Source organism: Mirounga angustirostris, unplaced genomic scaffold, assembly GCF_029215605.1.
Source record: "Mirounga angustirostris isolate CCGP_5_RB_7025 unplaced genomic scaffold, mMirAng1.0.hap1 SCAF_5, whole genome shotgun sequence".
Taxonomy (NCBI): Eukaryota; Metazoa; Chordata; class Mammalia; order Carnivora; family Phocidae; genus Mirounga; species Mirounga angustirostris.
The window spans coordinates 109,256,518-109,328,606 of NW_026991713.1; the positions used below are offsets into that span (position 1 = coordinate 109,256,518).

Consider the following 72,089-nt stretch of genomic DNA (forward strand, 5'->3'; position numbering starts at 1 on the left):
GGCCAGGAGTTCGCTGTCTGGTCCAAGAGTATGAGTTGGCAGAGAATATAGGCTAGGATGAGAAAGAGGGTAGGAATGTCAGCTGTGCTGAGAGTTGAACTCTCCTAGAAATGATATTTTGAAGTGAGGGGAGTACTGAGGGTGTGTTTGAGGAAGGAGAGGGAAGAGATCAGAGAAGGAGAAGCATGCCTAAGGCAGAAGCAAAAAGTAGAAGGCAATTCCACCCACTTCTCAGCTCTGACCTAACTCTGTTAACATATTTTGGTTTGGCAAACTGTCCTGGGCCTACAAAAGACAAATGAAGGGAACCAATGGGGAACCAGCCATCTTCCTGTCATAAATGCTGTTGTAAGGTTGTTGTCTAGCTATAGTTCTAAGACCTTCCTCTCCTCACCCTCCCTTCATCACCTGTTTTCCTCCTCATCATCAGTCCAATCCCTTTGGGTTATAAGTAATAGAAACCCAGTGCAAAGTAGCTTAAGCAAAAGGGAATTTATCAATGCATAAGACTTAAAAGTTCAGGGTTTGAATGACTTCAAACAGCTGCATATAGATGCTCCACTGTTGCCTCTTTTTTTTTTTTTTCTGTTGTCTTCATTCTCCCTCACATCTGTCCAGGGTGCAGGGAAGATTGTCCCAGCAGTGCTAGACTTTCATGATTTTCATAGCTCAATCTCAGAAGCCATTAGTCTCTTTCCCAGTATTCCTACAGAGGACCCTCATTGATTGGTCTGGGTTGTGTGCCCGCCTGACTGACCACTGCATAAGAATTATATGGGCCACACAAGGTGCAATACTCAAAAGAAAATGTTTATGGACAGATTTTAAATGTAACCCATGTCCATTATATCTTCCTAGGAAAATGTCACAACTGTAACACGGCCCCAAGCCAATGTTCCCAATGCAGTAAGAACTAATCTACTAAATACAGTGAAAATGCAAAGTTTGTAATTACGGATAAGGACTAGATCTAAGTTTGGAGATCTTCAACCTAGGAGGAAAGTCTCATGGAGAGAATTACAGGTTTGGCCTGTTGTTACCCTCTAATATTTCCTGTTCTTTTTAGCCATTTACTTCTATGGGTAAGCATAATGGTGGCAGGTTGACTTGAGAAGAATTTCTGGTCTCAGAGTCTCCCGACCTAAAATCAATCGCTTTCCCTCTCCCTCCTTCCATCCCTCTCTCTGCACCTCCTCCACCCCATCACCAATGTGACTGGATTTCCCTTGACCTACTTTATGTAGGACTTGCTCAGAATCCTGAAATGGGACATTCAACAGAAATCTTGGGACTGAAATCTTTGTGTTCAAAGGGGGGTTGGGGATGCTTCCTTATACTGACGTGTGGTCATATAATTGTGCCAATAATGAAAACTCTAGATGTAGCTACTTTCATTAACTTCCATTTCACAAAGGTAACAAGTGTTCTGTTGTGAGTGCCTGGGAAGATGTCTCTTGCCAAATCTGGAGAAGAATATATGAAGGGAAGAGTTCTTCTGGGTAAACCTTCTTGGTACCAGGTATCAGAAGCTTTTGTAGAGCTCAACAGCATACTGCAAAGTTTAATTATATACTCATATATTTTAGGCTCTCTAAGTTTATTTGATAAAGGTTCAACCCATTATATTAACATAATGACTGTGCTTTTCTTGTGGAAAACTTGGAAACAGACTAATAAAATATCTCCCCTGCTATGAAAACTAGATGGCTTTAGTTTGAGAGAATTGAATGTGGTTCATCACAGTCTCACACTGACAATTTCTACACTATTTTGGACAGCATTCTCAGAGCAGTTAACATTTACTTTGATGGCAAAGCTGTGGAAAGAAAGGTTTTGATTGAGTGGTTATGAACCAAAAACCAGGTAAGAAGCTTGACTTTTAGGCATAATTTCTACCCTGTTAATCCTCCTATAGCTCTTTAGGAAATGAGATAGAGAATAATCCATTCTTAGTGGGCTGAAGAGGCGCAAAATCTGAAAAGTTAGCACGTATATTGGAAGTTAAATTTCCATTTCATACAATTAGAAAATAGAACAGACTATTACAAAAACAACTATGGACGTTAGGAAAAGGAATATTTCTTAAAGAACATGCACCTGTAAATCAGAGAAGATGTTATCCTAACATTATTTGAAGTTTCAACAACTCAACATTGGTACAATTAGTGATGGCAGTCCCTCCGGTCCAGTGTTCTCTCACACAGGTGTTCTGCACACCACGTTAGTAGTCACTCTCAGGGTCATGACTTCCATCTTGCTATCATCCATCACCTCACCTCCAGAGGCAGAAATGACAGCACTTCACCTTCTGACCACAGCCTTCCATTATTCCAGATCACGTGGTCATCACTTTCCACTACTCTGAACCTCACTGGCACAGAGAGGTTCCTCACGCTCTGCTCCTCCCAGTACCCTGGGCCTCTACTCTTACCATTCCCAGCTTAGATTTCTCTTTCCTCAATGGCCAGTCTCCCCACTTGTATTTCAAATTCCATCTTCCCGTTTTTTCTCCAGTTCTTTACAGTATTAATAACCCCTTCTCTGTCTTGTAACTTCATTCTACTTCTCACTGAATCCTCCTGTTAGCTTTTAAATATATTAAGGACTCTCCCATTAAAATAACTAGAGTTGGTTCTCACACACTGCTCCAGCTACCCTTCTGTATCTCTCTCCTCCACCCTCAGAGTCCTTCAGAGAAGATTTGGAGTCACAGCATCCATTTCCTCATCTCCCACTTACTGCCCAGTCCATTCCTATGTAGCCTCTGGCTTGAAAGAGGTATTCTCAACACCTTTCACTGAAGTCACCAGTTTTGAGATTCCACTTATAAGTGAGATCATGCAGTATTTGTTTTTCTCTGTCTGGCTATTTCACTTAGCACAGTGCCCTCAAGGACCATCCATGTCATGGCAACGGGAAAGATTTCATTCCTTTTTACAGCTGAATAACTTCTCACATTCTATATATATAGTGGATATCTATATCTATATATCACATCTTCTTTATCTATTCATCCATTAATGAACACTTAGGTTGTATCCATATCTCAGCTATTATAAATAATCCTTCAATGAACATGGGGATGCATCTATCTTTTCAAGTTACTGTTTTTGTTTTCTTTGGATAAATACCCAGAAGTGGAATTGATGGATCATATGGTTCTATTTTTAATTTTTTGAGGAACCTGTATACTGTTTTCCACAGTGGCTGAACCCATGTACATTCCCACCAACAGTGTACAAGGGTTCCCTTTTCTCCATATCCTCACCAACACTTGTTATCTCTTGTCTTCTTTTTAATAGCGGTTCTAACAGATGTGAGGTGATATCTCAGTGGCTTTGATTTGCATTTCCTTGATGATGAGTGATGTTGAACATCTTTTCAAGTAGCTGTTGGCCATCTGTATGTCTTCTTTGGAAAAATGTCCATTCAGAGCCTCTACTCATTTTAAAATCAGACTGTGTTTTGTTTTGTTTTGCTATTGAGTTGTATGAGACCTTCATGTATTTTGGATATCCCCTCCACCCCCAGTCCTATTTCCCTGTTCCCTTTTCATTGACTGGTACCACCATTCATTTGGACATGCTAGTTTATCTCTCATCCTATCTGCCACTGAATTCTGAAATTTTTACCTCTGGAACATCTTTTGAATTCTTCTATCAGTTTCCACCATAGTCTAAACACCATTTTTTATGTGGTATATTGCATTATTAGCCTTAAAAGTGACCTTCTTGTATGCAATCTGACCTTCACCCTGGCAGAATATGAATCTGATGATACCACCCCTTGGGCAAGATACTTCAGAAATTCCCCTTGACATTTAGGATGAAGACTCCATTTCTAAACATAAGTCACCTGTGCCTGTATGATCTGGCCCCTCCCTTAAACTCTGGCTTTCTCCTGCACCACCTCCCTCACTCATCTATGCTCCAACCTCTCTGGCCATGCTCTCTCTTGCCACAGAACATTCTCACATGAGGCTCCTTCTATCTGGATTACTCTTTTACTCCTCCACTACTTACCAAGTTGGCTCCTATCTTCCCACAATATAAGCTCACTTTACCTCCTCGAGTCTGCCTTTGTGGACCCCCCTTGCATCTATTTCTTGGCACTCATCACTGATAATTTTACATTTGCTTCTATTATTATTGTTAGCCAATAATGCCTGTCTTCCCTACTGGACTCAAGCTCCACAAGGTCATGGATTATGTCTGTTTTTGCCAATCATTATTACCATATAGTCCCAGGCAAGAGAATGTAATAGGAGCTCAATAAATATTTGTTAGATGAAAGATTGCTTATATTGCTTTACAACATAGTTTTCTATCTAAAAAAAGCAGTGTGTGATTACTGGTAGGTTTGCGCCATCTTGAGAGTTGTCTTGAAGTGGCCAGCAGAAACTTTGATGGCATACACAAAAGGGAGCGTACATAGCAGGCCACTGTGTGTGTTCTTTCAGAGTAGGTTGTGGATATAATCGCCCAATTTCTCAGAAGAAATAAATTGTGGCTCCCACCTTATTTCCTTGCTAGCCACATAAAAAGCAGACTAAATGGAATAAATTAATTTAGCACCATTTCAAGTGAAGTTTCACACTATTCTGGGATGGGATAGCATTATAGGATAGTCAAGATGATCTAAGATTGGCTGTGGACAATTGCAGTTGGTGTTCTTCCCTACACATTGGGAAACATGTCGAAGTTTCAAGAAGTGTTACCAGAAAAAAAAATCTTGTTTGCCTACCTAAAAGCTGTTCCTACCTTTTTTCCTGATGTAGAGCCTTTATTGCATTCCAGTGTGTAGCCCCAACTCATGTGACTGGAGAAAGATACACTATCCAGGCCCCAGCAATAAATTCTAATTGATCTAAGCCAGTCATTGTGATCCAGTATCCTTGTCAGTTATTGGATCTGATGTGGGCATGCCACTGCATTTCTGCCCAGTGAGATGTGAGAAGCCTTCCGGTTCTTGGAGAAAAGGCTCTTCTCTTATTATCAGAGGCACACGGATGAACAGTCGCTCTCCTTCTGCTCAATGCTGTTATGTCTGAATGGGGTCCTGAGAAGGCTGCAGCCAGCTTGTGACAATGGGAACTAGTCTGCAGATGAGAGACACACTGAGCATGGAATAGAAGAAAGATAGAAAGCTCTGGGCCACAGGCTAGTTCTCCTCACTGATATGGCTGGGTAGGCATGCACAATTTGCTGGACACACACACACACACACACGCATGTTTGTACATGTACAACAAAGAATTTGGCAAAACATCATGTGCTTCAGTTTCCTTCTGCTGTTGCATGCATATACGTATAGATTATCTCCACCATGGGACAGAATCTTGTAGTGCTGTGTTTCAGGAATGAAACTGAAAATTAACCACTTTCATCAATTTCATTACAGGTTAAAGAAAAATTGTGGTATGGCAAACACTGAAAAATTTCCCAGCCTGTCATGGTTTCTTCCACTTTTAAGAGCTTGGAGATTACACTGGCCCCACTTGGATAACCCAGGATACTCTCCCTGTCTTAAGGTCAGCTGATTAGCAATCTTAATTCCATCTGCAACCTTAACTCTCTTTCTGTACGCAACAAAGCATAGTCACGAGTTCTGGGGATTAGGACGCAGATTTATTTGGGTGTCACTCACATCCTCGCCATCTTAGTATTTCTTCCATTTTAAGTTCATTCAAAAATTTATCCATATGGTAAACATTTGAGCACTTACTATGGAAATGGAAATGAGATGTGGTCCCTGCATTTAAGGAGGTGATAATTTAGTAATGTCTTTCTCATAAAATGTTTTAATTTGTAGCATTCGATTTAATGATAAGGGAGATATTGTTCTAAATAGTCTAGATATCCTGTTCCAGATACTCTAGATGTATGTGTATATGTGTGTTTTTCATTTTCTAGCTGAGTAACAAGAAGTTTACTGAGGTAAAGCTACTCTTACCCAGGAGTGCAGCTGGGAAGACACGGAGACAGTGTGTGAATGGTGATTTTCTTGCTTGTCCAATGGTTTTTCCTCTGTATCAGTGAATGCTTTATGTATGAAGAATTCTGGTCTCATTTTTGTTTTACGATAACTTCCAGACCTGTAAAGCAAAAAAGGAATGTGGCTTTCCCTGTTTTCACAGAATTTCAGCTGAGAACAGTGGGTGATAGAATCCTCATTGCATCCATAAAGTTCAGGGACGGTAATTTCCAACAGTCTAAAAAGAATAAAGATTTCTTGACGTTTTCTTTGACATACATCAGGAATACATACGTATGTAAGTGCATGTGAGCCTGTGAATGGCTTTTCCTCTCTCCTCCTGGTGGAGAGACTCTTGCATGACTCCTGCCTTAAGAATTCTGAAGGCAGGAGTTTGGCAGGAGTTAATCCATCAGCGCCGCAAGGAGGAAGGGCAGCAGAAAAACACGCCGTTTGGGAAGTAAGGGTATGTGATTTCATGGATTTGAGGATATTGCACAGACAAATGAGCTGTGCTTGAGTGAACAGACGGGTCCCTCTCTGGAGGGCAGGGGACCTCAGCGGGAGTTTATGTGGCGTGAACCACAAAGGGGATTTTAAAAGAAGTCAGCTGCAAGAGTATCTGCATTGGGGAATGCAAAAACTCCACCAAGGAGACCCAAGAGAAAACCTGCCTTAACAGAGTGAACAACAGCTATTTTAGAGGAATGACAGTTACGGGAATCGCACCCCTTCTCGGAACCAGCAGCAGGATGGGAGGAGAGGAGGAAGGCAAGAACAGACACAACCCTCTCCCCCTTTCCCCTCGCTGATTTCAGTGCTGGGCGTATTCCTTTGTCCTCACGAACAACTTTGTGCTGAATGGTTCTCTAAAGGACAACTTTTAATTTTAAATGCAGTGTTTCTCAAACTTGGGTTTCTAAGCTTCTGGGAGTTTCTAAGTCTAAAGGCTCAAACTGTATCTTGGGAGGTCAGACTCCTGCTTTATTCATTTTTTCACAATATTACCTTCAGTATAATAATTTGCATTTAAAAAGCTATAACAGTTGACATTGAAAAACCCACAAGATGTCACATTTATAGCTTAAAATAAATAACCCTGACTTGAGGAGACTCTTACCTGTCAAATGTCACATGCACAGGCAGGAGTATGTCAAGATTTGTGTCTCATAATTGGGACTAAACATAGGATGAAACTTTGCTTTGGGTTTTGCCATTTTGTCCTGGGGATTTGTTGCACCAGTCCAAAGTGGAGTTGGTCTCTTGATTTTTAGGAAATGAAACAGGGTCACTGTGGCAGTAGATAAGACAATTTCTTGTCTTAGTGATGGGCGCTGTCTCTGTATACAGTGGCTTTGGTCTGGGTAGGTCCATGGCTGGAGATGGCCAGGGGAGGAGGTGACTGAAAGGGAGGAAGGCCCTTGTGATTCTCCTTAAGTAGGATGACTACCTCTGCTCTTTTCAAAAGGCACAGGCAGGGTTATCATCTCTGCATTTCTGAATGGGTACATGGAAATCTAGGTACCTTCAAACTTTATTTGTAAGTACACCCAACTGCTTCCCAGCACAGCTGACCCAGGATAAATGTGGTAAAATAATAGACAGCACAACATACCCTAAGTTGATCTTGGATCTTCATATATGCACCCTTTGGTGCTGCCAACCATCGGTGATTTGAAGATTCTTCCTTCGGTCAGAGGAGGATGCCTTAGCCAAATTGAGGCAAGTAGCCATTGTTGATTAGAAACTTTCAAAATCACCTATTCCTTCTAACCAGTGGCAATGGGGACTGAGTGAAGAAAACACAGGCTGTGATAAGTAAAGCTTTACCCTAGAAAAATAGTCTGCTGAAAAGTTTTTGGTCTCAAAACGCTAATACACGAGTCAATCACTGGGAGCAGAATTCATATGAAGAAAATAACGAAGCTTTTTCTCAGGGAATGAGCAAAGTATTTCTCCACATTCCTGAAGTCACCTGAAACTGTAATGCATTCCACCACATTTCAGCAAGATAGTAAGAAAGTGCTGTGGGGACAGTGGCTTGTCTTGTATGCATTTGTCTGTGTGAGGATGAAATAAGCCACCAGTGGTGTGGAAAATCTGTAACTAGTGTTGAAAAGGGTATTGAGGGGCGCGTGGGTGGCTCAGTCGTTAAGCGTCTGCTCAGGTCATGATCCCAGCATCCTGGGATCGAGCCCCGCATCAGGCTCCCTGCTCGGTGGGAAGTCTGCTTCCCCCTCTCCCACTCCCCCTGCTTGTGTTCCCTCACTCACTGTATCTCTCTCTCAAATAAATAAAGAAAATCTTAAAAAAAGAAAAAAAGAAAAGGGTATTGAAATTATAGATTATATTTATTCATTCCTTATGGCAAAGGAATTGTGCAACACACTAGCTTTTATTCATTTTATTACTAACAAATTGTTGGCAAAGGCCTCGATAATGTATTTCCTTTTAAACACCAGAGAAAGTGTTGAAATAAAAGTAAGCTATTGTTTATTTTTAAAGTTACCAAATTTCTGTTCCAGAAATATTATGACCTTCACTGTTAAATGGTGAACTATATTTCTTGGTCAGCAATCTGAAAAATTCATAAAACCCTGTCCCCTCTTTGACTCTTGAACCTAGCAGCGGTAGCCTGCTCCCAGAATTTCCATTAGAGCTGATGGAAGACACAGGTGCGCTCTTAGAGCAACAATATCTGGTGGCCTGTTATTTGAATAACATTATAAAAGACTGCTTTAGAGATAGAACCAGTATGGGTAGGAGACAAAAACTGGAAAAAAAAGTCTGTGTTTCTTTATGTGGGTGTATATTTATGTGATATCATTGGTTGCCTAGTTCAGAGAATATCTCTTGAGAAAATAATTGTGGGGAAAATAACTCAGCAGAAAGAGAAAAATGGAAAAATGGAAAGTAAAACCTTAAAGGATTAATATATTTGGGAATCTAGTTTGCAATCTTGTGCACGCATGTGTGTGTGTGTGTGTGTGAGAGAGAGAGAGGTAGAGAGAGGGGGGAGAGGGAGGGTGGGAGAGGGAGAGAGAAAAAGGGAGCGATGGAGAGAAAGGGAGAGAGAGAGACAGGGAGGGAGAGAAAGAGAAGGAGAGAGAGAGAGGAGAGGAAAGAGAGAGAGGGAGAGAGAAAGAAAGTAAGAGGGATTACTGACTGCTACCTCTATTGGTAACATCTATTCAAAAACTATGCATACCTACTAAGGTTGTTTTAGGCTCGGCCATCTCTATGCCAAATATCTGTTTCTTCAATAAATGACTTTTAAAAAACCTCAATAGCTCTATCATGGCTTGCAATTGATTCTTGGCTCAAGATTATTTGGCTTTAGGTTTTTATTGATGAGTTGTGTGTTTTTCCTATTAATATTTTTTTTTTTATGATTTCCATAGCAGTTTAACACCTGGAATATAGTTTCTATTTTGGAGGAAGAAAACTTATTTATTTCATTTTATTAATTTTTTTCAAGGTCTTTTAACATCATGACCTAGATGATTGTCCTCATCATGCTGTTGATGATAGTTATTATTTGAATGAATTAACTGTCATATGGGCTTAGTCAACCTGAAACTTTAAGTGTGTGAGTTTTATTTTGTTGGACCAACATTATAACAGAGGATGAAAAAAAAATGTACCATTCTGAATCCCTTAAGGCAGGTTCTGGACATCTGACATGCCTGTACAAAACATAGTCACTTATTTTGTCTGAAAGCACACGCCAATGCTTTTTGCTATATTTCTCTGTTGCTAGATACTGGATTTCATATATCCCTAAAGTCAATCTACCTCCACGTACTTTGTAGTGTCTGATAGGCTGATTCTCCACAAATGTTTAGGGCACAGATATCACACTGGACTTGAGAAAAATGCCCCTTTGGTTGGATTTTGTTGTGTCACACTATGGAATTCCTTTTTCTCTTCTACTTTCCAAAAGGTAGTACTCCAAGTAATTCCTGCATTTATAAGAGTATCCTTCAACATGCCAATGTGATGAAGATCTGGAGGGCTTGGCATTTCCAGTGAGTGAAGACTTTTGTTATGGCAAAATAATGAGGTATGGGCTTTTTATTATGAAGTCTCCCTGGAGTGTCAGTGCTTTTTTTGTTGTTTTTTTAGTTTTTCTACTTACTAAAAAGTAAGTGAACCCTTAAATCTAATACATTCTGTTAAAATAAGGTACATACTTTATAATTCAAAATCAATTTCCTTGTTGATACCCAGAAAGTTGATGCCGATCCCAAGCCATTTTAGAAAAGAGAAGAAAACAATAATCATGATTGATAATATGTAGGAGTACTGCATTTCCTTTACCTAAATTTACATTCCAGGTTAATGTATGTTAATATACTTATAAGAATAAGCTTTCATTTCCCCCCCCAGTTTGCTCATAAACCGCTGTGGCAATTTCCTGCCCTGCCACCAACACACGTGGACACACACAGACACTAACTTGTGTATGTATGTACACACATATTCCTATTTAGTGATGAGGTCTCACGTTATCTTGCTGGACTTCATGGTAATTGCAATCCAGATGCTCAAAAAAATATTTGTGAAATGAATGAACGGATTGCAGGCTTTTAACACTAGAAAGGGGACTTATTATTACTGTTGTCAAAAAGAAAGAAGTGTTAACGACTGCTTCTCATTTACCCTCCCTCTTTTAGTCGGATATTCATTCTCTGAGTCTGTTCTTCTTATCAGGACTGAAATGCCTAACAAGCAATGTGGTCGTAATGGCTCTTCCTGGATTCGGATTCCATTTGCAATCCCTGCCCTGCCTCTCGAAGAAAATCTGGGCCGAAGGACTCTGTCTCAGGGCATTGTCCATGCAGAGTAAAGATGAGGTCCGTAATACTTCCACTGTGAGTCAGGTCAGATGCCCTCTGAGAAAACCTTGAACTTTAGAATTCTTAAAGCCTTTCTCTTTTTGGAGAAAAGAATATAGTCTTTTCAATTATCTATGCAAAAAGAGAAGATGAATGCTGATATTCTCTATTAACGTTAGAAAAATAAACAGTAAGATCATTTTAAATCTACAATTGCCAGTAATATCAGCTCTCCTCTGCACAGCATCAGATAATAAGTATTCTATTATGTATTATGTACAAAGTATGTGTGCTTATGCACATATATACATACATATATGTGTGTATATATGTATACATATATACATATGTATATATATATATATATATTAAAACAATAACAGACATCAGTTGTGGACTGAGTATCAAATCAAAGTGATAATTTTAAATGCTTGTATGTTCTTCATTATAAGTATAGCTGTGTTATAATTTGATTATCTTTTTTTTAAAGTTACTCTCAGCTGATACTTTTAAAAAAAAAATGTTTATTTTTAAGTAACCTCCACACTCAGCATGTGGCTTGAACTCACAACCCTGAGATCAAGAGTCACATGCTCTACCGACTGAGCCAGCCAGGCGCCCCTCCAGTTTGATACTTATATGGCCAACAAATTCTTTAACTTTAGACAGTATGACTATATACTTTGACAAATATTAACTGACAAAGTTTTACTTAAATCACCTCAAGGATCTTTCTCCATAAAGAAAAGGAAAAAAGTTGGGGGGAGGGGTGGGAATAGAGGGTGAGAGTCATCTTATCTTGCAGATTTGCAGCATAAAAGGATATTATTTATAGTGGTGATGTATTCTTTGGAATTAAGGCAAAAGTGTTATATGGAAGAATTTTTCTGAACTTTCTGGGCAATTGGCATAGTATATGTATTAGTCTCTTTTGTAATTTCCTTGAAAACCTATTTACTCCGTTAAAGCAAAGTCTTTTTGTTGTTATTTTAGAAAGTTTAAGAGACAATCAAGGGAATTGTAAGATTTTTCGCATTATATGGCTATTACGTTATTGAGAGAGAAAAGGGATTTTCCAGATATATTGAAGTCCCATATAATTAATTTACTTCAAAGCTTACTTCAAGGAGATGAACTAGATTGAACCCAAACTGTAAACTTAGATAGCAAAATGAATGACATAAATAGGAAAAAAGATAGGGCACTTGTTTCCAACTCCGATGAGATAATTGAAAGACTGTCCTCTTATTGGAAATAACAAGACAAAATGTGTTGAGCAACTGTCTTTAGAAACCGGGCAATAAACAGTGGAGGACTATGATCCCTGGAAAAAAGGAAACAAATGAGGTGAACCATAGAACCCAGTCCTCTGACCTCCTTAGAGACATTTTCCAGACTGCAGTCCAGGAAGGAGAATCTAAGCAAAGCATAGCATTTTCTCTAAGTCGAGGAGACCAAGCAGAGTTTAGGGGGGATGAGGTGCCTGAAATATGTGAGGCTGAGTGCCAGGGAAGAGAGACCTCTAGTGATAAAGTGCCTCAGAAATGTGCATGGGGTCCCTTGCAGTTTGTCCTCAAATCCCCAGTCACAGATGTGGACGATGAACTTCTTTGAAGTCAGGCAAAGCCTGGCCAGAGTCTGTCCCTAAATACTTAACCACGCATGCATGGATAAAACTCCACGAGCTGAGGCAAAACATAATTAGAGAAATAGATGCTAAAAAGTTGCCCAAGCTCATCCAGAGCGGGGGGACGGTTAAATTTTGAACAGCGAGAAGGCAGAGTCTGCACTGGGGCTTTCAGGAGAAACTCCAGAGAGTTTTGCCTCATACTATGGCACAACTAGCCCTGGGACTAAAGTCTACTCTAGACTTGCTCTAACAAGGCTTAAAAATAAGTCTTGAAAGGATCAACCGATATATAAACAACTTCCTGTCAGATCAAAGTCCAATAGTATTTAAAGGAAGCAAAGAGGGGCACCTGGGTGGCTCAGTTGTTAAGCGTCTGCCTTCGGCTCAGGTCATGATCCCAGGGTCCTGGGATCAAGCCCCGCATCGGGCTCCCTGCTCAGCTGGGAGCCTGCTTCTCCCTCTCCCACTCCCCCTGCTTGTGTTCCCTCTCTTGCTGTGTCTCTCTCTGTCAACTAAATAAATAAAATCTTTAAAAAATAAAATAAAATAAAGGAAGCAATTTAGTACTCAACATATATACTCTACAAGGTCCAACATCAAATACAAAATTACTAGGCATGCAAAGAAGGAAAATATGACCCATAACTCTGGCAGAAATCAACAGTGGTAAATAGTAGCTTGACTCAATGATGGCTCTCAATTATCATCACCTCTTGATAGTCATATCCTTTAGTCTCCTTGCACATTGAGTTAGAATGAGTTGGTATGACCAACAGAGTGCATTAGCAGTGTCCCTGTGTGACATTCTAGGTTAGGACAAAAGGACAATTGGATCCCTTGTTCTGGGAGAAGCCAGCAGCTACATCATGAGCAACCCTGTAATGAGGCCCAGATGGAGAGGAACTGAGACCTTCACAAAATAGGCAACCCAACTTGCCATGCCCATGAGTTAGCCACCTTGAAAATGAATCTTCTTCCTGCTCCAGTCAAGCCTTCAGATATATGCATCCCCAACTGATGTCTGACTAAATCTCATGAGAACTGCAAAATAGTGCATCCAATCAAAGCCATTCCCCATTTCCTTAACCACAGAAAATATGAAAGACAATAAATGTGATTATTGTTTTATGCCACTGAGTTTTGGGATAATTTGTTAGGGAACAATAAAGAATTAATATAGACATTGGTACTGCTACTATAACAAAACCCCCGAAATGTAGGAGTGACTGAGCAAGTAGGGAAAAGCTAGAACATCTTAAGGAGACTTTTAGTGAAAGGCAAAAGGCCTTGAAGTTACTATTAACGACATTGTGGCCCTTGAGGAGGCTGCCACGGAGGCGGTAAATGAGAAGAATATGATTGGAGACTGGGAAAAAGAGAATCCCTGCTATATGGTGGCAAAAAGTTGAGAGGCACTGTCAATACGCACAATACTGTGGTATCGTGGGAACTAGAAAAGGCACTGAATCAGCTGGATGATTAAACTAAGAATCTTTTCGGGCAGGAGGTTGCAGGTGCAGTCTGACTTCCTTTTGCAGTTTTTTGCACAACGTAAAGGAGAGAGAGAGAGAGAAGTTAGAGAAAAAGTTGTTAAACACAAGCAACTGCTAGGTTTGAAAGCAAACAATGCTAGAATTAAGAAATGGTTCTAGAAAAGATCAAATCCAAAGAACTATTAGGAAAGCATGGTCTAAAGATGAAACCAGACATGGAGGGGAGTGACGGCATCAAGATGGCAACACAGTGGTTCCCAACCGCTGTCCTCCTCACAAGAACAACCAGCAACTTTCCATAAGCAAGACACCATTTGAAAATCCCAGAACATGTGGGTAGGGCTGAAGGCACCCCCCCCAACACAGAGACTAAAAATGGATTGCATTAGAAGGCTGAGGAGCCCTTATACTCTGATTGCATCACCCCTCCCCCAGGCCAGCACAGCGAGGCACTGAGAGGCACCCCTTCCTTTCCCTCCCCCGGCCTGTGGTTTCTCCAGTGGGGAAAAAAAGAGCCCAAGATGAACATCTAGTTATCCCAGCATTGTGGGATGCTTCCTGGAAGGCCCACTTGGGTCTTGCCTCACAAGGCTCGTAGGGGAAATCTGTGAGGCTTGAACCCTGGGGATCAGATTGAGATGGAGGAGTTGGGGTAGGGTTTACAGCAACTAGTGCTCAGATCTTGGCCAACAGCATTCTTCCTTGCAGGAGCAACCAAGTAGATACTGTAGCCAGTGGCTCTGCCCATCTGCAGAGCTGAGTTGCTGACCCTGTCTGGCCAGGGAGCAGCTCAGGTTGATTATGTCCCCAGTAAATGAGCCATACACACCTTGGAGCCCATTCAATCCTTCAGCCTTGGCAGGGAAGCGAGCTCAAAGCCCCGCCTAATGCTGAATATAGCCTTCTGTCCTGCCAGAACAGGAAGCCTAACCAGAGTACCTGGGACGATGCATAGACAATCCTACAGACCCATATATAGTAGTAGCTGCACAGAGAGCCCAGCCAGTGGCTCTGTCGATCTCCAAAGCTAGCCAGTGGCTGGTCGGGTCAGGGAACTTGGTGGCAAGTTCTGCCTGATTCATGTACCCATCCGGCCAGTCATACCAGCCTTGGAGCCTGTTCTGTGACCACACCCAGGCAGGGAAGCAAATTCAAAGCCTGTGTACTGCAGAATATTGCCCACAGTCCCACCTAACCAGGAAGCCAAATCAGAGAACCGGAGAAGCTGTGGAGCCCATCCTACATGCTCTAACCCAGGAGCCAACTTAGCAAGTTGGAGATGAGAACGATATGTGATTGGAGAGGGCTAGAAATGTTTTAAATGTTTTATCCCACTAATTTTACAACACAAGTTTTTTTCATTCTTCCTGCTCCTCCCCTTCCTTTTTGTTTTTTTAAGAGATGTAGTTTGTCCATTATTCCAGAATAATGGGATTACGAGGTAATTTATTAGGGTTACTCACTGACTTCAAGTCCCTTTACCTACTGGGGTCATCTTTCTCCTCTTTAAATCTATGCCCAGGTCCAAGAGCCCCAAGCAACAGGGCTGACTCCCTGCTTGGCTTGCCTTCAGCCTGTGCTCCGACACCCAGAACACTTCTAGAAACCCTCCCGATGTTGGTCTCCACTTAGTTTAGGACCCCTGATCTGATGTCCAGAATGCTTGTGACCTAGGTCCGGATGTTTGGTTTGGTTCCGGCCCCTGCCCCCACACTACCCTTTCTTCTAGAGCTGCTCCGACCCTTCCCTTGAGGATCTCTGCCGTTCTGACCCCAGGGCTGACTGATGACTGCTGACAACCCCTCTCAGGTTGACAATCAGTCCTGGCCCCGCCCCCGACTCCCCTTCAGGCTCCAGTATGGCTTCCAGTTCCAGCCTTGCTCTCGGTTCCGGGCTCCGTCCTGGGTAGTGATCGGACTCCGCTCAGGAGCAACCTTACAGGGACTGAGGCTCATTTCCGGGAAGGTAAGGATGTTCTCAAACCTGACGGTAGATGAGACCGCAGCTACTGGGCGGAGCGCCCATCTCCACCCCACCCGACGGTTTCCTGGAGAAATTGTAAGGGAGTCAGTCGGTTTGAGCTCCGGCTGCTCGGGCCTGGAGCCTGGAGGCTTCCTTCGGTGGGGAGCAAGCGGCTTGAGCGAAATTTGTGGTGTGCCTGTCCTCTCAGGAGTTCAGTTAATACAAGAAACACTTCTTAAAGGTGCATAAAATGCTTACATGTTCTACAGGACTCACAGTTTATTGGGGGAATTAGGCTTGTTCACAGACACAAACACACAAATGAATTCTAACTGGCAGTTTTTACCTTTCAGGGGATCATCCAGAAGCATAGTTCTTAGGTAAGGCTTTTGTGAATCTGGTACACCTAATTTAGTTATTTTTATTCCCTAATTACAAAAGTAATTGGTGCATACATTTATTCTCCTTGTAAAAAGTTAGAATTACATAAACTGAAAAGTGGATGTTCATCCTGACAAACCCTTTTCTATGCATTTACACATTTCAAAATACATGCAGGTATATGTTTTTCTTAAATGTTATATACTATTTGTGTATGCAAATTACATTTTTCATCTAATACATCCAAGGATCTTAACATGTCCGTGCATATGGATATCTTATTCTTTTGAACTGCTCTATGATTTTCCAGTGTATGAGTGAAAGACTCATATGGGTATGACTTATATGGGTATAATAAATTAGTTATAACCCTATTGATAGGTCTGTGGGTTGTTTAGTCTTTTCTGTTATAAACAATACTAAGTGAATGAATGTCTTTTATTCAGAGCACAAGATCTGTATCTGTGAGATAACTTTTTAGAAGTAGATTTACTGGGCCAAAGGATATCCCCTTTTAAATTTCTAGAGCTATTGGTAAATTAATATTCTTAGAAGTTTATTAATTTACACCCTCAAAAGCAGTGTATGAGGTTTTGTTTTGCCATAGCCTATCCCAGAATGTCAATAAATCATTTGATTTGGGCCACTGGTATCTTATTTTGGTTTTATTTTTAAATTATTGCTTAGAATCATCATATTTCCTCTTTGGGTAAACTCTCATCTTATGTGTTTTCCTGGTTTACCTTTTGGACTGTTGGTATTTTCTACTTGATTTATGAGAACCATTCGTATATTCAAGAAATGATCACTTTTACCTGTGTTTTGAGTCATGAGTTCTTCCCTCCACCCACCCACCCCTGCCACCTTTGCTGGTTACCATGGCGCATATTTGTAGGTGAATTAACTAACGCTTTGCTTTTATGAGTTCTAGATTTTGTGTCATAATAGACAGACTTTTCCCTTTCCGTGATTATAATGATATACTTCATAAAAATATTTAAATAACCAGCTGGAATTTATTTTAGTGTAGTGTAAGAGGTTAAGAACCAATGACATTCAATCAGAGAAAGACATGTATCATATGACCTCACTGATACGAGGAATTCTTAATCTCAGGAAACAAACTGAGGATTGCTGGAGTGGTGGGGGTAGGAGGGATAGGGCAGCTAGGTGATAGACATTGGGGAGGGTATGTGCTATGGTGAGTGCTGTGAAATGTGCAAGACTGTTGAATCACAGATCTGTACCTCTGAAACAAATAATACATTATATGTTAAAAAAAAAAAAAAGAAGAAGAAGAAGATAGCAGGAGGGGAAGAATGAAGGGGGGGAAATCGGAGGGGGAGATGAACCATGAGAGACGATGGACTCTGAAAGACAAACTGAGGGTTCTAGAGGGGAGGGGGTGGGAGGATGGGTTAGCCTGGTGATGGGTATTAAAGAGGGCATGTTCTGCATGGAGCACTGGGTGTTATACACAAACAATGAATCGTGGGACACTACATCAAAAACTAATGATGTAATGTATGGTGATTAACATAACATAAAAAAAAAAAGAATCAATGACATTGAGTGCTAGCTGTCAAGCAAAAATTGTGCTATCTTTCCATAATATGGAATGGCAATTGAAACATGGCTGCCCACTCAAGGACTACATTTTCTAGTCCCTTTGACCTATGTGTGTAGCCATGCGGCCTGTAATCGAGTACAGAATATAAGCAGAAGTGATGTGTATCACCTATAGGCCAAGACTTTTAAGAAGTTCTCTGTTCTGTCTGCCATCTAGACAGAGGCAAGAGAGGAACCCATTTAAATTGTGGCACCGTAAGTCGGCAGGAATCTGGGTCCCTGAACTACCATGGTCAAGATAGCTACTCACTGACTAGGAACATCTACTGCAATTGTTACAGGAGTGAGAAATATACCTCCACTGGGATAAGCCACTAAAATGTTGGGACTAATTATTAAAATGGCTAGTATGGTTTTACCAATAAATCATCCAATGAAGAGATAGCTGTCCCTAACCACTCATGCCTGAGCACACTTCGTTTTATTCAGTGAGCACTCTGCCAACTGACAGTGGAAGGGAAGTGTTAGTTACATAGCATTTGCAAAGGATCTGGAAGGGAGGTGGTTTATCAGTGGGTGACTTTCAGAGTTAACCATATGTTAAAGTGAGAATTCTATTCAGTGTCATCCACATCACTAGACCAGACCATGGCAGAATCTGAAAGTAAAAAGTAAAAGCAGAGGTATATCAAACCAATCCAGGCTTATTTTAATTCAACTATTTTTTTTTAAAGATTTTATTTATTTGCGAGAGAGAGAATGAGAGACAGAGAGCATGAGAGGGAGAAGGGTCAGAGGGAGAAGCAGACTCCCTGCTGAGCAGGGAGCCCGATGCAGGACTTGATCCCGGGACTCCAGGATCATGACCTGAGCCGAAGGCAGTCGCTTAACCAACTGAGCCACCCAGGCGCCCATTTTAATTCAACTATTAATAATAACAATAATATAATTTAAAATAAGACATCCAAATTTAAATTAGGTGGTATACCTGAACAACTGTGGAAACCCAGTTTTGGCTCCGGAGATAGGAGTTAACATTCACATAGAAAACTTAATAATGACCTATCCTAAGCAAAATAGGCTTCGTTTGTAAATATGAATGGATAATCAAAGATTACATCTGAGGAATACATGCAGAAGGAACAAGATGAGCTAATAAAATACCTAAAGTAAGTGAACAACAAATATTTGGTGATAAAACTGACATTGAATTTAAAAATATTCAAGCCTGACAGTATGTACTTTTTCCTCTTAGCTGTGCAACATCAGCCAGATTTTACAAATGCTTGACTCTTTGAAAAACTACTTTGAAAATCAATCTAGTGCCTTACAATGGTATTGGACTAGTTTGTAAATGAGTCCTCTATTTGTTCGTGTTGCAAAATTTGTTCAAAATCAGTTGTGAATCTTTAATCAAGTGTTCAATGAAGGTAAGACCAAAGAAACTTAAAAGTTTTGAAGCCATTGAAAACAAAGTGTGTGACTAGGAAGCCATTGAATTTGTCACTACAAAAGCGAGGAAGGAAATGAACAAATCAAACAAGGAGAGCTCAAACAGTGTATCTGATTTAATTTTGCAATTTTATAATTGTGCTTTGTAATTTCTTGGGAGAAGAATTTTTTGATGAGCTTCCATTTTGGGGATAAATTTACATTTTGTAATGAATGGAATGAAATTGAAAAGACCTATTATTTTGCAACATCTCCCATTATCTGCCAAACATTGAAGATAATCAGAAATAGTGAGAACTTATTTGATGATTTTTTTTTAAATGTTTGTCTAAGAATGATAACCTCAATGAAGTAAAAAAGGGACAGTAGTGATGAACATATATTGACTAAAATATTTAAATATTTCCAAACACAAAAGCATAATTAATAACCTTCACATAGTAGAATATTCCTGAGCTTACCAGGAATCTCACCATATGTAGAAAGACTGTTTTTTCAATAAAACATGGGCTACAGAGAAGAGTCTATTGAAGGTGTCAACAAATTCAAATTTATTAATGATAAAATGCAAACTTGAAGAATATTACAATATTATGCACCAACTAAAAATAACAAGAACATATTTGTAATCAGAGTCCCAGAAGGAGAAGATAGAGACAATGTGTTAGAAAAACATTTGAAGAAATAAAGGCTAAAATATTTCCAAATATGATAGAAAATATCAAGCTACAGGTCCAAAAGCTCAAGATACCCAAGAGGGTTGAATAGAAAAAACACCACACGCAATCACATCATAGTCAAATTGCTGAAAACAAGTAATAAAGGAAAAATCTTAAAAGCAGCTAGCGAAAAAAAGACATATTCCATAGAGAAGAACAGTGTAACAATGGAAGCTGAATTCTAATCAAGAGGACAACACAATGACATTTTTAAAGTGTGGAAAAAACCCTCTCAACCTAGAACTCTATATCCAGTTAAAGTATTCTTTAAAAAAAATGAAGAGAAAGCAAAGGCATTGTCTGATCCATGATCAAAGAAGAAATCACAAGAGAAATGGGAACTTATTTTGAAAGGAATGTTAAGGAACACCCATTGCATAAAAATTTGTGGATACAGTTAAAATGGTAGTGAAGGAAATTTATAGCATTAAATGCTTTCTTAGGAGAATAAAGGTTTAAAATCAATCACTTAAGCTACTACCTTAAAGAGCTGGAAAATGAAAAGAAAATTAAACTCAAAGTAGAGAACAAGAAGGAGCAAAGAGTAGAAGCCAGTGAAGTAGCAAATAGAGAAATAATAGAGGAAATCAATAAGGCCAAAAGTTGGTTCTTGGAAAAATTTAATAAAATTGATAATCCCTCAACCAAGAAATAGAAGGGATATGATACAAATTACCAATATCAAGAATTGCACAGGGGACATCACTAGAGACATTAAAATGATAATAAGAAAACAATCCATTGTCCGCTTAGCTAAAAGGGATAATTAAAACATACCAAAACTGATCCAAGAAGAAAACAACATCTGGATACTCTTATATTTGTTAAAGAAAGTGAATTTTAAATTTAAAAAAAAAAAAACCTTTCCAGAAAAACTCTATGCCCAGATGACTTCACTGGTGAATTTTACCAAACATTTAAGTAAGAAATTGTATCAACCATACATCATATATTTCAGAAAATAGAAGAGGAATATTTACCAGCTCATTTCCTGAGGGCATCATAACCCTGTTATCAAAACCTGAGGAAGACATTTTAAGAAAAGGGAACCGTAGACCAATATCCCTCATGATCACAGGAACAAATATCATTGACAAAAATGACAAAACTAAGACAGTACTATATGAAAACACTAATATGCCATGACCAAATGTGAGTCATCTTAGGAATGCAAGGTTGGTATAAATACTAAAAAGTCATTCAACATAAATTGCCACATTCACAGATTAAAACAGAAAAAATAACATGATAATCTTAATAGAGGGACAAAAATTATTTGACAAAATTCAATATCCATCCATGGTAAAACATCTTAGCAAACTAGGAGAAAGGAACTTCCCCAATCTGATAGAAACAACTATGAAATACCTCAAGGTAATCATCATATTGAATGATGAAATATTGAACATTTCCTCTAGAGTTGGGAACAAGGCAATGAGATCTTCCTTTAGTGTGTTTTCCCACATTTTACTGCATGTTTTAAGCCACTATAATGAGTCAAGTAGGAGATAAAGATTATATAAGAAGAAATAAAATGGCCTTTATGTGACCTTTACGTAATTGCAGATAAAAACTGCTAAAGAAACTACAAGGATCTACAAGAACTAATAAATGAACCTACACAATATAATTTAGGTATGCTGAAATCAATTGTATTTTTATATAGTAGTAAAAACAAAATGGAAAAGGAATTCAAATTTATTTATAATGCCATAAAGATAAAATACTTGGAAAGTAAATCTACCTAAATCTGTGGGGCGCCTGGGTGGCTCAGTTGTTAAGCGTCTGCCTTCAGCTCAGGTCATGATCCCAGGGTCCTGGGATCGAGCCCCGCATTGGGCTCCCTGCTCCGCAGGAGGCCTGCTTCTCCCTCTCCCAATTCCTCTGCTTGTGTTCCCTCTCTGGCTATGTCTCTCTCTGTCAAATAAATAAATAAAATCTTAAAAAAAAAAATCTACCTAAATCTATAAGATATTCCTGAGGGAAATTAAAGAAGACACAAATAAATGGAAAGGTAAACCATGTTCATAGATTAGAAGATTCCAAATGACTAAGATACCTATTTTCTCCAAACTGATCTGTAGATTCACTATAACCGAGTCATGAACCCAGAAGGCTTTCTGATAAATTGACAACTGATTCTAAAATTAGTATCTCAATGGGAAGAACCAAGAATAGCCAAAATAATTTGGAAAAGAAAAATGCTGCACACATTATACAACCTAATTTCAAGATTTAATATAAAAGTTCAATAATCAAGGCACTGTGGTATTGGCTTTAGGATAGACAAACAGATCAATGCACAGAAATAGAGCCACACATAAACTGTCAGCTGATTCTTTGACAGAGGTGCCAAATTAATCCTATGCTGAAAATGTAGTCTTTTTACTAATGATGCTGGAAAACTGAATGGATAACTATTATGGGAAAATAATGAACTTCTATTCACATGTCTCAACAAATACAGATCTATGGATCATAGACCTAAATGTAAAATTAGAATTATGAGCTTTGAGAAGAAATCATAGATGGATTTTTTTTGTAATCTTGGAATAGGCAAAGATTTCTTAGAGAGGACAAAGAAAACACTGACCATAAAAAAATGATAAATTGGATTTCAAAACTTTAAAAATTTCATTTTATTAAAATACACCATTAAGAAAATGCATACAGGGCGCCTGGGTGGCTCAGTTGGTTAAGCAACTGCCTTCGGCTCAGGTCATGATCCTGGAGTCCTGGGATCGAGTCCCACATCGGGCTCCCTGCTCAGCGAGGAGCCTGCTTCTCCCTCTCACCCTCCCCCCTCTCATGTACTCTCTCTCATTCTCGCTCTCTCAAATAAATAAATAAATAAAATCTTTAAAAAAAAAAAAAAGAAAATGCATACAAAGCCCCCAGACTGGGAGAATAAATAATAAGTTGTACTTTTACATAATAATGATATAGGAAGTACAATGAAAATAATATTCCATTTATATTATAATGTATAAAATATTTGAATTCCAGGCATAAACTTCTAACAATGAAACAAAAAGAAAAAATAATTGGAAAGTCATACCTTATGCTTGGTTGTATAGACTATAATAAAGATGACAACACTTCTTAATTTAGTAAAGATATTTTAATGTAAGACTAATTGATTTTTCTCAGGATATTTTACATAACATTTTTAAATGGGATTTCCAAGCCAAGGAAACATGCCTTTGTTTTTAGTTTATTGACTATTTCTAATAGTACATTTTTATCAGATTGTATTGTGACAATCAGGAATTCTATAATTGGTCTTTGATTTGTTAGTAGATACTCAAACAAACCTTGAAAAAAAAAGTTAAGAATACTGGAATAAATATTAGGCCATGAGCAGCCCCAAATACCATAACAAGAAACATAATCTTAAAAAATGTCCTGAAGATGTATGCTTTAGCTATAGATAAAACACACACCCCTATTACTGTTGAAAGTGCACTTTGTAACATTGGGTAGCCTAGCAGATACAATGCCTCAATCGCTTTTTGGTTTCCTGAGGGCTTAGAGCTGGAAACAAATGCATAAGAAATGTGTGCAGAAAAATCGAAAGAAAACCCTATGCAAATGACAAGATTAATCATGGATATGGAATCAAGACTGACATTCCAGAATGCCATGAAACCCGTTACTCCCACAATCACAGAAGTAATAGCAAAAGTCACCCACAAGGAACACAGTGGATGAGGAATTAACAATAAGGAAACAATGAACATAGCGGTTGATGCAACAATGACATTTCGAACAGTGTTTTCTAATACTGCGGTATACTGATCAAAATATATGAATGCCTGGTTATACACCATTAGGGGAATTTCGCACTTTTTGGCTCTGCTTCGTAACTGGGATAACATCATCTTCTTATCGGTTGAAGAAGAAACACCCATGGTCTGAATGAAGCCCCGGGAAGAAATGATTTCATGTGATGATGAAATATTAATATCATACACAAAAAGTGGAAAATGTGTTAAAAAATTGGGCAAACCGTTCATAAAAGTGTCCTTATCATTTACATCTTGCTTGCTGTTTTCCATATATTGCACATACTCTCGTAACCAAAACTCTGTGAGATTTTTATCTACATAGTCACTGTTTTCCAAATCTGCCAGACATATTTCCAGTTTTTGCCTAGCATCTTTATCCCAGTAGTCAAGAGTTTCAGTAACAATAACCATAACTCTGGGACCATAATTCAAAAAATATTCTTCTTCTACATTAAAATATGGTGTGATGTAGGAATCGTCACTTGCCAAATTTCGAAGGTCTAGACCTTCCTGCACTTGGAAACACCCATAGATACTACTTATGATGTACAAAATGTATATAAGCACTACAAAAAATTTGGACCCAGTGCTTGTGAGAAAAGGGCCAAAATAGTCTCGAAAGAAGAAATTCATTGGATGGATATCAGTTTCTTGTTCATCTGGGAGAGAATCACATGGGAGACAGCAGGACCTTTTCAATGAGGAACATTTTTGGTCAGGAGTTTCTGGCTTTTTCAACCAGCGTAGACAGACTACTTCTCTTTTACCATCCAGAGCCATAAATGCTCCAAAACAGGTGAAGTTATAGAAATAACAGAAGAGCAGGGTTGTTCCTGTATAGATGCAAAAGTATTGTACGGACCTGAAAGAGGTCATAATCCCTGTATAGAAGGCCAGGACGTTGGTGATGGTGGTGATCGTAATCGACACAGCCACTTTGGAATAGACGTTGGACAGCCGCTGTTTTATGTTGTCCCTGAGGCTAGTCTTCTGCCAGGCAGAAATCATTATGAACATATCATCAACCCCAACACCTGTTAAAAAAGGGAAACAATCTTCATGCCTATTAATATCCATTAAAAACTAAACACATAAACTCAAACCATCTTCTTTGTCCATCTCTTATAAGATGTCTTATTTATCTTGCCCAGTCTGTGCTTTGATACTATTTTCCCTGTTGTTTTCTCTGGTTGCCTATGAATCCACAGCAGAATTCACGCCCTCCTCTGTGACGACTCTGTGCTTTGTACGTACTCCCGTTATTTGTACATAGCACAGGATACTCTACTCCTAGTCTTCATGTAGGGTGTTTGAATGATGAGTCAGGAAACTGTTGTGGGTGTTAGTCAAAGCAGGAGTAGCAGTGTATCTTTGATTCCACTGGATTACTTGAGAGACCATTTTCCCTCATAAACCATTTTATACAGATGCACAAACACATCAAGCCAACATTCTGTTGCTTAAAATATAAGCTGGACTTATCTGTTCTACAGTTAGCATCTAACTATCAATGTGGTATGATTTGAGAGGCACCATATAGTTCTCTTTCTCTCTTTCTCTCCGTCACACACACACACACACACACACACACACACCCTTTTCCTCCTAGCCTGTTTTTGGTACCCAGAAAGTTATCATTTAAACTTACTTTCCCAGGTTAAGGCATTGTTAGTAAAATGCAAGTACTTTTTTTTTTAAGATTTTATTTATTTGACAGAGAGAGACACAGCGAGAGAGGGAACACAAGCAGGGGGAGCGGGAGAAGAAGAAGCAGGCTTCCCACGGAGCAGGGAGCCTGATGTGGGACTCGATCCCAGGACCCTGGGATCATGACCTGAGCCGAAGGCAGACGCTTAACGACTGAGCCACACAGGTGCCCCTAAAATGCAAGTACTCTTGAGGTCAGACATATGCACCAAAGTAAATCTTTTTTTTTTTTTAGCAATTCTTTTTTTTTTTAAAGATTTTATTTATTTATTTGTGTGAGAGAGAATGAGAGAGAGAGCACATGAGAGGGGGGAGGGTCAGAGGGAGAAGCAGACTCCCTGCCGAGCAGGGAGCCCGATGTGGGACTCGATCCAGGGACTCTGGGATCATGACCTGAGCCGAAGGCAGTCGCTTAACCAACTGAGCCACCCAGGCGCCCACCAAAGTAAATCTTAAGAATCCCTTACATATTAATGCCTACTAAGGTAATTCTTTTCCACAGGGATGTTTCATGACTGGTTTGGAATAGAGAGGACAGAAGAACATTTGAGGACTTTGAAATCACCACTGAAGACTTGGAAAGGGGGACTAGAAGGAAGAAAGGGGATTAGGAAGGACAGCATGAGCATGTTGCAGGTAAATTTCACATCCCTCAAGCTTTCTACTAGAGTTGACACTACTTCCACTCATGTATATTGATAGAAACTCAGTAAAATAAACAAGTAAACACAAAAAGTGGAATAAAACGCTGATCTTCATTTCAATTTGGGGGGATCTTCTCCATGGGAGGGTACTAGGAATTGCAACTTGGCCTCTGATCAGATGTTCTATGGGTATGATCAAGAAGGCAGAAGGCTCTAAAATAACGCAAGTCTACACAGCCAGTCACAACCTGCGTCCTGACATGCCATGGCTAGCGGCCTTGAGGATTTCAGTTGTACTCAGCTGGACAAAAGGGAAGAATCAGAAGTACGAAGGACCAAGAATGAACTCATTGATATTTATGAGGCATTTAAAAACTAGTTTTATTATTTATAGAACCTTATTCAGAAATTGTCCTCACACATTTCTTGCTTGAGTTGCTTAAATCACACACACACACACACACACACACACAGAACCATTCACACTCCCGTGAATACACATACTATACAATCCTGGTTTACATTAAATCAATTATATACACCTTAACCATAGTTATTATGGGCCGTGGGGGATACTGAGTGACTAAGTATGGCTGGGTACTAGACATCCAGTGTCTCCCCTAGGAAACCAAATACTACTTCTTCCAAGCTCCTTACTTCCTCAAATATAAACACCTTTGTTTTCTCATGCTTATTATAAATTCTGAAAGTACAGGAAAATACAGAGAAAAAATTTAAACAACGGTAATTCCACCCTTCATTTTTACATATATCCATCCAGAATTTGTCCTATACAGCTACGCCCATACAACTGTATCTCTCTATTTCGAACACCTTGTTTCACAACTGGCATTTTTCTGGTAGAGGTTATATATCTTGTATGTACCTTATATATCTTATAAATCTGCCTCTTTCTAAGGACTGAATATGATTCAAAATTTTAATATGTTACATTTGAGTTGCCTAATCCCATGTTGATCAGGGGATTAGATGGTTTTCAAAACCTTCTCGTTCTACATAATGCCAAAATGAACATAATTTTTCTACTTTTTAAGGACTTGTCCAAGCACTTCTAGGACAAATTCCTAGAAGTGGAATCAGTAAGCCAAAGGCATTCCCTGTTTAATTTTTAAGTCTTTTGATTTGTTTCAAAACTGGACTAAAAGAAGGGTGTACCAGTTTATAATTGTCCCGTAGCAGAATGAGTGTTCATTTCCATACAACCTTCCTTCAATCTTGCTGATATTTATTAATCTGATAAGAAAACAAGGTGTCTCACTTTTGGTTTAATTTTCATCCCTCAGTTAATTGAGAGATCAAATTATTTTTTTCTTATATTTCCAGTGATTCATATTTTGGACTTTTGGGGTGTGAACCGCCTGTTCATGTCCCTTGTCTGTGTTTTTCCATTTGGGGTGCTAGACTTTTCTACCTCTAAGGACACATAATTCAATTTGACTTTCTTTTTTCCTGTCACCTCATTTTGGATCTATAGAGCCACTTAAATATAATTATTTTGCTTAATCTAACCTAAACTCCTTCCCTTATCTACCCCGCACCCCCACATATATGATGTGGAGTCTCATGTTTTGTTTTACTCACCCAGAATAAGAAACGGTGAATTTGCAACTATGATCACAAATGGCACCCCAATGTACAGCATCAGGCCAAAGCTGCTCACCATCGCCAAGGCCGCAGAAATCACTCCAAAGGCTGCAACCCACATTTTGTTGCGTACACAGTCACACCTGTAAATTTGGAGGGAAAAATCATGAGATCTGTGGTGGTAGCTTCTATACTGAAATTCCATCAGTTTATAACATTCTCGACTTGGACACCTGGTCAGAAAGCTCTTGGGCAATAATTCCCATGCCTGTCTATTGGAGACCTTTAACTCCCAGGCACCATCCCAGACCAAGTGGGAAAAAGGAGAGAGGGAACAGAAAAGTTATCTGTGCTTTTACCAAATTTCCTGGGTGATTCTTCTGCAGCTGAGCAAGCACTACTCCCCACTGACTGGTAGTTGAGAACCACAAAGATATACTAAAGCACTCCCAATGGTTAATTCCACTCTGCTCTTCAAAGGGTATAAATGGAATACAACAGCAAAGGGAGGGCAAGCTGTAGCTGAGAAAGTACCCATACCCAGTGCTCTTTTCACCCAACCCTTGACCCCAGCTAGCCATAGATGCAATCCTAAAGAGTTCCTGTATTTCAGAGCCAGTTCAATATGTATTGTGGTGAGCAAAGTGTAGAAAGACTCCTCCTAAAACATGTTCAGGATTCTTGTCTACTGCTGAAGTGGGCTGTAGAAAAGTTGCTACTAATTGCAAAAGAATTGGAAATGTAGTCCATTTTGAATAACATAGACGTGCCTGTTTCCCAGAAATGAGAATATATAGACAGCATTTTAAAGTATGGATTCAGTACTTGACCTACCCAACAACCACAACATTACATTTTTTTAAAAGATTATTTATTTATTTGTCAGAGAGACAGTGAGAGAGAGAGGGAGCACAAGCAGGGGGCGTGGCAGGCAGAGGGAGAGGGAGAAGCAGGGAGCCTGACGCTGGACTCGTTCCCAGAAGCCTGGGATCGTGACCTGAGCCAAAGGCAACGCTTAACCGACTGAGCCACCCAGGTGCCCTCCACATTGTGTTTTAAAATATTGACAACAATCTCTGGTTTTATACTTCACTTGTTTGTTAACTGCTTCAAAACAAATGACTGATACTCGTCTCTAGATATTTTTAGGAAGAGAGAGAAACGAAGTTTGGATTGAAAACTAGGAGTCAACTATGGAAATGGAAGCACTGATTCTAACACAGCAAGAACACGACTAAAGACCTTTTACTGTTGTAACAATAAAGTAGCTAAACTTATTATGAAAAAAAATTTCTACGCCATGGTTGTATTTCACTTTTTTTCAGCCCACCAGTGCTAGGAGTTAAATTCAGGACCCCAAATCAACCACATACACAAAATTCCAGAGCAAAAGTGAATTGCTTTGTTAGAATAAAATTTGACTATAATGAATACTTTCTTTTTTTTTATTAAAGATTTTTATTTATTTATTTGAGAGAGAGAGACTAAGAGAGAGAGCACATGAGAGGGGGGAGGGTCGGGAGGGTCAGAGGGAGAAGCAGACTCCCTGCCGAGCAGGGAGCCCGATGCGGGACTCGATCCAGGGACTCGATCCAGGGACTCCAGGATCATGACCTGAGCCGAAGGCAGTCGCTTAACCAACTGAGCCACCCAGGCGCCCTAATGAATACTTTCTTAAAACACTACTGGCTTATAGCAGTTTAAAAGAAGAAAGTAACAAAGATGAACTCTGAAATCAGAAATATTAATCAGGATAAAAGTTACATATGACATTTATTTCTATTCCTTCTTTCAAGTTTCCAGATTTTTTGGTGTGAATTTTTCAGATGGGGGAGTATAACTTTACTTTGACTAGTTGCTGAGTTGCTGAAAGTCATTGACTTTCTCTCAATGACCTTTATTTTAATGTTCATTAGACAATGGAAGAAAAGATTTGAAAGTGGAACACTATAGGAGTTTGGTGAATACACTTGCAGATATTCCAGTCCCCCAGAAGGATTTTGTTTTAAGCAGTTTATCAGAATGACCTAGGAGAGTCTTAGAACTTTAGATTTCCTGGAACCTAGCTATGCAGATCCTGATTCAGTAGGTTTGTAGTGAAGCTGCTGAGTCTCTATGTCTAAAACTTTCCTCATACGATTCCAGTGCTCAGACCGATTTGGGCATCACTGGCAGCAAAATGGCCAATCTTCTGCATTTTTTATTCACTTAGCAGAGAAGGGCTAAATTAGAAATTACTGCTCTTAGAAAACAATCTGTATGTTTGGTGAGAGATCCACATCTTCCTTGAAAGGTAATGATGTCTCCCATGAGTAAACAATAATTTACAGTGTATTTGAGAAGGGAAAGATTTTCCCCAGATTGTTTCAGAAACTGATCTAATATTTGGGGTAAGTTTTGTCATTTCCAAAATGTTAGACAATTTTGAAATAGTCTAGAAGCTCAATATACCACTACTTGAATAAGGTTTAAATTAGAGCATAAACTTGAAAAAGTCTTACTATTGTTCATATGACTTCACTATAAGACAACAAATATAGAACCCTAAAATGTGTTCAAATAACGGTTCTGTGTGAGGTAAATGCATGCATGCAAGGAATAACCTTCATATGTAAGTATCTGAGACAAGCAGGATAGGCAATGTCTTAGGGACTGTCTAGGAGGCCCCGCCCAGAACAGAGATAAGAGATTCTCAGTGATAACAGAGGGGTAGGAGTGGGAGATGTCCAAGGAACTTACAAACACATTCATAGGAGAATTAGTTTTATTTTCAAGCCCAGAGAAGGCTTGAAATTGAATTGAATCATCGAATTGAACCATCATGGCAGCATCTGTACTTTAAGAATTTTCCTGCTCCCTTTCCTCTTCTCCTTGGGCATGCTCCAACCCAGGAGGCAGCTTAGCAAGATGAAAAGTAGGGATAGAAGTGATAGAGGAGGGCTAGTGAATCCCCTTTTTCCCCATTGAGGACTATCCCGCGCAGCATGCTCTGGCTAAGAGTGCTGGGGGGAAACTTAGCTTCAAATCTAGTTACCACTTTTGTTTATTACATGGACACGGACATTTTAGTTCTGAATGGAGCATTTTGTCTTACCTAAGAATGACCACAAAAGTCACAGGACCTGCCTGAGTTTTCATGGGACAGAGGAAGAACTTGCTCTACCTACAAAACTTAAAGGGAACAAAGGGAGACCAAAATCAAGTTGCTGTATGTTTATACCTCATGAGTCCCATGTGTTCAGTATGTTGGTTACGTCCACATAAAGTCTTCAAAGAGACATAAATATAAATCATTTTCTAATTGCCTTTGGTATAAGATTTTCTGTATTACTGTCCATAATCATTTGTAAAGATAAGCAGGAATTGGTATAAACTTGTATCTTCAGAACCAACTATCTAGTAGAAAACTTGTGTCAAACCAGTTGTTGGTACCTTGTAGATTCCACACTAGTTTAACATTTTTTTTTACTCTACTGACTTTAACAAGACTGAATTTTGTCTTTTCCCCTCCCCATTCTTCCTCCCTCTCTCCCTCCCTCCTACCCTTCCTCTTTAGTATTTTGGTTTGTTTTCTAGGGTATGTGGTCTTTCTTTCCAGAATAACAAAGTTGTGAAATAGTTTATTGACTCGAAAGAAGTACCCACTGTGGTTAACTCCCTTTACCTCCTGGGGCCTCATTTTTCTCTACCTTAAAATCTAGAATGTTTGCAAACCAACCTACACATGAGAATCAACTAGAGAAGTTTTTGAAATACAGATTTTCTAACTGAACCCCCAGAGACTTGGCTCAATAGGGCAGGGCCTCAGAATACATGGGTTTAGAGTTCTCTCTGTGACTGCTGTGAGAATCACTGGAATGATATAATCTGTGGGGTTCTTTCTACACCTAAATTCTTTTGTTTTGCTGATATTTTTCATATTTTAGCTTTCTGATCAAAAGAGCCCAAGTCAACCCTAATGCCTAGATAACAATTTTTAAGTGCTTAACAAGGTAAACCCCACATCAGAACAATGAAGATACCTAAGTCAGTTAAATTAAAGATTAATTTTTTTATATACTTAGAAGTGCTAGTTCAAACTTATAATAGAAATAAGGACTGTTGTTTAGTTCTATCAGCATATCTGCCTCCAAATGGAATAATTAGTCATAATTGGCACAATATGTAAGATAAACAACATATGCCAAATCAAACAAAACTGGCCACAATTTCTTTTTTCCTTTTCTTTTTTTTTTTTAAGATTTTATTTATTTATTTGACACAGAGAGAGAGGGCCAACCAGGGGGCATAGCAGGCAGAGGGAGAGGGAGAAGCAGGCTCCCTGCTGAGCAAGGAGCCAGATGTGGGGCTCGCTCCCAGAACCCTGGGATCATGACCTGAGCTGAAGGCAGACGTTTAACTGACTGAGCCACCCAGGCATCCCTGGCCACAATTTCTTTATTTCTTTTTACTATTCTCTCTGATTTCACCCTATTGCTAATGGGGGAAAAAAGTTTAAAAAATAAGAGTTTAGTGCTGGACATCAGCAAAACCTGGAGTAGGAATTTCCCAAGTCTCATCACCCCACCCAAGCCCCAGAAATATAGGAAAACAAGCATATATTTTCAGAATTCTGTGAACTCTGAAATGTAGTCAAAAGCTTACAACAACTAAGCAAGTGTTGAATAAAAGAAAAGGTGGGGGAGCACTTCAAAATTGTAGGAAGGTTTTGTAGTGAATTTACATGCCCTGTCCCTGTCCCTCTCCAGTGTGGTAGAAGTCTTAAAGTGGCAGTGACCATAAAGTGGCAGATGTGTTAAAGTGGCCACAGGCTCAAGGTTGCCACAGCGTTAAGGCAGTGGCAGTCTTAAAGCCGTACCAGCTCATGTTACCAGTATGGAACCAATTCCCTGTTTCTGGAGGAAGCAGAGCAGATCGTATTCCTAAAATATTTTATGTCTGTTCTAACATGTTTGGGGGCTACCTGAAGGACTGATGCGAAGCACCCCTCTGTTTTGTCTAACTCAACTCAGGTTGAGAAAATTGGAAATGCCACAAGTTGAATTACCAAACCTCAAGTGCATGGAGCAAAAGATTACAGCTCAAAAATACAAAAGACTGCCTATGGCTAAAGATGAGTAGCATTTCTCTGGGAATTTAGGACAGTAAAAAGCACTCAGGTATACTGGGGAATTTAGAAAGTTGCTCAGGGCAAGATGTATGCTCAGAAAAAAACCCGAGAAGACCATAAGCTTTCACCTAGGGCTGATCCCTAGGCACAGTGTAAGCCTTGCTAAGTGCTGAAAGAGGGTCCAGGCATAGAACCACTTTGCAAAAAGTGGGAGAGCTCCTGGCATCCAAGGAAATCTATGTCAAGACACTAGCTAAACACAAGCTAAGGTACAGAAACTTCAAAACTACAAAAACAAGAATTACAGTCTTTACAATAATAGTTTGGGAAAATCACTAAGAAAATGGACTAACTACAGTCTTAAATAAACACATTAAAAAACAACAGAAAACTCTAGGGAAGAGGGAATCTGATTTCCAGTTACTACATTATGACAGCCAAATGTCTAGTTTTCAACAACAATAACAACAAAAATCACAAGGTATACAAAGAAAGAGGAAAGTGGCTCAAAATATGTATGAAACAAAATAAATCAACAGAAATAATCCTTGAGTAAAGACAGAGATAGGCCTTACTAAACAAACACTATAAACACTGTTCTAAATATGCTGACAGAGTTAAAGGAGAACACTGATAAGGAAATTTAAAAAATGTTTGAATTTATAATAATAAATTAAAATAATGTTATGTTTAAGATTTGTTTATTTGAGAGAGAGCAAGAGCATGAGTGGGGGGAAGGGCAGAGGGAGAGAATCTTCAAGCAGACTCCACATTGAGCACAGAGCCTGCTGTGGGGCTCAATTTCAGCACCCATGAGATCATGACCTGAGCTGAAACCAAGAGTCAGACACTTAACCAACTGAGCCACCCAGGTGCCACCATATTTGTGTGTTTTTGAAGTTAAGCTGGTATCAATTTAATGTAGGTTGTTTAAAATTTAGAATTATATGAATCTCCATGGTAAGAAAATCTCACAAAATCATTGCCATTGCCAAAGGAAATGACAAGAGAATCAAACAGCTCACTAGAAAAATTGAAACTAAACATTCAAGAGGCATAATGGATGAAATGAGGGACAAAAAGCTATAAGATACACAGAATGCAAATAGCCAAATAGCAGAAGTCTTTCCTTGTCAGCAGTTACTTTTAAAAAAATTTTTTTATTGTTATGTTAATCACCATACATTACATCATTAGTTTTTGATGTAGTGTTCCATGATTCATTGTTTGCGTATAACACCCAGTGCTCCATGCAGAATGTGCCCTCCTCAATACCCATCACCAGGCTAACCCATCCTCCCACCCCCCTCCCCTCTAGAACCCTCAGTTTGTTTTTCAGAGTCCATTGTCTCTCATGGTTCATCTCCCCCTCCGATTTCCACCCCGTCAGCAGTTACTTAAAATGTAAATGTATTAAACTCTCCAGTCAAAACATAGAGATTGACAAAATGGATAAAATAACATGATTCAACTATCTGCTATCTACAAGGGACTCACTTTAGATCCAAAGACATAAACAAACTGAAAGTTAAAGGATGGAGAAAGATATTTCATACGAATAGTAACCAAAGGACAGCAAGGGTGGATATACTAATATAAGATGAAATAGATTTTATTTTAAAAATGATTAAAAGAGACAAAGAAGGACATTATATATTGATAAAAAGTCCAATTCATCAAGAAGATATAAAAACTACAAACATACATGCACCACCAATAGAGACCCAGAATACATGAAGCAAATTTTGACAGACTTGTAGAGAGAAATAGGTAGCTCTACAGTAATAGTTGGAGAATTCAGTATACCATTTTCAATAATAAATAAAACACCTAGGCAAATAATCTATAAGGAAACATAAGAAATGGACAACACTATAAATCAGTTAGACCTTACAGAGATATATAGAACACTCAACCCAATGATAGCAGAATATACATTATTCTCAAGGGCACGTGAAATATTCTCTGGAATAGATCATATGCTAGGTTACAAAATATGTCTGAAAATGTAAAAATATTGAAATTACACAAAGTATCTTTTCAACCAACAATGGAATGAAGCTCCAAATCAATAAGAGAGGGAAAACTGGATAATTCAAAATATATGGAAATTAAACAACTAATGGGCCAAAGAATAAATCACACAGGAAATTAGAAAATACTTAGCAACAAATGAAAAGAAACACACAGTATACCATATCATAACTTACTGGATGTAGCAACACCAGTGCTCACAGATAAATTTATACTACATTAAAAAAAGAAAAAAGATCTTAAATCACCTTATGGCGATTTCTAGACATTCTGTAGAAATAGAAACAAAACAAAACCCAAAGCTAACAGAAGGAAGGAAATGAAAAGATTAGAACAGAGAAAAATAAAACTGAAAATAGAAAAACAAAGGAGAATCAACAAAAGTAAAAGTTGGTTATATAAAAAAATCAACAAATTGACAAACCTTTATCTAGAGTGACAAAGAAAAAAGACGATCCAAATAACTAAATCAGATATGAAAGTGAAGGCATTACTACTGATTTTAGAGAAATAGAAAGGATTATAAAAAATACTATAAACAACTTACACCAACAAATTAGATAACCTAGATGAAATGCACAAATTTCTAGAAACACACAAATGACCTAAACTGACTCAAGATGAAATGGAAAATCTCAACAGACATGTAACAAGTAAAAAGATTGAATCAGTAATCAAAAACCCCCCGACAAAGAGAAGTCCAAGACCAAATCATTTCACTGGTGAATTTTACTAAACACGTAAAGAAGAATTACCACCAATCCTTCTCAAATCCTTCCAAAAAATTGAAAAGGAAGGAACACTTCCTAACTCATTCTATGAGGCCACATTACACTAATACCAATGCAAGACAAAGACTACAAGAAGACTACAGATCAACATCTCTTATGAATATGGATGCAGATATCCTTAATAAAATTCTAGCGAACCCAATTCAATAGAACATTAAGAGGATTATACATCATGACCAAGTGGGATTTATCCCAGGAATGCAAGAGTGGTTCAACATGGGAAAATCAATCAGTGTAATATACCACACTAATAGAGCAAAGGATAAAAAGCACATGATCATCTCAATAGATGCAGAAAAGGCATTTGACAAGATCTAATACCCATTTATGATTAAAAAAAAAAAAAAACCCTCAAGAAACAAGGAATAGAAATGAACTTCCTCAAAATGATAGGGGTATTTATGAAAACTGCATAGCTAGCATTATACTCAATAGTGAAAGACTGAAAGAGTTCCCTCTAAAATCAGGAACAAGATAAAGATGCCCATTTTCACCAATGGCATTCAACATTGAAGTAGAAGTGCTAGCCAGAGCAATTAGATAAGAAATAGAAATAAAAAGAATTCAAACTGGAAATGAAGAAGGTAACTATTCCCTTTTACATGATTACATGATTCTATATCTGAAAATTCCAAAGAATCCACAATAAAACTAATAGAGTTAATAAACAAATTGAACAAAGCAAGATACAAGATCAACACACAAAAATCAGTTGTTTCTATTTGTGTGCAATCAACAATCCAAAAATGAAATGAAGAAAGCAATTCCATTTAAATAGTGTCTAAAATAATAAAATACTTAGAAGTAAATTTAAACAAGGAAGTGAAAGACTAAAAATTACAAAAATTTGGTAAAAGAAACTAAAGAAGACCTAAATTAATGGAAAGAAATCCTTAGTTCATGGGGAGGAAGACAGTATTGTTAAAATGTCAATCACACCTAAAACAACCTATAGATTCAACACAATCTTCATTACAAAATTCCAATTGGCCTTTTTTTTCTTAAGAAATGGAAAACCCAACCGTCAAATTCATATGGAATTGCAAGGATCCCTGGATATCCATGAAAAAGAAGAAAAGAACTGGAGGACTGTGATTTCCAGATTTCAAAACTCACAACAAAGCTACAGCAATCAGAACAGTGTGGTACTGGCAAATCAACAGACTTGTAGGCTAATGGAATAGAATTGAGAGTCCAGAAATAAACCCATACATCTACAGCCAATTGATTCTTGACAAGGATGCCAAATCCAACCAACTTGGAAAGAACAGTCTCTTCAACACATGGTACCTGGACAACTGGATTTCCATATGTGCAAGAATGAATTCCATATGTGAGTAGAATGACCTCTACTCACACCATATACAAAAATGAACTAAAAACTGATCAACAACTTAAATATAAGAGCTAAAACCATAAAACTCTTAGAAGGAAACAGAGGGAAAATGTGCATGACCTTGGACTTGTCAATGGCTTCATAGATGTAACACCAAAAGCATAAGTAACAAAAGAAAAATGATAAAAGATAAATTGGATTTCATCAAAATTAAAAACTCCTGTGCATTAAAGACATTATCAAAAAAGTGAAGAGACAGTACACGGAGTGGGAGGAAATATTTACAAATCATGTATCTTTTTTTTTTTTTTGAGAAAGAGAGAGATAGCAAGAGCGTGAGCAGGGGGGAGGGGCGGGGGGGAGAGAAAATCTTAAGTAGGCTCCACACCCAACACTGAGCCTGACGAGGTGCTCGATCTCACAACCCTGAGATCATGAGCTGAGCTGAAACCAAGAGTTGGTATGCTCAACTGAGCCACCCAGGCACCCCTACAAATCATATATCTGATAAGGGTTTAATATCCAAAATACACAAAGTACTCACTAACAACAGGACTCAACAACCAAAAGACAAACAACCCGATTAAAAAATGGGCAAAGGACTTGCATAGACATCTTTCCAAAGAAGATAGGCAAATGGCCAATAAACACATGAAAAGATACTGAACATCATCAGTAATTAGGGAATTGTAAATCAAGCCACACTTTGCCACTACTAAGATGGCTATAATCAATAAAATAAAAAGTAACAAGTGTTGGTGAGGATGTGCAGAAATTGGAACCCTTATACATTGCTGGTAGGATATAAAATGGGGTAGCCTCTGTGGCAAGCAGTTTGGCTGTTCATCAAAGAATTATCATACAACTCACCAATTCAACTCTTAGGTATATACTGAAAGGAATTGAAAACAGAAGCTCAAACAAATATTTGTACACTAGGGTTCATTGTAGCATTATTTACAATAGCCAAAAGGTGGAAACATTCCAAGTGCCCATCAACAGATAAGTGGATAAACAGTGCTGTTTATACACGATGAAATATTAGTCCGTCATAAAAAGGAATGAAGTTTTGATACATACATGCTATGTTATAGTTGAACCTTGAAAACATTGTGCTAAGTGAAATGAGCCAGTTACAAAAGAACAAATATTGTAAGATTCCACTCATATGAAATCTCTAGAATAGGCAAATTCATAGGGATAGAAAGTAGATGAAGGTTAACCGGGACTGGGGCCATGGAAGGTTACTGCCGAATGCTTATACAAATTCTGTTTGGAGTGATGGAAAATGTTTAGAAACAGATGTGACGGTTGCACGTTGAATCTAATTCAACGGTTGACAGTGTGAACCTAATTAATGCCACTGAATAGTACACTGAAAAATGATTGAAATGACATATTTTATATCTTTTATATGTATTTCATCACACGCAAATAATTTTTAAAAAGAGTTAAACAACCAGTAAAGCTGTTTTACCTGTAGCATGATGTGATTGCGAATAATACGATTAGAACGTATGCCAAGTGGAACAGAGGGATCACGGTTTTAGAAGTTGCTTCAAATTCCAGTTGTCTGGAAAGTGATGTGAAATAGACCACCTGCCACAAAAATATACACAAGTAAATAACTTTTCACTCCAATATCTGTGTGTGTTACAAACACTACTGAAACACTATAGCTTATTCATTGAAACAACAGGTTAAAATTTAGTAAAAGATCAAAATATGTGAACTATGACTTTAGAATAAAGAAGGCAACATAGATTTGCTTCTTCCCACAAATCCCTGACATGCTTTCCGAAGTTTCTTGCAAAAACCCAAAGTTTAAAACTCCTGACTATACAGGGCGCCTGGGTGGCTCAGTTGGTTAAGCGACTGCCTTCGGCTCAGGTCATGATCCCGGAGTCCTGGGATCGAGTCCCGCATCGGGCTCCCTGCTCAGCAAGGAGCCTGCTTCTCCCTCTGACCCTCCCCCCTCTCATGTACTCTCTCTCTCTCTCTCATTCTCGCTCTCTCAAATAAATAAATCTTTAAAAAGCAAACAAACAAACAAAAAAAACTCCTGACTATACAAAATCTGAGTTCTGTATAAGACTGTGAAGTCATTAACAGCCACAGAAAAGTGTCGCTTTTTCTAAATTTTATTAGGTTGTTGTCTTTTACTATTTTAATTGCATTGATATTTCAGAAAGCTCTAGCATTCAAAGGCTTTTTCCAGTAGTTGTCTCACTTTGACCAGGCTTTTTCACAAGTACTAGTAGGCTTGCTGGCCCAATGTTACAGAATAGTTAGCATGTGCCTTGGTGCGATCACTTACTCGGAAAATGCTAAGCTAGTTCTCTTTTCAAAAACACCATGGAACTTCTGCTTAAAGGTTTTTCTTTTTAATTTTTTTATTTATTTTTTATTTCAGTGAACTCCAAACAAATTTTAGGGGGCTCCCCCAAACAGCAGAGACTTTAACTAAAAGTAGGAATTTCAAAGTCATTTGACTAGGAAACCTGATGATCAATGTCTGTATGGAACAGACCTACCTTGAGGATGTAGGATTTGTGTTTTCCACCAGAACATTACTAAGGATTTAAGATTTGTGGCAACCTTTGATGTGTGAGATTAAGGCCTCTGGATTAAGTACCAAATAGAGTAGAGCACTCCCAGCTTCAAGCCAAGGACTCCATCAAATAATCAGGGAGTGCTACTGCTATGATCCTTGGAAAAAGTGTCCTTATTCCTCCCACCTTCTCCTGGCCTCCCTATCAAGCCCAGCCACCAGGTACCTGGATCTTCTTCAGGGCCAGACTCGTTTTCATGTTGCTAGACTGGTTCAGGAAATGGATCAACCACATCTTGCTAAGCTCGTTGACCTCTCCATCCTCCGTCTTCAGGTAGTACAGAAGCCGCATGGCTTTGGCCTTCACGAGTAACTGGTTCATTCCCATCCTCTTGCCGAAAAGGGTTCCCCCAATGGTGCCGGCCAGGTAGATGGGCTGACCCGTTTGGTTGAAGATTGGGAAGGTGATGTGTCTCAGGTCGAGGTTCTTGTTCATCTTCCAGGCAGCCAGGAGTGGGTTGGAGGGCACGCAGAGGCCCTGGTTCTTAGCGCACACCTGACTGTAGCGGATCTGGGCTCCGTTTTCCTCTGTCACATACAGATCCTGTACCACGTCGTCCAATTTACCAATTTCCTCTAGGATTTCTTGTTCCAGCAGTGAGGCAGTGTTGGAGACCGCCAGAATACAAGCAAAGTTGACTTCGGTGCTCTTCCTGGAGATGGAGAAGAGGTAAGAGTCGTTGGTGGTGAAATGTCCCTGCACAAAGCGCCGCTCAGCCTTGGCCCGGCTCCCTATGGGGGTGTACTGCTCCTCGAGGTTTTCTTCTACATCCGTGGGCAAGTAAATCAAGCCAGTGCCCAGAGTGGCCGTCAGCACCATGGACACCAGCAGGAAGATCCAGGGGTGCGAGCCCACCTCCCAGCCCAGCCTTCCGAAGGCGCGGGAGAGGGGCGCCTCTAGGCAGTTGGTGCGGCAACCGGGTCTCCCCGACAACCGATTGCCCGACCCGGGAGCCGGCGGACTTGAACGCCCCTGCACTGACCCCGACTGGGGCTGGGACGCCCCAAGGGACTGCGTGCTCTGCCCCGAAGCCCAGTTCAGCTCGGGTTCCCGCCCTTGACTTGACTCCAAGAGCTGCTCTGGGTCCTGCTTGGAGGCGGGGAGCGGCTCTGCCCGCGGGCCTGCCTCCACCTCCGACGGCCGCGCGGAGTCTGGCCCAGGCCCGGCCTCGGGTTCCCGCTCCGCCTCCACCTCGGGCCAGGCCTCCCGCACCACGCCGGAAGGCCTGAAGCTCATTTCTGGGAAGGAAAGGCAATGTTCTCAAACTGGACAGCAGGTCAGACTGCAGCCACTGGGCGCTCGCGGCGCCCAACTCCACCCCCACCCAACGGTTTCCTGGAGAAATTCTAAGGGAGTCCGTTTGAGTTCGCGGCCTCGCGCCCGGGGCCTGGAGGCTTCGTTGGGGAGCACGTGTTTGTTTGCTTTTAAAGATTTTATTTATTTGACGGAGAAGGACACTGCGAGAGAGGGAACACCAGCAGGGCGAGTGGGAGAGGGAGAAGCAGGCTTCCCGCAGAGCGGGGAGTCCGATGCGGGGCTCGATCCCAGGACTCTGGGATCATGAGCTGAGCCGAAGGCAGACGCCCAACCGCTGAGGCATCCAGGCGCCCCAAGGGAGGACGTGTTTTGACCCATAGCCTCACTGGCCCCATATTTGTCTGGGGTGTGCCTGTGCTCTCGGGAGTTTAGTTAACACAGAAACACTTCTTTCATTTTTTTTTTTTTAAGACTTTATTTATTTATTTGACAGAGAGACACTGCGAGAGAGGGAACACCAGCAGGGGGAGTGGGAGAGGGAGAAGCAGGCTCCCCGCGGAGCAGGGAGTCCGATGCGGGGCTCGATCCCAGGACCCTGAGCTGAAGGCAGACGCGTAACGACTGAGCCACCCAGTCGCCCCCCTGTTTATTTATTTTTTAAAGATTTTATTTATTTATTTGTCAGAGAGAGAGAGACAGAGACAGAGAGAGAGCACAAGCAGGGGGAGTGGGAGAGGGAGAAGCAGGCCTCCCACTGAGCAGGGAGGCCGATGCGGGGCTCGATCCCAGGACCCTGGGGATCATGAGCTGAGCCGAAGGCAGACGCCCAACCGCTGAGGCATCCAGGCGCCCCAAGGGAGGACGTGTTTTGACCCATAGCCTCACTGGCCCCATATTTGTCTGGGGTGTGCCTGTGCTCTCGGGAGTTTAGTTAACACAGAAACACTTCTTTCATTTTTTTTTTTAAGACTTTATTTATTTATTTGACAGAGAGACACTGTGAGAGAGGGAACACCAGCAGGGGGAGTGGGAGAGGGAGAAGCAGGCTTCCCGCCGGCAGGGAGCCTGACATGGGGCTTGATCCCAAGAGCCTGGGATCCTGACCTGAGCCAAAGGCAGACGCTGAACGACTGAGCCACCCACCCCGTTTTCTATTTTAAAAGTTAGGATAAAGGGGACCGAGGATTCCTTTTCTCCTTTATCTGCATGTTGCAAGTCCTGGTTATAGCTACATCCGGAGTTTATCCTCGGTGTGCTATAAATCTAGTGGTACCTGTATCACATTTAAATGGAGGAACTGATCTGGGAATTCCATTTGTTAAACCGTATCTACATTATGGAGAGAAATGGCTCAGCTGGTTTCCTAAACATTTAGGATGAAATGTTAGAGGGAGGGTGTTCACAAGTATTCTGTATTGTACAAAACCAAACACAGGGCCTCTTACTACCCGTCTTTATGGTATTTCTTTAGAACAGCATCAGCGTGTTTGTTTTTTTTTTAATCTCAATACACAACATTCAAAACACAAAATTTCTACAATTGCTCATAAATCAGCCACTGTGAAGTACTAAATTCTATAGAAAAATATGTACCTCAAGGTTTGATTTTATCGAGTTTCTTCATTCTAGTTCATTGATTCTAGATTATGTAATTTTACTAATCTAGTTATCTAGATTACTAATGTTTGTGTGAGTTTAGAATGTCAATGAAAAATACCACTAATAGTTGTTCCCCACCGGTTTTTCTGTATTATTCCATAAAAGGAATTTGGCACTTTTAAAATGAGCTCATCTGCCATATTTGAGTTGTGAAACCCTTTCATATTGGTTTCAGAGCTCTAGACTAATCCAAGTGCAGCTATAACATGGCCTAGAAGTCACATGTCTTAAGTGACAAGTCTCTTAAGTTTCTTCCTTTCAATTCACACAACCCTCTGGCCTTAATCTGAAGAACGGTGTCTACTTTGTCACGATAGGATTCTCCATACTTTATAAAATGCCTTCTGGATGAGAAGGGGGTGGGTATTGGGAATTCAAGAATATAGTTTAGAACTTAAAATTTTAAAATTTTATCTAGTCTACTTCTTATCCATCTTCAGTCTAGATAAAATGAAGCAGGCAAAACATTACCTTTTCTTTATCTCTTATATGTAGATTCCATTTTCTTCTGTTCCCCAGTCCTTCTCAAGCATGTCCAATTTTTTTCCTCTTCCCCCTGTTTCTCCTTTTCTAAGTCCCATTCTCTCAGGTTAGCCAAACTGAGTTTGGTATAAGTAAAGGGCAGTTGCCCATTATTTTTTATTTCTTATTTAGAATTTTTTTAACTCTGTATTTTAGTTACTTGATAATCTGTTTCTGACACTGAAGTATGAGCTCCTCAGAGACAAGGACTGCATCTTTTTCATCCCTGTGTTTGATACTCAGAGGACACTTTAATGTTAGTCATAACTTAGGTGGTCCTGCTTGTCTTTCCACAGCTCTAGAAATGATATAATTCAACTATGGCAGACATAATGGCTGAAATATATTCTGTAGATCCTGTAGGGACTGCTCAGATGTCTGTGTTGCAACTGAGACACCAGGTATTTTTTTGCATCTTTTCATCTGCCCTATCTTAAGCTTTTTTCCTTTTCCTTTCTTACTTCTTGGAATTAAAACAGTATAGCTGTTCCTCCTAACTCATACAATAATCTGTCACAGAGCGTTATGAAGTCACTCAGTTTTCCTTTTCTAGATTGAAATCTAAAGATTTAATAAAATGATTGGCCATTGAGAAAAGGCTCTAAAACTGAAATATGAATAATTAAGAAAGAAACTGAAGAAAGGACAGCAGCAAGAATTGATCATGAATGTAGTGATGGCGAAGAAACTTTTTTTTTTCTTTGAGAGAGAGAATGAGAGAGAGAAGAAGCAGAAAAAGAGGGAGAGAGAATCCCAAGTCCACTCCATGCCCAGTCCAGAGCCTGACTTGGGACTCCATCTCACAACCCTGAGATCATGACCTGAACCGAAACCAAGAGTAGACACTTAACTGGCTGAGTTACCCAGGTGCCCCAAGAAGCATATTGTTAAAATGCATGTACATCTAATGGTAGGGTGGTAGGTAGGCTTTTATATTGGTGGTCTCCAATGAATCATGGCTCCCAGTATTTATGACCATTCATAGTTCCCTCCCACATTGACTCTGGGTTTAGCCACGTGACTTACTTGGTTCAGTGGGACATTAGCAACTGTGACACAAGCAGAAGGTTGATAAGTACTGGTGCATTTGGGATTTGACTTCTTGGAGGCAAGAGAACTCAGGTTTTTATGGACTTGGGGTTCACAATGCTGATGGTAAAACTCTTTGAAGTAGTTACTTTATCATTGACCTTCATTAAATTCCTTTTTATATAATAAGGTGAATTTCTCATTTTTTATAGTATAGCGATGCCCAAAAACATGGCTGAGGAAATAGCAGAAGACAAGCTAGAGAATGCTTGAGAGAAAGAAAAATTAAGATTTCCTTAAAGGAATTGTTGGAATTTGGGAGAGCACATTAGACAGAACAGGAAAGGGGAGATCTTGAAGGCCACACTCAACGTACAGAAAGGAAAACACAGCAACAATAACCAGACTTGACAGCTTACTGAGTAGGACTTTAAAGGGGGGGGGGGTAATTAAAAATTAATAGGTTGGAGAGAGTGACTAGAGTCTTAAAAAATGTAACAGAGGAAACCAGACTAATCCTCCCAGAGCGAGCACAAATCCAGGGGATACCTGACTAACTGCAGGTGCCCTTGGGGATGTTCCCTTGAAGAACAGGAGAGCTAGTCACAGTGGTTACAAAAAATCTGAATAGACTTTTAAGTCTAGAATGTGGGCAATTAGATTAGAATCTTTCACATATTATTAATTCGGTCTCAAAGTGATGAAGTTACTTAGGTAAAGATTTTTGTATCTCCTGAGCCCTAGGGGACCAAGAATTTCTAGAGTTAAATCTTCTCAAAAGAGAAGCACAGGAAAGAGGAGAAATACTACAAGGAACCAGGGGCGACCAAAGTGATTGACTCTGGGCTTGAAGTCCATTGGGAGAGTATGAATTTATCCAATGGAGGTGAAGGTGGGCAAGATTCGGTAAACAGTGGGTGATTTGATCATTCAGTAACTCCTTGGCTTTATACTTCTGTCTTACGGGAGCCTTCCCAAAACAAAAATAAAAGACTATGTTAGCAAACCAAATGTCTGAGCCCTAAATCAAGGGGAAATAATAAAGGGAGACCACTCAGTCCCACCAAACAAGGCTGCTTACAGGTTTTTTGAGAAGGAAAGGGATCACTCTGAGGGGCAGGATAACATTTATAAAACTAAGGGAACCTTCTTAAAAAGAGTAGAGGAAATGTAGCCTGGAAGACCAGGTAGTCTTTGTCATGGATCTCCACCACAGAAAGCAATGTGAGAAAGGGAAGATCTTCTGCATCCCATTGAAGTGAAGTAAGTTCTTAAGAGTAGAGAAAATCCAAAAGCTGAAAAAGGTTAGTTTTGGTGGGGAGAGAACATGGCAGAAGTATTGATCCTTGCTAGACCCCAAGGGGCATAACCTTTAGGAGCATGAATAACAGATTCTGTTCAGGAATCTACTGAGGATGACTCTATCGCTGAAATGGATATGGGGACCTCAGGGGAAAGTGACCCTAAGACACAAGTTCTAGGGCCCACATAAATTCTGCTCAAACAGGACTAGACAGAATCCACATTCAATCCAGGAGTACATGGTCTACACGGGCAGTGGAAATTAAGCGGTTTTGGATATTTTTCAAGAAATTATGGCATCCTAGTTAAAAGTATGGATGGACTTTGAGGCTAATGTGCCTGGGTTCACATCCCAGCTCTACCTCTTACTACCCGTGTGATTTTGGGCAAGTTACTTAACCTCTCTCTGTCACATTTTCCACTTGTCAAATGGAGAAGATAATACCTTGCTATTGGGGTTCTTAGGATTAAATTATTTAATACATGTGAAATTATGTAAAACATGAAATTCAATAAGGGCTATTATTATTAGAAATATTTTCACCATTGAGTGGGATTTTTTTGTTTGTTTTAGTTTTGTACCTTTATGAAGGTAAGGAAAGTTTGCTACGAAATTGTTTTTTCATGAATGAGTTAAATTTTTATCAAATCATGTGTGTTAATCTATTGGGAAGAACATATGGAGTCTCTCCTTCATCTATGTATGTGGCAAATGGTATTATTATTGTTTTTTAATCTTGGAAAAAAGTGCTTGAAAACCCTAAATGTCAGAATATAATGCGGATTCCATTTACTAAAGTTTATATAGCATTACTGCATTCATGTTGAGGTGAGATTGGTCTCTAATTTTCTTTTATTGTCCAATTTGGTTAAGAGGCCTTATAAGGGTAATTTTCTTTTTCTATTCTCTGCAAAAGTTTATATAAGATAGAAATAACCTGTTTCTTTTTTCCCCCTCTTTTTCTTTATTTTGTTTTTCCATCATGGTAAGTGTACTCTTTAATCCCCATCACCTGTTTCACCCATCCCCCCACCCCACTCCCCACTGGTAACCATCAGTTTATTCTCATAGTTCAGACTCTGTTTCTTAGTTTGTCTCTCTCTCTCTCTTTTTTTTCCTTTGCTGGTTTGTTTTGTTTCTAAAATTCTACCTGTGAGTGAAATCATATGGTATTTGTATTTCTCTGACTGACTTATTTTGCTTTGCTTAGCATTATACTCTAGCTCCATCCATGCCATTGCAAATGGCAAGATTTCATTCCTTTTTATAACTGAATAATATTCCATTATGTGTGTGTGTGTGTGTGTGTGTGTACTCATACCACTTCTTTATCCATTCATCTGTTGATGGACATTGGGCTGCTTCCGTATTTTGGCTATTGTAAATAATGCTGCAATAAACATAGGAATGCATGTATCCTTTTGAATTAGTGTTTTTGTATTTTTGGGGAAATACCCAGTAGTACAATTACTGGATCAAAGGGTAGTTCTATTGTTTCACCATTGATTATGATGTTGACTGTGGATTTTTCATATAAGTTCTTTATTATGTTGAGGTATGTTCCCTGTAGACCTACTTAACAGAGAGTTTTTATCATGCATGTATGATGTACTTTGTTGAATGGTTTTTCTGCATCTATTGAAATGATCATATGGTTTTTACCCTTTCTCTCAATGATGTGACATATCATGGTGATTGTTTTGGGACTATTGAACCACGCTTGCATCTTGGGAATAAATCCCACTCGATTGTGGTGTATGATTTTTTTATTAACATACTGTTGGATTCAGTTTGCTAATATTTTGTTGAGGACTTTTGCATCTATATTCATGAGAGATACTGGCCTGTGTTCTCTTTTTTGTAGTGTTTTTGTCTGGTTTTGGTATCAGGGTGATACTGGCCTCATCAGAATGATTTTGGAAGTTTTCCTTCCCTTTCTATTTTTTGAAATAGTTTGAGAAGAATAGGTATTAACTCTTTTTTAAATGTTCGGTAGAATTTGCCCGTGAAGCTGTCTGGTCCTGGACTTTTGTTTTTTGGGAGTTTTTTGATTATTGATTCAATTTCACTGCTGGTAATTGGTCTGTTCAAATTAACTATTTCTTCTTGTTTTAGTTTTGATAATTTATATGTTTCTAGGAGTTTATCTATTTCTTCTAGATTGTTGAATTTGTTGGCATATAGGTTTTCATAATATTCTGTTAAAATTATTTGTATTTCTGTGGTGTTGGTTGTTATTTCTCCTCTTTCATTAGTGATTTTGTTTATTTGGGTTTTCTCTCTCTCTTTTTTTTTTGATGAGTCTGGCTAGAGGTTTATCAATTTTGTTGATCTTTTCAAAGAATCAGCTGCTGGTTTCATTGACCTGTTCTTTTAATTTTTTAGTTTCTATATCATTTATTTCTATTCTAATTTTTATTATTTCCTTCCTTTTGCTGGGTTTGAATGTTATTGGTCTTATTTTTCTAGCTCCTTTAGGTAAAAGTTAGATTGTTTATTTCAGATTTTTTCTTGTTCCTTGGGGCAGGCCTGTATTGCTATAAGCTTTCCTCTTAGAACCACTTTTGCTGCATCCCAAAGATTTTGGACCATTATGTTTTGATTTTCGTTCATTTCTATGAAATTTTTTATTTCTTCTTGTATTTCTTGGTTGACCCATTCATTGTTTAGTAGCGTGTAATTTGACCTCCATGTATTTGTGCTCTTTCCAGACTTTTTCTTCTGGTTGGTTTCTAGTTTCATAACATTGTGGTCAGAAAAGATGCATGGTCTGACTTCAATTTTTTTGAATTTGTTGAGACTTGTTTTGTGGCCTAATACATGATCTATTCTGGAGAATGTTCCATGTGCACTTGAAAAGAATGTGGTATTCTGCTGTTTTAGGAATGAATGTTCTGAATGTCTGTTAAATCCATCTGCTTCAGTGTGTCGTTCAAAGCCACTGTTTCCTTGTTGATTTTCTGCTTGGACTATCCATCCATCGATGTATGTGGGGTGTTAAAATCCCCTACTATTATTGTATTACTATCAATTATTTCCTTTATGTTTTTTATTAACTGATTTATGTATTTGAGTGCAAAAATATTTACAATTGTTGTATCCTCTTGTTGGATTGTCCCTTTTATTATACAGTGTCTTTCTTTGTCTCTTGTTACAATCTTTGTTTTAAAGTCTGTTTTGTCTGATTTAAGTATTACTACTACCCAGCTTTCTTTTGACATCCATTTTCATGATAAATATTTCTCCATCCCCTCACTTTGAATCTGCAGTGTTTTTTGGTCTGAACTGAGTCTCTTGTAGGTAGCATACAGATGGGTCTCTGTCACCCTATGTCATTTGATTGAAGCCTTTAGTCCATTTACATTCAAAGTAAATATTGATAGATATACGTATCGATTGCCATTTTGTTACTTGTTTTGTGGTTGTTTCAATAGATTTTCTTTGATCTTTCCCTCTCTTGCTTGTTGGCTTTCTTTAGTGATATTCTTGGATTCCTTTCTCTTTATTCTTTGAATATCTATTAGCGGTTTTTGATTTGTGGTTATCATTAGGTTTGTATATAACATCTTCTGTATATAGCAATCTACATTAAGTTGATGGTTGCTTAAGTTAAAACCCATTCTTTTCCCCTCTTCTTCCACATTTTAGGTATGTGGTGTCATATTTTACATCCTTTTATTTTATGAATCCCTTGACTGATTTGTACAGAAATACTTATTTTACTGCTTTTGTGTTTTTTGCTTTTCATATTCTCCCTTATGGTCTTTCGTTTCCACTCAAAAAGTCCCCTTTAATAATTCTTGTGGGGCTGGTTTAGTGGTCATGAACTCCTTTAGTTTTTATTTGTCTGGGAAACTCCATTTTTTTTTTAAAGTAAGCTCCACACCCAGCGTGGAGTCTAATGAGGGGCTTGAACTCACACCCCTGAGATCAAAACCTGAGCTGAGATCAAGAGTTGGAGGCTTAACTGACCAAGCTACCCAGGCACACCTGTCTGGGAAACTCTATCTGAACGATAGTCCTGCTGGACAAAGTATTCTTAACTGCATATTTTTCCCTCTTGGCTCTTTGAATATATCATGTCACTACCTCTGGCCTGCAAAGAAAAATCTGCTGATAGCCTTATGGGGTTTCCCTAGTAAGTAACTGTCTTCTTTTTTCTTGCTGCTTTTAAAATATTTATCTCTACTTTTTGCCATTTTAATTACTATGTGTCTTGGTGTGGACCCCCTTGGGTTGAGTTTTTGGGGCACTCTCTATGCCTCCTGGATATGGATATCTGTTTCACTCCCCAAATTAGGGAAGTTTTCAGCTATTATTTCTTCAAATAAAATTTCTGCCACCTTTTCTGTTATTCTTCTGAGACCCCTACAATACAAATGTTATTATGCTTGATGGAGTCACTGAGTTCCTTAAGACTATTCTCAATTTGCATAATTTTCTTTTCTCTCTTTTGCTTACCTTGGTTACTTTCCATTCCTGTCTTCCAGGTCATTAATTCATTCCTCTACTTCATCTAGCCTGCTATTTATTCCAACAGGTATATTTTTAATTTCATTTATTGTCTTGTTGATCTCTGATTGGTTCTTTTTCATCTATGTGTTAAGGGGTCTCACTGATGTCTTCCACTCTTTTCTCAAGTCCAGTGAATATCTTTATGATCATTAAATTCTCTATCAGAATTATATCCATTTCACTTAAGTCTCTTACTGTGGTTTTGTGCTGTCTTTTCATTTGGGAGATATTTCTCTGTCTCCTCATTTTGTCTAACCATGTCTGTTCTTGTGTCTTAGGAAAATCAGCTACTTCTCTTGCTCTTAACAATAGTAGCCTTATGAAGAAGAGGTCCTGTAGTGCCTTGCAATGCAGTGTCCCCTGTTCCCTGGGGCTTCAGGGAGTGTCTCCTCTGTGTTGTGTGTGCTCTGCTGTTGAGTCTTGGCCTCTTTTTCCTTCTGTCCAGTTGTCTGCAGAAGCTCTCTTTGCCTATTGTGGGCAGCGTTTGGTCCCCAACAGTGGTGGGGGTGCATTTAAACAAGATGTGCAGTGGTCTCCTTGCAAAATGAGACCTGCCCTTGCTGCTGCAGGAACTGAGGTCCCGCAAAATGTGCTGGTCTGGAGATGTAGTGGACAGGTGGCCTGGTCTTCTTGGGGAGGGGCCCTGCAGCACTGGGAAGGGTGGATCTGCCCAAGCAAGGGGTTGGGGGCTTGGTGCAAACAAGTTAGGTAGCAAGTATTGACACAGCGCTTTTTCCCACAGATGGCCATTGTTTTTTCTGGGGGCCAGGGGGAGGGAAATGGCACCTGCCAGTTCCTTTGTCCCTGGAGGGGTCTTCCCATGATCCTTATCTCTCTGGGCCACATTCTGATATGAGGAAATCACTCTCCCTCCTGTCTGCCCCGTCTGTTTTTCAAACTGTTGGTTCTAGTGCTGTATCTGCATGGGCTGTTTGTTGGCTGTCTCTTTAAGGGTGGGGACTCTGCTTTCTAACACCTCCAGGCTCTCCCAGAGGTGAGCCTGCCAATTTTTAAGATTCCAGGCTTCAAGTCCCACTAGTTATAAGAACTCATGAAGTTCGGCCTCTCTCTCTTTCAAAGGCAAATGTTTTGGGGATTTGTCCTCCCCGTTTGTGGGCTCTCCAGTGTGCAAGTCTGTTTTGTACCCTTCTCTGCACCACCAGCTCCCTCTGCACCAAGGACGTCCACGATCCTTTTAGCTCCTAGACCACATCTTCTGTGTCTTTGCCCTTCCTACCTTCTTCAATGTGACTTCTTCTCTTTCTTGTGTAAGTCTTGGGTCATTTTCTGGGTGATTTACATTGCTGTGAGTGTTATCTAGTTGTATCTGTGGGAGGAGGCGAGCTTAGGGCCCTCCTACTCTGCCTTCTTCCCAGCGGACCAGAAACAACCTATTTCTTCAAAGATTGCTAAATCTGTCCTGTGACTTCTCTGGGTCTAGTGCCTTTAAGAGATGGAAATTTTTATCAACCAATTCAGTTTCTTTGATAATATTGGGTGAATCAGGTGTTAAATTTCTTTTTCAGCCAACTTGATAATTTTTCTAAAAATGTGTTTGTCATTAATTTTTAAATTGCCAAAACATTTTCAAACATTTTTTAAATAAAAAAAAAAATCTATTCTTTATCTGTACTTCTGACCCTTTTTCTATTCTTAATATAATCTGTGTCTACTCTCTTTTTTCCTTAGGAAGGCTTTTAAAGGTTTTTTTTTTTTATTTATTACTCTTTTAAGAGAAGCAGGTTTTGATTTTGCAATTTAACTCTATTTTAAAATTCTTTGATCCTTGTTTCTTTAATTTCTACCTTTGCCTTTATTTCCTCCTTCCAACTTTTTAAATTTTTTTGACTTAAGTTGACAGCTTCTTGTTTTATAATAAATGCATGTAAAACTATGATTTTTCACTTACATACTGGATTAATGACCCTATAGGTTTTGATGGGTAGTGTTCTAAAGATAAATTTTCAAAAATTTATTAATTTCCTTAGAATTTATCCTATCTTATGTCATCTTTTTACCAAGCTTTTACCCCTACTTGCTTTTTCTACTGTTATTCTTGCTCCTTTTGTTGGAGTAGTACTTTTTTCTTAATTCTCATGGTTTGCTTTAAAAGTTACTCTTAAATTTTTAACATGTATCTTAGTTTTACATTCCTCCAACAAGTTCTTTCCTTTTTTTAAGATTTATTTATTTATTTTAGGGGGAGAGAGCACACATACAGGGGGAGGGGCAGAAGGAGAGGAAGAGGGAGAGAAGCAGACTCCTCACTGAGTGGGGAGCCTGACTCCAGGGCTCAGTTTCATGACCCTGAGATCATGACCTGAGCCAAAATCAAGAGTTGAGCGCTTAACCAACTAAGCCACCCAGGTGCCCTTCTCCAACAAGTTCTAAGGTTAATCATTAGCTGTTCTCTTGCAAAAGCAGCAGAAATATTTATAATTTTTTATTTCAAGTTGAAACACCCTGCCGTCAGCTTTCCTAGTATTGTTATCTAGAATTTTCTGATTTTTACACACATCCATGGAAATTACTGTTGTTATTTTTTTTCCTTTTAAGATTTATTTATTTTGGGGGTGACTGGGTGGCTCAGTCGTTGGGCATGTGCCTTCGGCTTGGGTCATGATCCCGGTGGGATCGAGCCCTGCATTGGGCTCCCTGCTCTGTGGGAAGCCTGCTTCTCCCTCTCCCACTCCCCATGATTGTGTTCCCTCTCTCACTGTGTCTCTCTCTGTCAAATGAATGAAATCATTTTTATAAAAAAGATTTATTTATTTTTATTTTAGAGAGAGAGAGAATGGGGTGGGGAGAGGCAGAGGGAGAGGGAGAGAGAAAATCTTCAAGCTGCTGAACGTGGAGCCCGATCCCAGGACCCTGAGATCATGACCTGAGCCAAAATCAAGAGTTAGACGCTTAACCAACTGAGCCACCCAGGCACCCCATACTGTGATTATTTTTTTCACACTCAATACTTCATTTAGTTTAGCTGTGTTTTTCAAATGAATTTGCTCACCATTGAATTTCCTCCTTCATTCTTTGTATCAGTTTTATGGCTGATGCATACATATTCTTCAGCAGTTTCTTCACAAATGTCAGTGAGTAAACTCTTATTTTTTCATACTTGAATATATATATTGAATTATCTTCCTTCTTGAATAATTTATTATGTATAGCATTCTAGGTTATGAGTTCTTTACTTTAGGTATGTAAAAGATATTTTCCTGCTACCTTTTGGCATTTATTTTTGCTGATTAGAGCTCTGCTAACAACCTGATTGTTGTTTTGGGGGGTTTTTTTGTAAGTAATCTGTCATTAAAAAAAAAGAACAGCAGGGCGCCTTGTTGGCTCAGTCGGTGGAGCAAGGGACTCTTGATCTCAGGGTTGTGAATTCAAGCCCCACGTTGGGTGTAGAGATTACTTAAAAATAAAATCTTAGGGGTGCCGGGGTGGCTCAGTCAGTTAAGCATCTGACTCCTTATTCTGGCTTAGGTCATGATCTTGGGGTTGTGAGATCAAGCCCCTTGTTGGGCTCTGTGCTGGATGTGCAGCCTGTTTAAGATTCTCTCTCTTCGGGCACCTGGGTGTCTCAGTCAGTTAAGCATTGCTTTTGGCTCAGGTCATGATCCCAGGGTCCTGGGATCGAGACCCACATTGGGTTCCCTGCTCAGCGGGGAGCCTGCTTCTCCCTCTCCCTCTGCCTGCCCCTCCCCCTGCTTGTGCTCTCTCTCCCCCTCTCTCTCTCTGACAAATAAATAAATAAAATCTTAAAAAAAAATTCTCTCTCTCCCTCTCCCTTTACGTCTCCCCATCCCTGCTCATGCATGCTCTCTTTTTCTAAAAAAGTCATATGAGTAAAAATGAAAATAAAAATAAAAAATAAAATAAAATCTTAAAAAAAAGAATAGAATTTATTTTTTAGAGTAATTTTAGGTTCACGGAAAAATTAAACTGAATTTTTAATTTCTCATGAGATGCTTTCTCATCTACCTCCTGTCCCTGCACATGTGTGTCTCCCTCCTTATCAACATCCCCCACCAGAACTATAAAGAACAACAAGTGAATCTCCTCTGCCCTACACCACTCCCCTTTTCAATTTTTACTGTTTCATTGTTACCATTTGGTGTGCATCCTTCCTGACTCTCTGTCTCCATACAAATATAGACACACACAGTCCAATAGTGCATCTGTATCATAATACAAATGTGTATATACATTCATATACATGTGGTTGTGATGGTCAGTTTTATGTGTCAACTTGGCTAGACTATATAGTTCCCAGTTATCCCATCAAACGCTAATCTAGGTGTTGCTTTGAAGCTGTTTTGGAGACGTGATTAAAGTCCATAACCAGTTGACTTATTAGGAAGGGAGATTTTCCTAGATAATCTGGGTGGAACTGATTGAGTTATTTGAAAGCTCTTAAGAGCAGCTGCTTAGTCTTCCCTGAAGAGGAAATTCTGTCTGGGGGCAGCAGTTTCAGTTTGTGCCTGACAGTTGTAGATAACTCCCTTCCTGATGGCCTGCCTTGTGATTTTACAACTTGCCTAGCCAGCCCTGATAATTGCATAAGCCAAGTCTTTGCAATAAATCTCCTATTACGTATTTCTTACTGATTCTGTTTCCCTGGTTGAACCATGACTGACATATTTCTGTAACTTGCTTTTTCACTAACAATATGTCTTAGAGATGGCATTATATTTAACTGCTGAATTATAGCATGTCATATGAATATACTCTATCTCATCTAATCATCCTGTTACTGGTGGATATTTTAGGTGTTTAGATTCAAATTTAAATTAGATTCAAATTATTTTCATTTGCTACTTTGGAAATTTGCTTTATTGACTTCTTGTATCCAGCATTGCTGTAATAAAATTTAACACCAGTTGGATTCTTGCTTCTTTGCAGATAATTATTTTTCTTCTTTGAAGGGTTTTAAGATTATTCTTCTCCTTTAATATTTCATAAGAACAGATTATTGGGGAGGAAAAAAATTTCCTTCTACCCTTCAAGGTTATTTGGCTGGTCTACTAATTAAATTAACATATGGCAGATTAACAGGAGACAACAAATTTAATTACATATGTATGAGGGGCCCCCTAAGAGTATGAGACCCAAGGGCGAGCTGGGCAGTTCCTGCTTACATGCCAACTTCAGCTAATGCATGGGATAGGGACCTGGGGCTTCAAAGGGGAGGAGGGTGATTCACAGGACAATAAGGAAAACAGATGTTTGGTAATTAGGTGTTTGCCCTGCCATACAGATCTGTCATTCAGATAAAAAAAATTATCTCTGGTAATAGTTTTTTTCTGGGGCAGGCCCCTATCTAAATTCTTTCAGGTCATTAAGGGAGTAGTAAAAGTTTTTCCTGAGTTTTCTGGGTCTTGATTTTCATTTTAAAATAGTCCACATGCCAAAGTGACACATTTTGGGGAGATTTGTTTTGAACCCCTTTAATAACTATGGTTGTTTTTCTTCCTGCTTCATTTTTATTAGTCCCTTTAAATCTGGAGACTCACTTCTTTTGATGTTCTCCTGTCATTGTTTTTATTATTATTTTTTCAGTCCTCTTTCTCTCTCTTTTTCCTTGGAACTCCTATTTGGTGGATTCAAGATTTTCTGGGACTTTCTCTCAAGCCTAAACTTCTTTTTTTTTTTTTTTAAAGGTTTATTTATTTGAGAGAGAGAGAGAGAGAGGGAGCAGTGGGGAGGGGCAGAGGGAGAGGGAGAAAAGAAATCTTAAGCAGACTGTGTTGAACACGGAGCCTGATGCAGGGCTCGATCTCACGACTATAAGACCGTGACCTGAGAGGAAAGCAAGAGTCAGATGCTTAACCGACTGAGCCACCCAGGCGCCGCTCACAAGCCTCAACCTTTATGTCACACTTCCCACCCATTCATTCTGTTGTGCTGCATTTAGGGCTGGGTATTCAGCTTATTAACTTGCTCTTCACTAGTGTCCATTCTATCATTCAGCCGATATATTGAGTTTTATTGCAATAATAAAAACATTTTTTATTTTTAAGATCTAAAGTTGCATTTTTATAATACCTGTTCTTTTTTCATAGTTATGATGTTCTTTTGAGGATATTAATTTCACTTCTATTAAAGTCTCATTTTGTTTGCTCTATTAAGCATTTTTCCCCTCCAGTATTAGTTGTGTTAATGAAGTTTGGTACCTCTCTTTTATGGACACTGATTTTCCTCATGTATTTGGCAGTTTTGGGTTTGGGTACAGTATTTGTCGAGGTCTGTCTCCCATGATGGGGAGAAGGAACAGGATGGGTTACTGGATGTAGAACGCTAGGCATTCATACCCTCAGCGAGGACCACTTTGCTAGGCTTGAGTGACACCATTTGCAAGGGGCAGCTGAACTATCCATAGTCACTTCTCCAGCCTGGAGCAGATGCCTCAGCAACTTGCTCCTTGACAACGGGGAAGAGGGTCTTTGCAGTAGGAGGAAGGGGGTCCATGCATCTAGCATCCATCTCGCATGCATCTCCTCTGAGTTTGGAAACTTGCAAAGCATCCAGTTCGCAGCAGTTCTTTCCTGTGGCTTTTTCCTCAGCCAGTCCTATGTCCTTTCTGTCTGTTAGAAATGTCTCAGAAGTTTTTCTTCTCTTTTGCTTTCCGGCACTGTTACAGATTTTAATTTTTTTCCCCCTGTCATTTGTAGGGATTTGGGGTAAGAAGGAAGGTGGAAGAGTGTTTGTCTCTTCCAGTGCAGAGATAAAGAGATTTTATCTTTATCTGTGCACCATATTGCCATGAAATATTTGGGAGGGTTTAAGTTAATTTGCCAATAACTCTGAAAAAAACCACATCCCTTTGTCTTAAATAATAATAGTAATAATAATTTTAGAATTAAAATAAATGACTTGATTAATAATCTAGAAATTAAAAAAGAAACCAAAAAAATAAATTTTACAATACCCTGTTTGCCTGGGACACCTAGGTGACTCAGTTGGTTAAGTGTCTGTCCTTGGCTCAGGTCATGATACCAGGGTCCTGGGATCGAGCCCTGTGCTGCGCTCCTTGTTCAGCAGGGAGCTTGCTTCTTCCTCTCCCTCTGCCCCTCCCCCTGCTTGTGCGCTCTCTCTCCTCTCTTTCTGACAAATAAATAAACTCTTTTAAAAAAAATACCCTATTCCCTTTTTGTCAACCAAGTCCACACATCGTGCCATTAAATTTGCTGAAAGTTACAAAGGAAAGAATATCAGGTGTCTTATTGTTATGGACAGTGTAATATAAAGAAGCTCTAAGGAAATGATGAAAAATTTTCAGGTTCAGAGGCTCAGAGAAAAGCCAAGGAAGAATAAGATGTGGGTTCATGTATATGTGTTTATACACTTTTATTAGGATGCCTAATTTAAAGAAATACAATTTCTGGAGAGGTTGATTAAGAATGCAAAATCACCATCAGAGAAAATGGAGTGTAAAATTTCAAAACATTTATCAGCGTGAAATGAGTGAAATCTGGGGATTATGAGAACGGCTTGTAGATTTCTGCTGTGATTTCCACTGATGGTAGGGGCTGTATTTAAAGATTGTGTATACCCACTGGGCTTAAATTCTTGAAAGAAGATGCATGGTTGTGTTTTCTTGGTCAGGAGAGCCCTAAGTCAAATGTCTGTTTCTACAATAAGGATAAAAGTAATTCTTTGGCTGCTTTATCATGAGCCTCAATGGACTCATGGCCCAAGATTTAATAGGCTCTGGGTTCCTATTGATGCTCTGCATGTTTTTCCTATCAACACTTTAGTTTGTGGATTAGATTCCCCTCCCCCCCCCGTTGTCTTTGTTTTTGGTTTTGGATTAAGACTGACATTTCTACTGTACATGATCACTATGATGGTGACTTATTTGATTTGCTAGGCATTTGGCTTTGTTCTACCTGAAGCTTTAAATTGTGAGCTTGGTGCTGTTGGGTTAACAGCATAGTAAAGAAACATGTCTTGGATTGTTCATCAATGTCATTTTAATGCCCTAAGAATGTTTCTGGACATCTGGAATAAGTGTCTGTCCAAAGCAAGATCATCAACGATGTCTCAGGGATACATCGTAAGCATTTCTATATATAATTCTATCTCTTTTTATGCTTATGTTCAACAAATATTAAATGTATATTTGGGACGAAATATTGTAGTCCAGTTTGGAAAAAAACCTTTCCTTGCCATAGAGTTCCTTTCTTTTGCAAAAGAAGGAGGAAACATCCTTCCATCCATTATTAAGATTAAAACACTTGGGGCATCTCGGTGGCCCAGTTGGTTGATTGTTGACTCTTGATTTTGGCTCAGGTCATGATCTCAGGGTCGTGAGATTGAGCCCCTAGTCAGGCTCCGTGTTCAGTGTGGGGTCTGCTTGAGATTCTCTCCCTCGGCCCCTCCCCCGACTCATGCGAGCATGCTCTCTCTCTCTCTCAGATAAATAAGTAAATCTAAAAACAAAAAAACAAAAAACAAAAGCAAGTACAACAATTATTGGACACCACATGAATGTCATTGAACTTACTGGAGTGCCTTGACAGGTCTAGATGCAAACACTTTAATTGTATAGTGATAATATAACAAGAATGTGAATTCTGTTTTGTTTCCTGCAACTCGAAGGATGGAATCCTTATATTTGTTAACTCCTAGAACAGATTAAATTCCTGGGGTGCCCAGATGGCTCAGTCAGTTAGGAGTCGGACTCCTGATTTCATGTGAGCAAGGGGGAGGGGTGGGGTAGGGGGATACCAAGTCATTACATTACCATGAAAAATATATCACAGGCAAGGTTTTCTTTTATGGATTAACATTCTTCCTGGATAAGACAGTTATGTGGGAAGTCGATTTTACATTTTAAGAGATTTTAGTGCAGTGTGTCTTCATGTTTTAGGATGTGAATATCTGATAAAAACCATGTGACTTCTTCTCAGGGAAAATGTGCATGTGCACCTATGTTCATGGTTTTGCCTGTTTCCGGGAGCTCATGACTCTCTGGGGTTCATTTTTGACTTAGCAGTTTGAGAGCAGAGCAGATTCTTCGCTACGCATTTTGCCAGTACTGCAAATGGGACAGCTATGTGATTTAATTCCTATTTCTAAAAAATTTTTACTGTGTGGAATTTGCACATGCAGTTTATAAAAAAAAAAAAAAATAGGGGCGCCTGAGTGGCTCAGTCGGTTGGGCGTCTGCCTTCGGCTCAGGTCATGATCCCAGGGTCCTGGGATTGAGCCCCGCATCGGGCTCCCTGCTCCGCGGGAAGCCTGCTTCTCCCTCTCCCGCTCCCCCCGCTTGTGTTCCCTCTCTCGCTGTGTCTCCCTCCATCAAATAAATAAATAAAATCTTAAAAAAAAAAAAGACTAAAAAAATATCAGGCTAGAAAGGCTGCTTAGTTAAATCCCTAATAATATAACCTAGGGCAAGAAGACAGGAAGTGTGTTTGTGTCATTTATACCAATAAATCTAGCCCCCACAGTCATTTATTCAGAGGTAGAATTGTGCACTGCTTAGTGGCATGAGCTCTATTAGTTAGGCGCCTGTGTTCACCTCCCAGCTGGGCAACATCTTGGGTGAGTAACCTGGGGTGAGTTAAATGGGGACCAACTAGAGCACCTGCTTCTAAGGAGTGTAAAATAGTGCTAGCACTTTGTACAAACTCAAATGCCCAAGACACAACAAAAGAACTATGTCAATATTTAGAATACATAAAGCAATTGTTTGGTTATGCCTTTCTGAGCTCTTCTTTTGTGCCAGTTCAGTGAAATGGACTCAATCTAGGAAGAGTTTCTTAGACTTTCCTGTGTTGTCCTGACTGAGCTGTCTTCGCCCAGCACAGTCCCTGGGAAGGCTGAGTAGGGCAGCAACAGATGGGTCCCCAGACTCTGCAGCAAGCTCCTAGAACACGATAATCTGCAGTGCTTTCTTTCCAGGCCTGCAGACTGAAGGTATGAAGCATTCGACATTCCCTTTCTGCAGTTGACAGTCTGGATTTGAGGTCCTTAGATACAGGTTTTGACTCTTGGAAGAACTTAAGTCTGCCAAACCAACAAAAGATTTTGCAACAGCACCGCTAAAGGTGTTATAAGGAAGAGATTTCAGCTCTTAAGTTTAGAAATTAGATATTTAGAAATAAAGGATGATACATTCTACAGAAATAGAATAATTACAATTTTAAAACACTTTCCAGAGTGAAGCTCTGGAAGTGACAACATTCGGGCACTGATTTTGATAATGGCTAATTTCAACAACATATGGTAATGTTTATAAAAATGTGTAAGTAAATGATCAAAGCAAATTCATTAGACATTTATATTTCTGTCATGTACTTGTGTAGGTGTTTCCTTAATCTGTAGGATCAATGGTTCTTTGGGTGACATACCATGTAGCAGATGGAAAACATTAACTACTATTTTCCATACTTGTCAAAATGTTTGGTAATCATTATTCTAATTATATATATACATATTGTACTAAGTCACAGTGAAGAAAATATTCATAATAAAGTGAACCACTGGTGTGAAATGAAAAAGAAGCCAGACTTTAAAATGAAAATAAATATGAATTTGATCTTGAGCTGAGTAGCAATTTGAAATTAAAAACCATACAGAAATAAAATGATAAGAGATTTGACTTTGCTTTCTTGGATCTGTAGGCAACATTTCTATGTATTTTTAGTATCTAAAAAATATAGACATAACATATTTCACAAATCACATCTGAGAGCTAATAACAATTTGTCATTAACACAAGTTTGTTAACTAACCCATAAAGAATATTCTGAAGCAATTGATCTGATTTTACTATTGGAACTAAGTCAGCTAAGACCTCTATTTTTGGCAGTTATGTTCAATATGAAAATCCTATTTTTAGGACTTTCAAAAATTTATGAATTACTGTTGATGTCTTTAACATCAGAGCTAAAGAATTTTAGAACTAATGCGGGGTGGGTGGGGTGGGGGGCTCCTGGGTGGCTCAGTGTGTTAAGCATCTGACTCTTGATTTTGGCTACAGTTATGATCTCAGGGTTGTGAGATAAAGTCCTGCTCTGCACTGGGTGTGGAGCCTGCTTAAGATTCTCTCCCTCTCCTTCTGCCCCTCCCCCTGCATCCCTCTCTCTCTCTCTCTCCAAAAAAAAAAAAAAAGAACTAATGAAGAGCTAGGCAGTTATCTGGTCTACCTCTTTTATTTTATGTGAAACAGGAAGTTACATGAAGAGTTTAAATGGTTTATTCCTGTTAATTGAGATCCATTATTCCTACTTTGCTTCTCAATTTTTTTCTCTTTATTTTTAGCGAAGGAAGTTCTGCAACTCTGGTGACTTTACCTTTGTTTGCTTTTGTATCATAGCTAAATAGATTATACTTCTTTGTTTGCTAACTGTACTTTCTCTTGACTGTTCAGTAGAAATACTTGTCCTCAGTCTATAACCTATTAAGCTTTCAGTGGCCATCAGAGAAACAGTTCTCACTGTCTTGATAGCTGCCTTGTAACTTTTTAAAAGATTTTATTTATTTATTTATTTATTTATTTATTTATCTATTTATTTATTTGGCATGATCAGGGGGAGGGGCAGAGGGAGAGAAAGATAGAGAATCTCCAGCAGACTCTGCACTGAGCGTGGAGCCCATTGTGGGGCCCAACCCTGAACTAAGATCATGACCTGAGCTGAAATTAAGAGTGAGACACTCAACCAACTGAGCCACCCAGGCACCCCTTAGCTGCCTTGTAATTTTTACAGCACTACTTGCTGATTCTTTGATAAATTAGAACTCTGCCAGGTAAAAGTAAAAGAAACTTTTTTAAAAAAGTACTTAAGAAATAATTTGTTAAATGTAGGCTGTGGACTCTTATGAAACAACTTAGCTTCTAGAAGGTCTGGGATGTAGTTGGGCCTCAGGAAGATCTGGGACCAAACCTTGAATGCCATCAAGACTCTTGTGGTTCATCTGTTTTTCTGTCTGCCTTGGCTTCCTTTTCTTTTCTTTTCTTTTTTTTTTTAAATACAAATGGATTTTTTCTCTAAAGGTCTACCAGCAGGCATAAATTTAAATCTTAATAGATTGCCAATTCCAGTTTTAAGATTCTGGGAAAAGGACACTGATTGGCTTAGCCAGAGTCATGTTCCCGCTTATTGACTAACTGGCTGAGGCCAGGAAAAGAATTACCACCAGAACAATGTCTTGGCTCAAGTAACCACTCTTGGTCCAATCAACTGTGTCCCGAAAGTGGGGTCATAGTGCCTCCCACCATAACCATGGGTTTTGGGTAAAGGGCAGTTCCTAGAAAAGGGGTGCCCAATAAATGATTGTCATGGAGGCCACTATGTAACCAAACTTGAGATTTGCTCTCCATGGGTTCCCAGATCACCATTCCAGTCTCTCCTTTCCCCAGTTCCTAAGAACGTGTCTTTAGATTTTACCCACACATCTTTATACTGGTACCAAGATTTTTTATAGTTTTAATTGTGCAGTGGATGATACGTATGAAAGATCATACGTAACAGCAATGTAATTTAAGAAGCACGAAAGTAAACACCTGTGAACCCACGAGCTAGGCTGAGGAAACAGCATTTACAAATGCTAGTGAAGCTGCCGGTGGGCACACTGCAGCACTCCTCCAACATCTTACTTAATCTATTAAATAAAGGTGAGTATATGTCCCCTTTTTTGGCAGGAAGACAACAGAAGGTAATAAAGAAATACAGGCTCTGGATTAGAATTCTGCCTTTTGCACTAAGTACATGCATGAATGTAGCAAGTTCCTTCATTTCCCCGTGTCTCTGTTCCTCATCTGTAAAATGGGATTTAAAAGAAAATGTTCCCATCTCAAAGAATTTGATAATTATATGAGAAATGCAGCATTTTTTGTCATAGTGAAAACCTGGAGCCTGGAAACAATATAAAATGAATATTCATTAACAAAGGACAATTAAACAAATTGGTAGACTCAAACAGTTGACGGTGACGAAGCAATGAACATCATATAGCTTAGCTGTAGCTATATGATGGTATTTCCCTAATAGAAAGCAGTGGACCTTCTACAACATATGTGGCTATTTCCCTGGTCCCTCTAGTTTGCAATAGTGAGGCTGGAGCTTGGTCGGGCGCTTAGATGCTGAGACAGAGGCACCATGCGTACTTGTGTCATAATGGAGTGGAACGATTGTTACTGAGTTTTGGCTTTCTCCTGTGGAGGAAAAATGGGTGAAAACAGGGAGCCAGGGACCTGAAGAGAGAAGATGCAGGGAAGCTTTGATATGAATAGTCATTGGTATGGCAGAGTCAAGGTGTGAAGCAGCCAGTAAGGGACACCCTCTGGTGGTGCGGGGAGGGTGTGGGTGGTGTGGGGGGTAGGGGCAGATTGGTGGCAAACTTTGGCCCGTTGGCCAAATCCAGCCCACCACCTAGTTCTGTATAGCCCGGGAGCTATGGATGGTTTTGCACATAGAAATGATTGAGAAATAAATTTTTTTAAATAATATTTCCTGACACGTGAAGATTATGTGACGTTTCCATTTTGGTGTCCATGGGTCACATTCTGTTGGCACGTGCCATGCACATTCACATTTGCCTAGTGCCTCAGCCTGTCTTCCCCGATGGTGGGGCTGAGCGGTTGTGACAGAGGCGCCATGGCTCCCAAAGCCAAAAATATTTACTATCTGGCCTTTTACTGAAAAAGTTTGCCGATTCCTGCCTTACGGCATAACCCGCGGATTTTAGGAAGATATGCTAAAACTTAATTCATGCTGAGCACTCACTTTTGCCCAGTGTGGCTCTAAGCTCTTCACGGGTATTTAATGTAATCCTGTGAGTAACACTAAAGTTGGGTACTGTTACCATCCCCATTTCGCCAGTGAGAAACCGAGACACTCAGGTAAGTTGTCCAATGCCGTACCATTAGCGAGTAGAAAAGCTAGGATATGAACCTGGGCTGTCTCATCCCAGAGCAGTAATGTGTAATATCCAGTTTAGTTTTATTTCTCGCCTGTTACGTAATTCCTGCCAGTTTCCCTGGGAGTGTCAGTACTGCGGTGTAAACGGTTTGCCCCCCGGGTCTCAGTCCTACTGTAGACACTCGCAGGATTACCTGTGCCTACACTTGAGGCGCAGCGTCAATGGAAGAGGACTGCAGCCTGGAGGAATGGTTCCGGTTTAACCCTGGGCTTTACATTTGATGGCATCATAGAATGGAGGGGATAATTGTGTGTGTGGGTGTGTGTGTGCATGCGCGCACGGGTGTGTCTATGTAATATACATAGAGCATGTCCAGGATTCACCCCAAACGGCAGATAATAGTTGCCCTTGAAGAATGAATGGATCATGTAGAATTGGCAGATTTCTACATTTTAATTTTATGTAGTTTGAAATTTTTAAGTGAAGTTCTAGTCTTGGTATTGCCGTAAACAACAACAACAACAAAAACAACAACAATAATAACCTTATAGAATATGGTAGAAAGAACCCTCTGAACCGGTTTTTCCTTTTGTGAGGTAAATTAGCCTAAGTCTCCAGTGATTATCTCAGTGATACTGAGAAGAGATCAGTTGTTTCATAATTCAATTCCCCAAGATACGGCCTACATGGAAGAGAGATTATCCAACCACCAAAAAATGCCCTGCTCTTCTAATTGGGATATGCCCAACTTAATCAGGAGTGGAGGACACCCTTTCTTCTTTTCAGAGATAGAGAATGGCACTGGGCTTCCTTTTTATTTTATTTTAAATCCAGTATAGTTAACATACAGTATTATATTAGTTTCAGGTGTACAACATAGTGATTCAACAATTCTGTACATTATTCAGTGCTCGTCATGGTAAGTGTACTTTTAATCCCCATCACCTATTTCCCCCATCCCCTTCCCCTCTGGTAACCATCAAGTTTGTTCTCTAGAGTTAAGAGTCTGTTTTTGGGGGGGGCACCTGGTTGGCTCAGTTGGTAGAACATGCAACTCTTAATCTTGGGGTCATGAGTTTGAGCCCCACATTGTAGAGTTTACTTAATAAAAAAAAAATATTTTAAAAAAAGAGTCTGTTTTTTGGTTTGTCTCTCCTTTTTTTGTTTTCCTTTGCTGGTTTTGTTTCTTAAATTCTACATATGAGTGAAATCATATGATATTTGTCTTTCTCTGACTGACTTATTTCGCTTAGCATTATACTCTCTAGCTCCATCCATGTTGTTGCAAAGGCAAGATTTCATTCTTTTTTATGGCCAAGTAATATTCCATTATATATATATACCATATCTTCTTTATCCATTCATCTATTAATAGACATTTGGGCTGCTTCCATATTTTGGCTATTGTAAATTATGCTGCAATAAACATAGGGGTACATATGTCTTTTTGAACTAGTTTTTTTGTCCCCTTATGTACGTACCCAGTAGCAGAATTATTGACTCATATGGTAGGTCTATCTTTAATTTTTTGAAGAACCTCCATACTGTTTTCCACAGTGGCTGCACCAGCTTTCATTCCCACCAACAGGGTAAGAGGATTCCTTTTTCTCCACATCCTCACCAACATTTGTTGTTTCTTTTTTTTTTATTATTTTAGTCATTCTCATAGGTGTGAAGTGATATTTCATTGTAGTCTTTTTTTTTTTAAGATTTTATTTATTTATTTGACAGAGAGAGAGAGACAGCGAGAGAGGGAACACAAGCAGGGGCAGGGGGAGAGGGAGAAGCAGGCTTCCCGCTGAGCAGGGAGCCCGATGCGGGGCTCAATCCCAGGACCCCGGGATCATGACCCAAGCTGAAGGCAGACGCTTAACCGACTGAACCACCCAGGTCCCCTTCATTGTAGTCTTGATTTGCATTTCCTTGATGATGAATGATGCTAAGCATCTTTTGATCTGTCTGTTGGCCATCTGTATGTTTTCTTTGGAGAAATGTCTGTTCATGTCTTCTGACTGGGCTTTCTCTTGACATAAGATATTCACACATGTTAGAGGATAAAGCTCCGTGCAAACAGCTTTATCTGTTTGACTTTCTGCTGGTGGGAGTGGGAGAGGAAGTTTCTTCTTTGCTCAAGAGATTAAGGGAAACCAGTACTAGGCTTTGCTCACATGTGATACCTGCTGCTTCCCGGAACTTTAAGATGGTGAGGAATGTGCTTTTCTTCCTAGATAACTGGGTACTCAGAAGGATTACGTCCATTTCTCTTGCCTCCTCCCTCTCCCCAAAATTCCCACGCCCACATCCCCAGGACCAAGAGAAAGAATACTGCCAGATGTTTGGCTACTCAAGGCTGGAAGGATATGGCAGAGCCCTACAACACTTAGCCATCACTCATACCTGGCTCTAAGCTCTCAGCTTTGGACTGAGGAGTGAGATCTGGTCTTCTGAACTCCTCTTGATATCTTGGGAGACTGTCTCAAGTTTAGTAAAAAATAGTAGCGAATGTCACTTCCATTTTTGATATGGCCTTAAAAATGAAGTAACTGAATAAGTTGGGCATCTCAGTTCTACTTCTTTTGCAATGTTGAATACAGACTCCCATGTTAGAATCATAGCTAAAGGAAAATAATCACATGACACACATAACATAGCAATATTTTTGCATTCAAAGTTAAAAAAATAGTATAAAGTCAAACTTTGTTTCTTGTAAAGGACTATCTTTTTATTTCTGAGACTATCTTCTTTCTGTTTTGGTGGTGGGGGGAATGCCCTTTTATGAAATTAATTAGGAATTCCTATAATTTGCAAGAAACTGTTCTAGGTCCTCAGGTGTTAGCAGTGAACAAAACAACAGGAAGCCTCTTAACACAAGAGCAAATTCCAGAAAACGAACAAATACATAAAGCTATGTATTAAGTAATTATATAATAAGTGCTATGAAGAAAAATGAAGCAAGGTCAGGAGTCTAAGCAGTGGGGCTGCACCTTGGCTCAACACTGGAAACACCTGAGAGGTTTTCTTTCTTTTTTTTTTTTTTTAATTTTATTTATTTATTTGTCAGAGAGAAAGAGAGAGTGCGCACAAACGGGGAGCAGCAGGCAGAGGGAGAAGCAGGCTCCCCGCTGAGCAAGGAGCCCAACACGGGACTCCATCCCAGGCTCCTGGGATCATGACCTGAGCCGAAGGCAGATGGTTAACCGACTGAGCCACCCAGGTATCCCAGCACTTGGGAGCTTTAAGAAATGCCGAAGCCTTCATCCCACCTGGACAGATTCTATTTCACTTGCTCTGGAGTACAGCTTGGGCATCTGGATTTTTAAGCTGCTCAGGTAGGTCTAATGTACAGCCAGAATTGAGAACCACTAGGTTAGAGAGTGACATAAATGCTCCTTTAGGTGGGTGGTCAGACACTGCCTCTCTGACTCAGTCACATGGGGAGAGACCCAAAAGAGGACAGACTGTGAGCCAAGAGCCTATCTGAGGCGCAATCCAAGTAGATGGACCACACAGGCCAAGTCCTGGGGTGAGGGCATGCTTGGTGCGCCCTGGGGATTGGAAGGCTGTATATTTGGGTGGAGCAGGAAAGCATTAGGTTGCAGGGCTAAGCAGGAGGCAGATCACTTAGAGCCCTGGAGGCCATGGAAGGAACTTGGGCTTATTCTAATGTGATGGAGAAGCCACGGAAGGATTTTGAGCTGAGGAGTGAAATAATTTAATCCATCTTTGAAAGGATTACTCTCGCAGCTCTGTGGAGAATAGGCTAAGTATCAGGTGCAAGAGGGGAAGTAGGGGACCAGTTAGGAACCTATTGCTGTAGATCAGCCTAGAAATAATGATGGTTTAGACCAAAGTGCTAGGAGATCAAGGAGCTAAGAAGTGATTGGATTAGGGATAATTGGGAAGGGTAGAGCCAAAGGAATTTGCTGCTAAATTGGATGCCAGGAGAGAGAGAAATGAAATAAGAAGTCAGGAATAACTCCCAAGCCTTTGGCTTGAGCAGACATTTTTGGGTGGATTGGTGGTGCCATTTGCTAAGCTGGATAACACAAGAGAAACAGATTTGTGTTGGCAGGAAGGGATCAGGAGTTTTGATTTTTGGACATGTTACATTTGAGATGAAATGATGCTGGGATAATAAATAGTAGGGTTTTACTTGTTAATATCCTCAATTGACACACAGTTGGTAACATTAGTCCCTTAATTTTAGAAGTTATACTATTCTGTAAATATTTTAAGGCAGTGCCTTTGCACGATTAGGAATTGTGTTAGTGTTTATAAATATCTCCTGGCAAAATACGTCTAAAGGAAATTGGAGGATTTCCGGTTTTAAGAAATTAACAATCTTTTACCAATTAAGACTGTCGAAATCAAATGTTCCTGGTTTTATAATTTTCCTGAATTTCCTACATTTATGGCAAAATTAAAGCGTCAGTCTAATGTTTCCTACATTATGGCAAAATTAAATCATCAGTCTAATGTTAGTCTGGGGGATTTCTATAGGAATACATTCACGACAATGGCTGGACTGAAGCCTTTCAGTTTCAGGCCACTGTCTGTGTGTAAAATCAAGATACCTATGATTTTATGAGACCTCTGTAGCCACTGTAGCATCTCAGAAGATGAAAATCAAGAATTTATGTAACCTAGAAAAAATATCTTTTCTTCAAGCACCATGGGTGATACCAGAGTACAATGTGTTATAAATGCAAAGAGATGTTGTTAATATTTAGTAGAGTCATATTGAATGTCTGACTTTCCCCTCTATTATTTGGCCAGTGGAACAATAAGATAATTCCCTATGATGTCAGGAGCCACATTGTGAATTTGAGTGTTTGTAGATAGAGTTCCCTGTGGCTCAGGATGTTTGAATAGGGGTCAGAATCCAAAGTGTGGTATTACGACCTCTTTCCAATGCAAATAAAATGAAGAGTCCTTCCATGTTTCTCTGGCAATACAAGCAAAAAACTAATTACATTTTTCTTTTAGAAAAAATAAAATATGAAAGAAAAAGCCAAAATTCCCAAGAATCTGAATGTCTTTCAATGAAGTTCATTTCCTAATATCTAGTGATTTTTATCACTAGGTAGAGAGCCTCTACATTGAAAATGTACTTAGCAAAATTGATACAAAAGCAGTAAAACCATCCCATGGGGAGAGAAGCTGCATTTTGTCATTTCATTTGTCGTGAATTTATTTGCAACTAAACTGTAGCCATCTGGACACTAGTGACATTAAAAGCATGTCCATGTTGTGCCTATTTGGGGCACTTTTTGGGTAATTTTAAGGGTGTCTTCGTAAACATAAGCAGCATAAGTAACCGAGCATTAGTGAGGTCCCTGTGGAGTTTTTTAGGTCCATAATGTTTTTACTGATTTCTTTTTGTGGATCTATGACATGTATCCCCAAAGCAGAGCTTTGTATACTTGTTGAGTGTGTATACTTGTATACACACTAAACCTGCTTCACAGAGGCTCCCCAGAGTGCTCTCTCTTGGTCCCAAAAGTGCTGGGAACTGGAAGGGGGCATTGGGAGCAGCAATTCCAGGGGATCCCTATTCTCCCTCTTCCTCTGCTGTCAGTCTTTTTTGTGATCTTTACACAGTCGTGAAAAAATTTCAAAAACATAAGCTATCTGACGAAAGCTGACAACGAAATCCTACTGGCACAAATAAAAATCGGTCTTTGTTGCAGTTCTATGAGTCACACACACACACACAGAGACTTCTGATAGTAATGCTAACATATGTTTAACATTTACTTTGTGCTCTCCATGCATCATTAATCCTGAAAACAGCGCTATGATGTAGGCATTACTGTTAGCCCCATTTTACAGATGAGGAAATGGGCCTTCAAGATTAAGGAACTTGTCTCAATCTATCCAGCCACCCAATGGGCATCTGGAAATGCTATCAGGGTTCTCCAAGAGCAACCAACATGGTCTCCCAGGCTTCTGGGCTCTTGACTAACCCCACATAAGCCATTCACCACCTCCTCTCCACCAGCTTTTCAGGAGACCCACCACATCGCTAGGCCCTCGGGTAGAAGGTAATTAATGCCTGTCCTAAATAAGCAATGTCCTGGAAGCTTAACAGAACCAGAGATATTTAAAGCTAAATTCAGCCAACGGACGCTATTTACTCACCTGGCAAAACCCGGTCCATGGGAAAAAGGAAAGAGCAATAATTATCCAATAAAACTCCCCTTCCTTTTCCTGAAAGTTAATTTGAAAAGGGATCCTGCTTCTGGTATGTAAAAACCTGGAGTCGAAAGGGATCTCTAAAGGCAAAGAACAGATCAATTCTAGCTTCTTTGTATTTTAATATAATTCTTGAACGTGAGTCTTTGTTGTAAAGTTTTATATATTGTGAAGTTTCAAAATAACAAAAGATGGCTGGTGTTCAGGTCTTAAGCTTCTCCAGAAGGGAAAGACTTGTCTAGCTAATGTCAAAGCATTTCTAGCTAAAAGCTTCAGCAAGCTCTGGCAACGCTTTGGAATCATGAACAACCTTGTTCTTTCTCAAACTATTCCACTCAAAAGTCATTTCTACTTAACTCCTTGCCAGATGGAGTTAAAACACCCAGAATTCATCTCCAGGCAAATTTGCCTTGTCGCCTTTCCCGATTAATCTGGTTCCGTGCACCTGAGCAGGGGACAGACCCAGAGGCTGCAATGCACTTCAGCAGGATTTTCCCTTGGGACTGCCAGCCTAAGTCAGGCCCAGGTGGCTGGTGATTCAAGTTGAAACGAACGTTGGCTCAGTCCAAGCTCTTGGTTTTGATCTGTAGGAAAACTTCTTTGTAATGTGTGCCAGGGGGATGTAATTTTACAATAATAATAATAATAATAATAATAATAATAATAATAAGCGGGGAATGGTCATATAAGAGTAAGAGTGCTTTATGGTCCCTTGGCTGGGATGTTTAAAATACTGTATTAGAGGGGGAAAATGTAACGTGGAAGAATACTGCAACCGAGGCTTTGGTATAAAACATACCCCTTTTTTAGCAAATTGGAGTGTAAGTACCCTTTTTAAGGGAATTTGAGGCCGTCCTGTGACTTTTCAGGAAGTCACCCCATTTGCTGCTGCTGGGGTTTTCTCCCAGATCTTGAAAGTATTAGAAGGTGATGAATCACAAAAGCCAAGAAGAAGCTTCTCATTCTTGTCCTCATCACCTGGCATGAGACTATATATTACTATATGTAATATCCTTTAAAAAGCATCTACAAAAGGAGATCTCTTGAATTCTAAGATTGATTTACATTTTAAGTAAATTTTTACTTGGAACAACATAGGCCCACATGGATATCGAGGTGACTTATTTCTCCTTTCCCCTCATTTGACTGATTTTTATCTGTGGAATGCAGTGGATAGTTGTGAAAAATAATGCAAGTAACTCTCACAGAAAGTTTTAAAACATGGGTAGTTGAAATAATTGCTTCAGTTCTCCATGTATTAATGTTATGCAGACATATCAGTTATAGACCAATTATTTATACTGCAGTGTTTATTTCTGTGATTAATTATTTTTTATTATTAATATTTTAAAGCATATCTAATGCTCGTGGGTCCTGAGAATGTGCATAACAACCATCTGCTTAAAGTAAAATCTATTGTAATATGTGTCTAAAAATTAAAATTTATCAATCATAAGCAAAAGCCGTACTTTAGGTGGAACATTCCCTGTAAAATTATTTCCACTTTCCTGTATATATGAAAATTTACATAATAAAAGTGAAAAAAACCCAATTATACTTACCTGGTGGGACCTCTGTAACTTTCCCATTAAAATACCCAAGAAGGTACACAGAGGGCCAAAAACGGGAAGCAGTACGGGAAAGTAAGGAGGGGGTAAAAAAAAAAAAAAAAAAAAAAAGACTGTTTGCAAAGTTGAAAGACAATTGCGCTATTATATCACTGGAGGTGGGCTAAGGGACACATTCTGGGGCTCTGTGTGCTGTGAATTCTAAACTAAAGCAGCAGGGATCACAGCAATAAAGGAAGAAAAAGGCTTTGATTGACCTCAACTGCCTGCCCAGAACAAGGAGCTCTCTTGGACTAAAACACCAAAGACGCATTCAGCTGGCTCCCTGCTGCACGCGAGCTCTGAGCTCTGGTGTAAGCCGGTCAGAGTTGCGCCCCTCAGCACTTACCCCCTTCCGACCTCCCCCGCCACAGGGTCTTTCCTGTCTAGGTCCACTCAGACCCTGGAGCCCCTGCTACATCGCTGGCAGGCAGCGTCATGGCTTTCCGTATAAAATGATCTTCACGGGGGCGCCTGGGTGGC

The 72,089-nt window shown here is 39.5% G+C and overlaps 1 protein-coding gene across 1 annotated transcript; it reads right to left on the reverse strand.

Moving 5' to 3' along the window:
• Positions 1-23,310: 23,310 nt before the first annotated feature.
• Positions 23,311-40,958, reverse strand: LOC135364296 (patched domain-containing protein 3). Its single transcript, XM_064590294.1, has 4 exons — positions 39,810-40,958; positions 38,510-38,631; positions 27,759-27,904; positions 23,311-24,839 (listed from the first exon to the last, which is right to left on the reverse strand). Exons 1-4 carry the CDS (start codon positions 40,878-40,880, stop codon positions 23,311-23,313), a joined length of 2,868 nt encoding a protein of 955 aa, XP_064446364.1. The 5' UTR covers positions 40,881-40,958.
• Between the last annotated feature and the right edge of the window lie 31,131 nt (positions 40,959-72,089).

Coding starts and splice junctions, on each gene's coding strand:
- LOC135364296 (XM_064590294.1), bottom strand. CDS start 40,880: ATGAGCTTCAGGCCTTCCGGCGTGGTGCGGGAGGCCTGGCCCGAGGTG. Junction 27,905..38,509: donor GCAATCACATCATGCTACAG/GTAAAACAGCTT, acceptor CCAAATTTACAG/GTGTGACTGTGTACGCAACA. Junction 24,840..27,758: donor TTCACCGTTTCTTATTCTGG/GTGAGTAAAACA, acceptor CTTTTTTAACAG/GTGTTGGGGTTGATGATATG.